Here is a 58,652-nt window from a genome sequence, read left to right as displayed (position 1 = left end):
ACCACACTGGCAGGATGAAGTAGTAACTAATTGGCAAGTTTTGTTTACCAATTGGATGTGTCGGTTGGTGGCGGGTTAACGGCACGTTTATATTTACGCGATCTAAACCCAAACAATCTTTATTGTGGACGTTTATCTTCGTCTCCATTACTCTACGACCCTCATCTCTCTCTGCTCCGCGTGTCTTTATTCCAATGTCTCTCGAACGTTTGTGACCCTCTCTCCTCTTATCCCATTGTCTCATTTGTGACCTGACCACATATATACAGGGTGGCCCAAAAGTTAGGACACACAGGGTTACGTGATTTATCTTCAAGGGTATTACAACATTTGAATCGATGTATTCTTAAAGTTAATATTTGATCTATTATCATTATTAATATTTATCTCTTCTTCCTGAGGGGTCACCTCAAATCCGTTGGTTTTACTAAACCTCGACCAAGAATCCGAAATTAATTGAGATGTGAACATGCAAACTTGCTCTGATGATAGATGCACTGATTGGCCTACACCAGTGGCAGCAGTCTTGTGTACATCCTGTATGTGTATACATTTATTAACGGAACTCCATTATTCCCAAATTTGAACATTCATAGCATCTTGATTTGAAGCTTTCGTGAATGCAGGAATCCTTACTCTTTGGTTCTTTCGGTAAAGTCACGTAGGTAGAAAATAAAATAACTCGCGACGTTTCGGGCGCAACACAAGCGTCCGTCATCAGGTGGGAAAGTATCTTACGGCTACATGCCAATTTCTCACATTAACATCACAAGCCCCGGCCACTTCTTTATATGACCCTTGGGTTACACCCATTTAAAACCTTTTAAAAACAGTCTGCCTCAGCAGCAGACCACGCTTTCCCACCTGATGACGGACGCTTGTGTTGCGCGCGAAACGTCGTGATTTATTTTATTTGATACCTACGTGACTTTACCGAAAGAACCAAAGAGTATGTATAGTATCTGTTACATGCTGTGCATACGCGGGCACGAATATGTACACGTCGCATGGTCCGGTCTTCAGCAGGATTCCAAAACGCTTACGGATCGATCGAGTCCAACGTTTAGTTGCGGTTCAGCATTGACGGAGCGAGCGAGCGAGCGGTGAGAGCCGGAAGATTGCACGCACACACCTGGGCGGGAAGGGCATCTCGGTGTCAAAAGCCTTTTTTATTTTTCACGTTCCAGCGATAACGAAACAAACAAAAATAAAAACGATGGGGGGGGGGGGGGAAACCATGAAACATTTTAGATAAACAAATCGATACAAACAAAAAAAAGAACGTCGTGGCAACGAGAAAACGACAGACGTGGCGAGCGAGCGAGCGAGATAATTGGCATCTCGCGTAGCGGCACGCCAGCCGCCTCCTTCTCCTCTTGGGGGTTTTTTTTTGGCAGCTCCGGCGTCGCAGTAACGGGCGGCGAACGTAAGAGGGAGAAAACTCGGGCGCGCAGCTTCCGTGATGTAAACAGCACACCGCAAAGGGTTATCGTTTTAGCACAGCAGTTTATCCACAAAGTTTTATGACGGACAGGACACGTTCGGGGGAAGGCAGTCGGGGGGGGCCTTTGTGCCGTATTCTGCAGATTATATCGGACGCAACTTGTTTTTTCACCCCTCCGGTATTTTTTTTAAAGAAAAACGTGGGCGGGTATGGATGGCGATGAGAACTCTCCGTCAAGTGACGCGGTGTCGCCTGTGAGGTCAGCAGTTCACCGGCATCGATTCAAGCAATCCTGACCTCTGCCCAAGAGACACCGCGTGCCGAAACCGCTCCGGATTTCGGCCCGTCTTTAAAACAACGCTGATGAAATTACCCACACGGAAGGCGGCGGCGGCGGCTTATGGATTGCGTGAGGAATAAATTAGTTTTTAATGTAGAGAGACGGCATAAATGTGAAGAGGACGCATCGTCTGCTTATTTTTTTGTTATAGGCGCATGATTGTGCGACCAGATTTTGAATAACTTTGACACCGGGGACAGGTTTTGGGTTGCGTCTTACTTTCCGGAGCACCTCATAATCCAGAGAATACGGCGACACAGGGAGAGGGGGAAAGAGGTCTCAGAAAGGCGTACATGCAAAAAGTTTAAAACGGCATAAGGAGGCATTAACGACAGTTTTGCATTTACAGCTTTTAATCGTTTATGTTCAGATGGTCCCCTCATATTTCACTCTAGACATTTACAATCATAAAAAAAAACTGCAATAACACTAACGGTAATAAAAGATAATTTAAATTAAATAGACCGTGTGTGCTAGCTGATTGCATGTCATGCTTTCAGGGGGAGGGGGTTGTGATTCACAGACGAACAACAGTAGTATCGAGTAGTAGGATAGTAGCGATTAAGCGATTCATCAATACAAAGAAATTCTTACGCTCAAAATATCTGAAATATTTGAGATATCCGAACCATTCCTGGGCCCTCTCTTCGCCAACCCATATTGACGGGCATGGTGTAGCACGGCCCTCGCACAACCCCCCACGAACACCGCCGCATCAAAGGGGGCTTTCACCTAGCAGTGGATTTACAAAGGGGGTTGTGCATTTGTGCATTTGTATTTTTTTACGCGGTTGATTCTGAGAGTTTGTCCTCTCGCGAATCGATTACTGCAATGCCTCGCTGGTTGGTGTTTCAAATAAAGGTCCTTGGTAGACTACAAATTGTTCAGTTAGGGTGCTCACCCGAACCCCATTACGTGACCACATTGCTCCGGTTCTCTTATCATTACACTAGCTACCGGTCTTGAAGAGAGTAGAATTTAAGAGCCTTCTACTGGTTATTAAAACCTTGCATGGGCTGGCACCACCATATACTCACGTGCTAACCCATCCGTGCACCCCCTCAAGGTCGTTGAGATCTGCACTCTGCCCTTCTGAGCGCACCGCAAACCCGGCTGTGTTGCTGGGGTGAGCGGGCATTTGCTGTGTCTGCGCCTTGATTGTGGAATTCCCTACCGTTGGAAATTCGTTCAACCGACAATGTGGATACTTTAAAGTCGCGTCTAAAAACACATTTATCTTAAGTCCGTTTATTCTATGTAGCTCTCCTTCTCTCTTGGCCTTTCCTTAACATTATTCTTACAATGTGCCTTGAGACATTAGTGGAAGGCGCCTTACAAATAAATGTTTATTATTATTAATACACTGGACCTGCAATCCAGAGGTTGGCAAATTGACCTGCCGGCAGAAGTCACAAACGGGTACCCGTACCCTACCCGACCGGGTACGGGTAGCCGGGTATCAGGTAGGGTACGGGTACCCGATTGCGACCTCTGCCTGCCGGGGCACGGCTGTTGATACGGGCAAGTTAATAAACCACCCCCCCCCCCCCCAGGCCGCCCCACATATGTCCACCCAGCAGTAGAACTGGGTACCACCACAGTGGACTGGCAGGTCGCGTACGGTGGGGGGTTAAAGTGTGAGTAATTCCCACCTCTTCCAAAGACGTCTTGAAGGGTCAGCCAACATACTCTCTAGAGAGGGGTGGGGGGAAATGGGGTGAGGGGGGGGCTCTCTAGAGCTCCTCCCCTCGATTGCAGAGGCCCTTCCGCCAGTCACGGCGTTGAGCAAAGCAATTGCAGGGCCGCATCTTTACACCACCGTTCGACTACAGCACAGAGGAGTGCGCGACGGGAAAAAATTACCTTCGCGTAAAACGGCCCTAAAGACAAACAAATGAAAGAAGTGATCCGTTATTTTTTTCTTTAAAAAACAAGAAATGTCACAATCCGAGATGACGACAGCACTTAGCGAAACGATGGCCACACCAACGATAACAAAACGGCTAAAAACCATTAAAAAGTTCGATTAAAACTTAACCACCGTCACTGCAAAAAATACCCTCCCGCCGAGTTATAATTCACGTCCCATCGCCGTTAACCCATTCCCTACCCACCTTGTAAAATGCAACGAGAACACTTTGAACGCTTCGATTTTTATTGTTGTCGCTGTTCGACTTGATTTGTTGTTGCTGTTGTTGTTGTCATTTGGAGAGCGTCATCGTCTTTTTTTTGTAAAGGTGTTGACAAATCTGGCGACTACAGGGTAAATATTCTGCCGCTGCTCACGCCGGCCACAGACTTGGGCCACCACACGCACGCCACTGGGTCCCAACGCAATTCATTCCCATCCAGTGGTGTCGTGCGCTTGGCATGGTATTAAATAGCCCACCACCCCCTCCTATCCCCGACAGATCCCCGGTTGCATTTGCACGGCCTGCACACTCGACGGCTACTCGACTGATGTAGGGTCTCCAAGGTAAGTGTACGGTGGCGGTCCGTGTATCTCTATGTACATCCACGCAAGACTATGGGTCTCCGTGTAAGTCTAAGAGTCTACGTTCGAGTCTGCATGCGGGTGTCTGCGTAAGTTAGGAGCATAGTTTAGGGTGGACCATGTGCTTTCATGGTCCACCCTGTACCACATCCGCTGAAAACCATGGCAGCAGTTGATGCGCACAAATGGAAACTTTTTAAAAATCTCCATTGTGCGACTCTGGTCATCCAGAACAGTCTGCACAACGTATAACGACGCAATGCCTGTCTGGATTGACCAACTCAATGTGAAATTGGAGCTGTAGGTAGCAGCATCGTGTGGTCACACAGCATGGGTCCTGCTGCAAAGTGGGGCCCTACTTCCTGTCCGATGTCCCCCACTCTTTGGACCCGTACGCCTGGGCACTCCTGGTTAGTGGGCCCCGTTGAAGTTTCTCTGCAGCTACGCCACCGCTACCATCTGAGTCACGTTGGCCCAACTCCACAAATAGGTTCAAGTTGGCCCAAATCATGGAGTAGGTCCAAGTTGGCCTAACTCAAGGAGTAGGTTCAAGTTGTCCCAACTCCACGAATAGATTCAAGTTGGCCCAACTCAAGGAGTAGGTTAAGGTTGGCCCAACTCAAGGAGTAGGTTCAGGTTGGCCCAACTCAAGGAGAGCTTCAAGTTGGCCCAACTCAAGGAGTAGGTTCAGATTGGCCCAAATCAAGGAGTATGTTAAAGTTGGCCCAACTCCACAAGAAGTTTCAAGTTGGCCCAAACTCCACAAATAGGTTCATGTTGGCCCAACTCAAGGAGTAGGTTACTGGGCAGGTGCTTGGTTGCTCGGCGTCCCAACCCAACCCTGACTGCAAAGCAGTTGCAGGAGCCGGCTGGCCGCGATCATGGGAAGATGATAGAGGACAAAAAAATAATTTCAACACAATGTGCATCGCCGTATAAATGTGGGCGGCCGTGCTAGAATATTCTGTGGACGAATTAAGAGCCCCCTATTCGGTATCCACATGCCGAACAGTTGATTCTCTGAGACTGTGGAGGTCTGCGCATTCATAATCGGCTGTGCCCCTTTTTGTGCGCATGGTGGGGTAAAGTGTGGGCATTGATCTGTTACCCCACACATGCGACGAGTTTAAAAGTCAGTGACTTGACAAGCGATAGGGGCCCCAAAAGTCTATGTCTCCAATTCGACAGCTGGGCGTAAGGGTGTGGTGTGTGTGGGTGCATGCGAGTGTGCATGTGCGCGCCTATGTGCGAGGGAGCGCGTGCGTGAATGTGCGAGTGTGTGTGTGCGCGTAAATTCGTGCGAGTGCAATGAGCGTGCGCGTGCTGCGTGCCTTTGTGCGTACGAGCGCACGTGTTTGTGTGCGACTGCGTGTGTTCATGTGTACGTGTGAGCGTGTGTATTTATGCGAGTGCGTACATGCGAGTCCATTTGAGTGCGTGTAAGAGTGCGCGTGCGTGCGTGCGTCACGGCGGGCGAGGTGTTGTACGTGGCGGTGCTGGCGGCGGTTGGCGTGGCGGTGGAGGCGGTGGAGGCGGTGGTCGACGTGGTTGCGGGGTGCTGAATCAGAACCAGTCCGAGCCGGCTTAGCTCCTTCGGCTCCGAGAGTGCTGGATCAGCCACTGCAGGGTGATGTCTGACGACGTGGACGATGCAAACGGGAGAGGGGGGGGGGAGAGACGAGGGAGAAAGATCATGCCTACGCGTGCTACTCGGTGTTTGTCCTCGGCAGCGTTGAATTAGCGATGGTAACATTACGTCGCACGGCACGTAGCTTGTGACGTCACGAGCAATGACGTCACGACGACGAGGGGAGGGGAGCGCGCGCCTCGGTGGCGAGCCGATATTAACGCTGCTCTTCTTCATATTCTTCTTAAATTTTTACTTAAAACTTTCGTGACTGCAGGAATTCATATTTGGTTCTTTCGGTAAAGTCACGTAGGTAGAAAGCTAATAATAAAAAAATGAAGTGAACACAAATAATAAAAACAAAATAAATAAACCACGACGTTTCGATCACAACACAAGCGGTCGTCATCAGGAAACGGGGGTTAGTCTCTAAAGGCAAACAGTTTTTAAAGGTTTAGAGATGGGCGTAGCCCAAGTGTGTCAGTAGCATGGGCGGGGCAGTTGATGTTAACGTAGGAGAACACAACTAAACCGGCAGTGGGTCTCCACCAATCAAAGGGCCGCCAGGCAATCATTGTTCCTCGCTCCACATCTTCTTCTCGCCATGTTTTGACCAACGCTGTGGTCGATGTGGCCGGTTTTCAATCGCGCACTTCCCCAACAGCGGCGCGACTTTTTGCCCTCGCTTCAATCGCGTGATGTACGAAGACTTTCGTACGAAAGTCTTCGTACATCACCCCCCCCCAATCCCCCACAATCCCCCCCACCCACCCCTCCAAAGGAGGTGAGAAGAATCGAGTGGAAGAACCCATGGCACCGGGTAGAGAACAATCCCCGCACACGCATGAACAGGAGCTTATTAAAATTGAGTGAATCAACAGCAGTTGGGGACAATTCTGCATGGAGGCCTGCAGCTGTGGCACTGCCTCGTGAATGTTTAATGCTGCTCCGCGCGTTTGCGCGTCCCATTTTAGTTGAAAGTTTATTTATTTTTCGCTCGCCCACGCTCGGGCCCGTTGAGCTAAAACTTAGTTTTTGTCATGGGTGACCCCAGGGAGGTGGGGGGAGGGCGAGGAGGGGTGGGGGGGTAAAATGAGACTTCGTAAACATGCAACGTTGAATACCGAAAATGTAATAAAAGCGAAACAATTTGACGAGGAAAATCCACCCCAGTGGCAGCAGCAGCAGCTTAAAACGTAGCAACAGCACCACCTCCCCCCCCGCACCCTCTTCCTACGCAACCGCTCGCGTGTTCACACGAAGGAAAAGTTTCCGCCAAACCTGCAAAATCCCAAGAGTGGGCTCCGTGAGTAACGACGGGCACGACTCGGAATGCCAGGCGGTGTGAAAAAAAAACTTAGCAAGAGTTTGGAAGGACGGGCCGATACTCCAGACCGTGTCCGTGACACACGTATGTACGTTCTTTCGCACCGTACGTAGCCTACCGTGTTATTCGGAGGTGCAGACATTGTGTATCGCCCCCACCCCCTCCCCCCGTGCATCGCCCGCACCGCCTAGCCACCCCAAGTACCGATGCTGTCCGATGTGTCTGCTGCACCCACCACCAAAGTCTCTAACCTCCTTCACCCAGCCATCCGTGCTATCGATTCCCTGTGCCTGTTCAAGTCCAGGATCAACTGTATATTTGGTGGCGAGAGAGCGTCACGGTGGCGAGATGTTAACTGCCTCGCCTGGTATGCAGGAGGTCGTGGGTTCGACCCCGACCCCAACGTCTGTTGATTTGGAAATTGTCTCTCTCCCTGTGGTCGCGTGAATTTTTCTCCAGGTCCTCTAGTTTTTCACTCCACATGTGGCTGCTATTAATTTCCGATAAGCTACTTCGTTGAACTATCATTTGTGGCCAGGTCACTTCTGAAAAAGAGCTAGGTAGTGCAGTGGGCCTTGCTTGGTAAAATACAAATTAGTTTTTTAAATTTCAACTACTTCCTTTTTCGTAATAAAAGTTTTTGGGTTAGATTGCGCAAGTATAAATGTGTTGTAACCTTCCACCACCCGACACAGCCAGTAAGGTTTGTCACGTAAACGTGCCAATTAGTTACGACTTCAGCCCATCTGTGTGTGGGAGAGTAAACCCATAACATTTATACATTTACACTTCCAGCGATCTATCCCAAAAACCTTAACTACAAATAATATTGGTCGCGAAAGCCTACGCGTTAAACTACTTCCTTTTTCTCCCGACCCCATGACCAACTGCCTACCTTCCTCCTGCACCTCCATGGTATGAATGTGCCCGCTTGTTTCTCGACAGCGTCGTGTCGAGATGCGGTCGTATTTAGACGCCGTGTCCGCGTTGCGTTGTAACGTCAGTGGAATTGGCCAATCATTGCCTCGAAGAACGCTCGATGCAGGTACGGGGTGGGGGGGCCCCGTGCCGATTTGAGAACGAGCTGATAACGAGAGCTCACGCGCACGCTACAACGCGCCGTCGCCAAAGACCCCCCGTGTAGCCTTGACAGACTGTTGCGGAAAGTGAATGTTAGCGAGCACCCATGAAGGCCGACACGGCGCACAAAGGGGTGGGTGGCCACCACCACCACACCCGGCCGCCTTTGTCTCCCCAGTGGCGATGTATACACACCGCACCAGGTACTCATTTGAGGCCAAGTCGACCTAGGGCAGGGCCCAAGACCGGTTCAGATAATCGTCAGTGGTGTTGGCCGCGAGCGGGAATCGAAGTCGGGTCGCCAGGTTCGTAGCGCGTTGCGCTGACTGCTACACTTCCGCTCCCCACCATCATCATCATCATCATCGCCATCATCATCATCATCAGCATCACTGCGGGCGACATCCAGGCCGGCTTAACCTCTCGTCAAGTCAGCCTGGCTCATCAAAGCGTCCCTGCGACGGGTGACCGCAGCATCGACGGCGAGCGAGCAATCGCCCCCCCTCCCACAGCGCACACAACAGGGCCCTTTCACGACGTGGCGGGGGTAATCACTTTCTGCCGCCCCCCCTGGCTCGTCCGGCACAGCGGTCGATCTTGCCGCCGCATCTGCCGAGGGGAGGATCACTTTTGACGGCAAAATGTCCCGCGGTGCTGGGGGTGAGGGGGGCGTGAAATTCGCAAGCGCTATAAATTTTGCAACGAGCTGTTACGCAATTGCCTCCGACTGAGCATTTAGGTAGCGCTTTGTGCGTCGCAGCGAGAAGGGCCTAGGTTCGACACCTGGTTCGTGTGTTTCTCCGTGTGGAGTTTGTGTGTCCACCCCCCCCGCTGCTATGCATTAGGGTTTCCACAGCATCCTCTGGTTTCCTTCCAAAAGCGAACAACGTAAAACGTTACTGGTGTTGGCCGAACATTCCCACGTAGCAGGACTCTCCTTAAGAATTAGTCTGTCGACTCGGCGTGCCTTTCCCTGGGAAAATAATTATAAGCCATCGTTATTTTAGACCGCATGAATGTTGAACTTGTTTCGCACCGTTCGTAGGCGACCGTGCTCACCGGCGGTGCGTTACCGTGGCGCTTGGCCACGGTGCGGCGTGTTTGGCCGCCTCGTCCGTTCTCGGCTCTGTACGACACGTAACGTAATTGACATCGCGTAGATGAGTGCTACAATGGTGCCATCGTTATTCGCGAACTTGACACCCACGATTGGTGGCGATAGCCGCGAATCGCATCTGGGACTCTACACAACTTCATCGAGAGAGAGAAATTAATTAATGAGATAAAGTGATGATGCATAGTATCGTCATAATTTAAGGTTAATTCATTTCTAAACTAGTAATTCATATGAAAATAGGTTTTCCCCTTTTGGCGTCCTCTGGTCTAACACCGTTTTTAGACTAGGCTCAAAAGAAAGCTCTCTCTGGTGTGGACCAATCAGTTTTCAAAAGGTGCTATAGGTTGCTCAGCTGCAGGGAAGGCAGTGTAGCAAAAACGATCGTTGTGCTTGCTGTACTCCTGTGCTCCCCGCCTTCACCAGCCCGCACCGACCAACGTGGTGAATCTTCTTGGTTCTTTCGGTAAAGTCACGTAGAAGGGAAATAATAAAATAATAAAAATAAAACATGATCAAATACTATTCTCACGACGTTTCGGCCACAACGCAAGCAGCCGTCCTCGGGTGAAGAACAGGTCTGTCGGAAAGACAGCGTCTGAATGAACACCACCAAGCTTATATTCCCCCTCCAACCCAGCTTAAATATACGCTGCCAAGCTTGGTGGTGTTCATTCAGACGCTGTCTTCCCAACAGACCTGTTCTTCACCTGAGGACGGCTGCTTGCGTTGTGGCCGAAACGTCGTGAGAATTGTATTTTATTATGTTTAACTTATATCATTTTATTATTTCCCTTCTACGTGACTTTACCGAAAGAACCAAGAAGGTGAATCCCTGCAGTCACGGAAGCTTTAAATCGAAATTCAACGTGGTGAAGTACGGTCACAGCCACCGCGCCCCCCCACGGTATGGTGGAGTCCCTCGTCCAGCAGCGGGTCGACAACGATGACAACGAAAATAGTCGCACGTGCCCGCCGGTGCAGCGAAATGCTCTCGTGCTCTCTAGCGTCCGATTTAAATTCTCATCACGGCCATCCATCCGATGTGTCCATTCAACGTCCGACCTCTTAAGCGTTCCCCCCCGCGCCCTTCCAACGCAGCTCCTCCGGCAAGACAAAGGGCGCCCGCTACGTTACAGAGACGCCGGAGAAGTCTCAGGGCGGCCATCGTTCACGCTCGCGTTACGTGCACCGCCAACAGTGCCCCGCTGTAACCCCTCGCGTAACGATCTCGCCGCCACCACCACCACCACCCGCCTAAACAACCCCCCTTCTCCCTCCCCACCCTCCACCTACCCCACCCATCCACACCCCCAGCCCTGCCCCCCAACCAAAATCACGATTATTTCTGTATCAGAATGTCTGGAGGAATCCGATGGGCTATGAAGCTCATTTTCACAGATGTCCAGTATTTTCACAATCTCACCGGATCTCAGAAGCTAAGCAGGTTTGAGAACCCAGTTAGTGGGCTTGCAACAATTGCCCCGGGCCACTCAATGCATTGGTCGCAATTCAAGATCGGAATTTCTCCTGAGAGGCTTTTGGGCGGCGGGACCCGTGGGTTGAGAACCGCTGCTCTACATCTGTCGGGATTCTCTCGAGCTCCCTTGAGTGGAGGCCCTTCCGCCAACAGCAGCGGCGTGAGCGAGCGATTGCGGGGCTGATCCTTCACATTTTTGCAACAAATGAGCGCGCGGGCAGGCGGACGGCGGACCCGGCGCGACGCGCGGAAGAGCACACGCAGGGAAAGTGAAAATCCATATGGCAGGAGGGGGGCAGCTACACAGAGTTGCTGCCTTGATTAAATTTTAACTACGTACTGAGAGAGAAGGAAGGTAGTAGGGAAAAAAAACGAGAGGCCGCCGCTGACTGCCGGATCGAAGAGCGCCGTGGGTGGGGATCGTTGCAGGGCGTGTGCTTGAGCGCCCGTCAACAACAAAAAAGGCATTGTGCCCAATCTCGACACTGGGGCATCTAAGCTCTCAGCGCAGAGATGAGGAAGACGAATACAGCACGAACACACGGGGTCCATTCCTAAACCTTAGACCGGTCTTAAATACCTGAGCCTGAGACCGTTCCCGCTGGAATAAAATACTGGCTGTGTGAACCACAAAGACAAAAATCACCCGTATAGCCTTTAACAGAATGTTGGGGCAAGTGCTGTGGGCGAGCAGCACCTATGAAGGCCGACACGGCACACGAGGGGAGTGGGGTGGCCACCAACCACGCCCGTGGTGATGTTTACACACCGCACCAGGTACTCGTTTGAGGCTTAATCGACCTAGCGGTCTGGCTCAGATAATCGTCACTGGTGTTGACCGTGAGCAGGAATCGAACTCGGGTCGCCGGGTTCGTAGCGCAGCGCGCTGACCGTAGCACCACCGCTCCCACACTCACTGGGCCCCTGGAGTCACGCCGCCTCGACGGGCCCAGCGCGACGCGATCGTTCTCGTCACAAACACGACCCTCGGTCCAAACTGGGGGAAGCGTGGGCGGCGGAAGAGCGCTGCTGGAGGATTGGGCGCTCTTCCCAGAAGACGCACAAAAGACTCGAGTTTTCCGTGCAGTGGCACAGCAGGGTTGGCACGGGCCCTGGTGTAAGGAATTAAATTAAATGGGACGCCCCCCCCCCCCTCAACACCCCCCCCCCCACCCGTACCCTTGCCCCCCATCCTCCTCCCAGTAAAATATTTAGCAGAGCACTCATTTAGAAGGTAACAGCAATTTATTTACCGCTTTAATCATCGGACTTTTGTTATTTCGTGAAATATTATTTTGGCAAACGGGCGGTAGCATTATAATGGACGCTCCATCGGAGTATCCTCACATCATCTCTGCAACTCGGCTGGCGACGGCAGTCATCGTCATCTTTTAAAACCTCGAAATCCGACGAAAAATAACTCTCGGTCGGATGACAATCCAGTCTCCAAAGCAACCGTGTAAATATTTACCAACCCCAGCCGTCCCGTCCGCTCGCCCGCCCCCTCCCCACCGAAAAAAAGTTGACTCAGTTGCAGGTCACATGTATATTTCACGCGCCCCACTCCAATTAGCGCGATAATCAACGTGGCAATGGGAGCCGGCGGCAGCGCAGACAGCCGCATGGCGGGGGACATGTCGGCAACTCGGGGGGGGGGGGGGGGGGCTCACGTTACCGCCGCACGGCAGCCGAAATCACAGCGACTCTTTGGCTCAGCTCTGACGAACGGAACCGTCCCAAATCCTGAGAAGCAGCCAAACGCCGCCCCCCCTCCTCCCCCCCTGCTCCCCCCCACCCCCTCCCACAGGGGGTGGCCGAGTCACTCAGATGCCAGAGGTCAAATCACTGAGCTGGCACCGCCGAGTTCGATGCCAGGCGGTGGCCTTGCGACTTCTGAACCACCCGGCCACCGCGTCCTTTTAGAGCCGTTTTCTTCAAACAGTTTTCAGGGGGGGGGGGGGGGTGGGGCACTTTTGCTGATAAGACATCACCAGTGCGAGGGCCACCACAAATTTGAAACAATTGTGGGTTTAACAGCACGATGACAGGGTAGCGTTTTCACTCTTTGTGTAATGTCGGGGGGGGGCCCGCACTAAAGGCCACCAGGGGCCGCCAGTGGCCCGTGGGCCTTGCAAAGACGAACGCTTCATTGCTCTCGTGACAAGGGACCTCGGTCCCTGGGCAGCGACACAAATCGAGGGGCGGCAAGTCCAGCGACGCAAATCGACCGAGGAGGGACCTCGTCCGTCAGCCCACGTCAAACCTTCCCGGCGACACGACTCACCGATGTTGTCCTTCTCTTTGCAGGAGATGGAGTAGCAGCAGATTTCCCGGTCCTGAATGGCCGACAGATTCCTGAGGCGGACACGGAAGGGGACGGTGAGAGACGGGGCGGGGGGGGGGGGCGGGCGGTGAGCGTCGTGGCAGGGAAATTTTCGCGATTTTGTTGTTGTTGTTGTCCAAAACCGGCGGCACGCGGTTGGAACCATCGGTCCAACGTTGGCCCGACGTTGCTACGTTTACCAGTTACACCCACTCGCCGCGCCCCCCCCCCACTCCCACCGTACGAGCGCAGCGATTCGCTCGCCAAGCGGCCGCTCGACGGATCGCTGCCGTGCCAAGTGGTGCGTGTGTGTGTGCGCGGGGGGGTGGGGGGGGTCAGAGGTCACGCTGCCCACTCACATTTTCTCAATGAGCTCCTTCTCGTCCAGGGCATTGGCGAGGTCTCTCTTGTTACCCAGCACCAATACCTGCAAGGTAGGGCATGGCACGGCACAAGCGCATCATCACCCGCTCGGCAGTCAACGCTCGGTCGGGAAGAAGACTGCCTGGGAACACTCGGCCGCGTTATGGCTGGGAGACACGGCACCAGTAGATTCGTCAATCGTCTTTGTGCGGCGCTTTGAGCGTTACCACCTCACCCCGCACGGCGGGCTACGTGCAGGCACGGCGGCTTTCCTCCCACACGAACCAAATGCGCGCGTTGGATGGGAATTATACTCTTTGGTTCTTTCGGTAAAGTCACGTAGGTGAAAAAATATAAATAAATAACTTTAATCACGACGTTTCTATTGCAACACAAGCAATCATCATCAGGTGTGACAACCACAGCAAGAATTTTTTTTACTGAAGTGGGAGAGATGCCAGAGTTAAGGAGTTTATATAATCTTCTTGGTTCTTTTGGTAAAGTCACGTAGAAGGGAAATAATAAAATAATAAAAATTAAGCATAAATATTTTATTGTGTTTTCTTTTTCTTATTTTCTTATTTCCCTTCTACGTGACTTTACCGAAAGAACCAAGAAGATGAATCCCTGCAGTTCAGAAATCTTTAAATCGAGTTTATATAAGTCAGAGAGGGCGGTGGGGGGGGAGGCAGGGGGGGAATAAGGGGAGGGGGAGCGTTGCGCGTGCGCGCTAAGGACTGGGACGTGAGACTGGGCAGGGGGGGGGAGTGGGCGGGGCTAGAAGTAACTGGATGCGGTGCCTGGAGGTGCGCGGGGGGGGCACAAAGCAGCGATACGATTGCAGCCAAAACAGATGATGGCGCTCAAAACAAAGCAAAACAGCCGCACTGCTAAACGCTGAGGATGCAATTAACTCGGTAAAATAGACTAGTACCCGGTAAATAAGATGGAACAACTATGAACAGTTACATTTTACTTGGTTAATAACATATTTCCACTGATTGCTCAATCTGTATCCATTCTCTCGGTTGAGGTTATGTCTGTTTATATATCTGGATGGCTTCATAAACAAATCTTTGATGGTAGCCAGACGGCTTGCAGAGCAACTTGGTCTCGGAGAAAATAATATCATGAGAGCCCACAGCGTTATAGCAATGATCAGCAACAACAGAGGAATTAGTTCTGCCGTGTTTCAGATCTGACTTGTGCTCGCGGATACGGTCAGAGACATTACGTTTCGTTTCCCCAATGTAACAATCACCACGAATGCAACTTAGTTTGTAGACTCCAGGGTATTGCAAGTCAGGAATGACATCCTTCACCACTAACTGGAAAATAATTTGAGGAAATGTCACCAACAAATTGGCGGAGCAGTGGAGAGGGTAGAAGCAGACGGGGATGTGTTGTGACCTGCAGTGCGGTGAGCGAGTGGGCGAGTGTGGTGCTGGTGCTGTGACCTGCAGTGTGGTGCTGGTTGAAACGCAGGGAGATCGAGATGAACCGCTCCGTTTGGTTGAACGCAACATCAACGCGCGTCGAGGACTCATTATCGACGAGCGGAGTTCAGGGGAACAACAAGAGTGAGTAGTGCTGGCAGCGGTAACAAAAACAAGTGATCGGGAGATGACAGGGAGGCTCTCCGGCTTAAACTAAAACGGATTAAGAATTCTTAACGACCCCTTCCCCACCCTAGCAACTGGAATAAATGTCCCGGTTGAAGAATCAATTTCTTCTGCCAAACATTGAAAGCGGATGGGGACATGGCGCCTCTCGTGGCCGCAAGGATGCCAAGAACCCAATTTATATATATATCGACTGGACAGATGGATACTAATTAGTCGTCGCTTGTTGGCCCTCCACCATGGCCCCCTCACGTGACGGTTGCCTGGCTCGGTTGGGAAGTTGGTGGGATTGTGGTCGGGGAGGCATTACGGAATTCACCGTTGACGAAGGCTTGAAGGTAAGTATGGTGAACGTCGTCTGCACCGTACGTAGCCAACCGTGCTAACCGAAGGGTGCGATCGCTTCGTTTGTTCGTGCTTTTTGTTTTGGTGCCATTTCACTGTCGGTTTATTCATTTTAGATTTTGCTTGGTCGTAGGGTTTTCAATTACTTGAAAGAGGCTTTAGACAGGATTTGATCCTCGTATATAATTAATGTACAGACATTATGGAATGCTGCTCTCACGAATGACACTATATACAATGAAAGTGTTATTATTCTAAACGTTTATACAACAAAAAAACATCGATTCTCACACTTGCAATTCGACGTGCATGTGGCGAGCCGAGGAATCGATGTGACCCGGCCCGATTAATTTCTCCACCCCCAGAGTGCAGGTGATGGACAAACCACACAAGGGGCTCGCCGAGTGCGCATGAGACACCCGCTGGGGGAGACGGGGGGAGGGGGGGGGGGTTCCCTGTTTAACAGCAGAGCCCCCACATGGGGCATGAATGAACACTGCTGCGATAAGCCATCAGGAACACACGCAGCAGTGAAATGTTAGCCGCGGGTTTCTCTTCAAGACAACCTTCCTCCTCCCCGTCCTACGTTGGTGGATGCGAGGGCAGGAACGGGTCAAAATCACCCTCCATCCGCCCGATCGCATAGGATCTCGGAAGCGCTAAGCTGGGATTGAGCCTGGTTGCTACTTGGATGGGCTCGTCAGGTGTTGTAGGCGTGGGGGCAGCGAGGTGTGGGCCAGGAGATGGCAGTGCTGAGTGGCAACCCCCTCGTATGCGTCGTGGGTTTTCTCCGGGGTTCTCCGTGGCACCGGTCCCGATAATCACAATCGAGCCGGACCCTCCTAAAAAAAGAGAGTCTAGCAATAACCGCGTGGGCTGGGCTTAACAGATGGCGCCATTATTACTGTTACGTACGAATCTTCACGAATACGTAATAAGTTTTACTTTTTTCCTCGAGGAATTGCGCAAGGGCCTTGGCCCCCATCGCACATTACTGTACCGACAACACACAGATGTTGCCCGCCGGCCCAACCCCACCTTCGTGGAAATAAATAATGCACCCGTTAGTGGCGCGCAGCCAAGCAGCTACTTAGCGGCATCGGATTTAGCGCCGAGCTCGCGCGCACGTCAAGGAATGCAAATGCGCAACGGCAAAGATTCGTCCGAGCCTTTAGAGTGCATTTTAAGAACGAGCAGAGCTGTCAAAAATCCATACCTCGCAGGCTCCCTCCAATCGATTCACCAACCCCCCCCCCACCCCCCGTCCTCTCGCGTCCCTACGATGGAGTCGATGATTTTGTCACGATCTTCTTCTTCTTTCGTACGGCAGGAGGGAGAAAGCCGCCTTGTTTTTGTTCGACCGATCCGGGGAGGAGGCAGCAGCAGGCGCCGCGCGGATCGCAGAGACACCGAACGATGCGTTTCAAGGTTTTGACTTCACCGCCGTGGCAGTTCGGCGATTCTTTCATCTGGCGTTTGTGGAAGGTGCAGCGAGCATCTCCCACGTGGTATTCGAGCGCGGTGTAGCGAGGTGGCGAGATGTTAACAACCTCGCCTGGTGTACAGGAGGTCGTGGGTTCAATCCCAACCCTGACGCCTGCTGCTGTATTTTAGGAGTTTGTCTCTCTCCCCCATCGCGTCGAACGTCAGCCCGGGGCGACGACACCGAGTGTGCGGTATTGATGTCGGTATCGACGAGATTTGTGGGATAGCCGACACCTAACGGTTAGCACGATTGGCTACATATGGTGCGAAAGAATTTCAACTTAAATAGGATTCGAAAAAATCCTATTCTTAAATATTTTTTAAGATCGGGATTTTTTCAACGCTTTACAACTACGGTGGACAAGGTTTTTTATGCATTAGCTCCGTCTCTTAACGAGGGAAGGGTAAGGATTAGGCACCCACCCTAGAGAAAACGAGACTCATCTATCAACGCACCTCCGATTAGCACGGTTGGCTATGTGCGGACGCGAAAGAAGTCCAACATGCACACGTACAGAAGGCATTGCCCAAAATCTGGAGGCAAAACACCGGGGCTCGAGAGGTCCCTTCTCGGCATTCCGGCCCCGCCACGCAGAGCCACTGGCCGAGCCTCGCTGTCCCATCGCGACCTGCGGACGCGCTGCTTCCTGGCCCTGTCGCGCTTCCTTCGGAAAGTATTTAGTTGTGCGCCGATTGAATACCTCCCGAGGGCAAAACACATGCGTTGGAAAAGTGGTGCATTGCTCGAGCCGTTTGCATTTGTTTTTTGTTGCCTGTTCGTGGGCCTCGTTTGTAAACAGTGACCCTCACAATGGCACGCCATTTGTATTATTATTATTAGGATGATACAAACGTTGTGACCGCCAGCTTTGTGGTCTCATTTGACGAATTAAAACAAACAAAAACTGGCAAACAAAAAAACTATTATTATTGTTTACTAGGCAAGGCCCCACTGAGCTACGTAGCTCCTTTTCAGAAGCGACCTGGCCACAAATGATAGCTCAACGAAGTGGCTTATCGCGTGGAAATGTATAGCGGCCATATTCCCTGAACGCGGACGGGTAAAGCGGAGGACCCGGAGAAAAGTCCACGCGACCACGGGGAGAGAGACACGCAGACTCAGGGTCGAGATCGAACCCACGACTTCCTGCGTAACAGGCGAGGTAGTTAACGTCTCATAGCCACCGCGACACCCTGCTCCACAATGATACATGCATTGCTCTCGTGTCTCATCTGCCCTTTGTGGCATTTTGTCACTTTTTGTACCGGCTGTGCTGTCGCATCTGTGCCGTCTGTCTTAATCTCTCTCATCATTCTCACCGTTAGCCTAAAGGTGGAGGAGGGGGTGGGGGGTGAAACTGCGGGAACTTTGCATCGTGAATCGTAAATCATCCATCGTTCGGACCACGATTCGATGCAAGTATAATTTAGCAATTAGAATTTATTTTAATCGGATGCCTCCTTACCTGCCTAAAACCTGGAAAAAAATTAATGGGGTTGTTTTTTTTTACTCCTGATATCCCATTGAGAAATAATTTTTTTTTTACATCATTTACAGCCAGCCCTTTAATAATCCCACTGCTGGATGAACGCCTCCCCCGTGCCGTGTCGCTCACGGGAAATGTTTGCCGACAGGTCACCCCGCCGGCGAGTGCAGGCCGAGTGGATACGGTAAGGGGGAGTAGTCCCTACGTCTAACATCAACGGAAACTAACAAATCAATTAATTTATTTCTCCAACGGTAAGATCTTTGGGCTAAAACCACGAGATTGGAGGCTTGTGCGAGCCACCGCGCTCCTAGCAAGTAGGTCGGGGAAAGTGTGCGGTTGCGGCATGGAGGGTTGTTTTTTTTATATTCCAAGGACTAACAGCGCACATCAAGGGAAAAGCCATTTTGTAAGAGCTGGTATTTTTAGACGCTTGCCCAGGGTTCTGGGAAGCCAAGAGCAAGGATGCGCGAGCGAGCGAGCGAGCTGCAATTTCTCCCTCCGCCATCTGAACATTGTGCTCACCGTCCCTCGCACTCCTCCTCCCCTAGCCTCTGCAATCCAAGCGTACATAACATTGCTCTTCGCACGAGCGTAGAGAATGTGAAAATTGAAATCTACGTATATATTTCGTTCGTTGCTAAGTATTAATCATTACGTGGTCATCATTACGACTTCGATTTAAAGCTTTCGTGACTGCAGGGATTCATATTCTTGGTTCTTTCGGTAAAGTCACGTAGAAGGGAAACAATAAAATAATTAAAATAAAACATAATAAAATAAAATGATGAGTAAACTCCTTTGTCAAGGCACTCTGCTCCTCCCACCCAGCTTAGAAATACGCTGCCAACCTTAGCGGTGTTCATTGGGACGCTGTCTTTCCGACAGCTCTGTTCTTCACCTGAGGACTGCTGCTTGTGTTGTGGCCGAAACGCCGTGAGAATTGTATTTTATTACGTTTTACTTTATTATTCTATTATTTCCCTTCTACGTGACTTTACCGAAAGAACCAAGAATATCATCATTACGACTGTTACGTTGAGAGAGATGCATTCGCGGGTTTATGACATAATTCAAACTGTTGAGACAAGAATGTGTGTTTGACCAGGGCACATCGCTAATAATAATAATTTACATTTGTAAAATGTCTCATTTCACCCGTAGATCCCAGCAATGCACCACCACCGTGTATGGACAGCCAAGAAATAAACAAAACCTGCAGGGTAAACGGCCAGAACTATACAGGGGATAAAGATCAATTTAAAGGTGAGTTTTCAAGACCGACTTAAATAGACTATTGACTGTGATTGCCTTCTTGGGCAAGGCAAAGCATTCCCTAAGCTTGGGAGCCACACTTGCAAAAGCCGGATCACGCCAGAAACAGAGCCTTGACCTCAGAGTACTGAGAAGAAGGCAAGCCAAAGATCTCAGGGATTTCCTTTGTGCATATAGACGGGCCAGTTCCTGTAAAGGAGGGACGATGGCTAATGGTCGACAACCAAAATAAGGACGGAGTGGCAGCCAATGAATGGAACGCGTCCGAACGCACGTCCACCAGGGAGACGGAGCGATGAATTCACCCTCTGTCGCTGTCACTCATTCCCCAATCCTTGTACGCAACCTGCCATCCACACCGTTCCATTCTGTCACCCTCTCAAGCGCCTTGAGTGAAGGCGCTCTATAAATATAAATAAGATGAGGTGCTCGGTGGATGATTACATCACAAAATAGTGGCAGGTGACAGTGGCATGGCATGTCTTCATCCAGCAGTAGATTGAGCATGACTGATGATTTTTTTTTTACGTGGAATATTTAAAGGTTACACCGAACTAAATTTGATGTATTTAGTACAGCAGCAGAGGGCAGTGCAGAAAGAAAAAAAACTATCGTTGCACCGTGACGGTAGTGTGACGGCTGTGTGACTGTGTCCGACATCATCGTGATGTGATGGTGATGTGACGTCATCGAGGTGTGACAGGATATGATGTCACTGCAGTGTGATGGCATCTGACATCATCGCGATGTGACGGTGATGTCACGGCGGCGTGACATCATCACTGTGTGACAGGATGTGATGTCACTGCAGTGTGACGGCATCTGACATCATCGCGATGTGATGGTGATGGCCGTGTGACAGCGGTGTGACGTCACCACCCGTGTGACGTCACCACCATGTGACGTCACCGTGGCGTGACGTTACCAAAAGGTGTTGGTGGCACGTGACGGCCGTGTGACAGCGGTGTGACGTCACCGTCGTGTGACCGAGTGTGATCGCAGCGTGACGGAAACGCTTACCGGGATTCCCTGGAGCTGGGGCTTCTCCAGGAGGTTGTGCAGCTCGTTCCGCGACGCTTCCAGCTTGTCGTGGTCAGCAGCGTCCACCATGTACCTACGGGAACGAGAGACACAGTCCCCGTCACCTCCTCCACCATCGTCGACGTCATCACCATCACCACTCCGTCACCTCCACCAACGTCATCGTCGTCGTCGTCACCACCATCATCACAACCATCACTCCATCAGCACCATCGCTCAATCACTAGCACCACCAACATCGTCGTCACTCCATCACCATCATCGCTCCACCAGGGTCATTATCCCCGCACGCCCGTCCGGCCAGCGTGCAGTGCCACGCACGCAGACGTGAGCGCGGGCACCGTGACTGTGGCATCACTGTACAGAGTTACCAAGTTTGAATAATTCACGCGTGAAGCGCCATCGCGGCACATCGACGGAAGCGGACTGAATTTGTGCCAGGTACCACCCATCGGACCCTGAAAGCCAAGCAGGTTTGAGCCTGGCTGTAAGGTACACACCGAATCCGTTCCTCTCTCCTCGCCCGCCCTCCCCACCCCCTCGTGATTGAGTAGATGTCACGACTCTTGTTAAAGAATCAACTTCATCACCACTGCGGTGGACGTAGCCGCTCTGGTGGCTGCAGTGGCCACATGACTCAACTGCATTCGACACGGACGAATTAAAAGCGAGCGACACTTTACACGCGCGCTTCTACGCTTGTTTCGCGACCGTACGAAGCGCCTTCGACATCAATGGCTCGATGCATCGTGACACGGGTAATATACTGGAGGCAGCCGATGATGAAGGCTTGGGCTATGAGGTGACCCGGGGATGGCAGTGCAGCGAGTGGATTCATGGAAGCATCTGTGCGGACCTTCAAGTGTTCCCTCCCGCGGGTGCTCTGCCTTCCTCTCCTAGGCCAAACACCCCGTCGTGGAAATAGTCCAACATTCAAACGCAGGACCCTCACGAATAGTTGACGATGGTCATGGCGATCAAATAATTACACCAACTTCAAACTTGCGCCGCGCGGTTTGCCGCACGTTCTCGGAGCGAGAGAGCTAACGACTCTGGGAGGCGAGGAGCCACAGGGCGAGCGGGGGAGACAGCAGCCAGGCGGCCTCTGCACGCGAAGATGTTATCAGCCACTGGATGAGTGTTTATATGTGTGAATGACTACACATCAAGATAACCGACAAACATCTTTTTTGCTATAAATATCGAGGCGGCAGGCAGGGGGTGCGGTGGGGGTGGGGTAGGATTTTGAGAAATTTGTGCCACCTTTTTTTTATTTCAACTGCCAAGCCAGGACGTGGGATTGAACCGGTGACCTCTGGATTGCAAGTGTGCTGTGCCAGCCATTACACCACTGTGGCAGAATCCACGGTGTAATGGTTAACACACTGGGGGGGGTCAATCGCTGCCCGCGTGTGCCCTGGGGAGCGAAAAAAAAGTAAAATCTTTCAGTAAATCACAAATCAGTGGGCGAGAGAAACACGGGTGAGACGTGGGCAGCGTCGGAGCGAATCATCACGGAGAGAGCCGCAGGGCGGACGGTTTGGTCGGGCAGATCGCCGCCCGCCGCGCGCAATCGCCAAGCCACGACGTGAATGATTAACGGGGGCGACCTCGGGCTGCACGCTACCCCACCACTGTGTCCGTATCCTTGCGACCGGACTTTATTAATTTCGAGGTCGGGAGGAGTGGGGGGGGGGAGCAAGTGTGGCATGGGGGTTGGACTCTCGACTCCACATGACACGCATCCACAGATAGAGTCCAACCGCACGTGGGCCAGGTGCGGTAGGACCAAGGAGGGAGGATGGGTTGTATCATGCCCCCAACTGACACAACCGTGCAATTGCGGGCCACTCACTCTACCCATGATGCTCTATGGCATCATATCATCATGTTTTTTTCCAGTACTCGTACAGTGTTGCTTTGTGTGTCGATACCATCTGCCATTGCCAATGACATCTGGTACGACAGCAGCATTCATTTGTCAAACCTGACCACGCTGATGAGACCCACAAGGTCGAAACGAGTCCAGCGTTCGCTTGCATTAAATAACATTGGTCTGTGAAGCCAACGGGCCGATGGACTGAAGGATATGTTACGTGGAGACTCAGGAGTTCTGATGACATTTGCCTTTTCCAACTTTCAGATACGAGTTATGTTCTAATAGCGTACCTTCCTTCCTCAATCTACTGCCGGATTAAGGCCTGCACAAACCCTCGTTGGTCGTGGGAGCTTTTTGACCATACTTCACCGTACCGGGTTCGGTGAAGGGAGTTGCCCAAGACCACCGGTTGACCTATCAACTTGCCACCGATGACGTGCGTGCCGACGCAACAGAAGCGAGGGAGTTGCGCTACGATCTATCTACCTACCGGTCCATAGGCCAAGGCTAGAAATACCCACGGCGTTTGCCGAGCAAACAAAAGAGAAATCCAAAGGTCGGTCGGGTGGCTGCGCGTTTTTTTTCTATTCTCCCCGCGTCAATGATTTCGCGGCACATTAAATAACCGTGGGCGCAGGTGGACAGAGCCGCTCGGGTGCAACGATCAACCTCGGGGGCCTCGCCGAAGCGATAGCGAACGACAACCCCCCAAACGAGTGCGTCGTAGCCACTTCATAAATCGGTGAAACTCACAATCCCCCGGTGCCCTGACTGTTACTCCCGCGCCCTGTTGATGCACGCGAGTGTAAAGGCAAAGGTGCGGCCCTGCAATTGCCTGCTCACGCCACTGCCTGGCAGGAGGGGCATCAACTGGAACCAACTCGAGAGTGGTGGTCGGTCTCCTCTCTACAAACGTGGACCGGACGTCTTCGAAGAGGCGGGAGTAGCCAAGATTTACCCCGCCGCACACGACCTGCTCCATCGGCTGAACGTGATCGCCACCCAGCGATACTGCTGGGTGGACAGAGGTCAGCGGCAGGCGCAGCTTTGAGAAACTTGCACCGTTGTTGTCGTTGTTGTGGTTGTTGTTGTTTCAACGTCCGCGCCGGGAGATGGAACTGACCCGTCGAAACTCCGGACCGCTTTCTAACTGTTCCACCACGGTACGGTTATGAGAAGAGCGAGTATGGCTTGCCAAACGGCTGGGCTTGTAAGTGGGCTCTGGCAGGAGGGATGACGGTGGCCGGTGGTCGGGACCAGCCAAATGAGCGAACGCGCCAGAAGGGGCGTCTAGGGTGGACACGGCACGACAACATCGGATCGTGGCCGTGAGCTGCATCGTATGTTGCCACCAAGAGGCAGCGAGAGATGGCGACGGCTTGGGAAGGCCTTCATCCAGCAGTGGCTGGATCGTGCCTGGTGATGATTAAGATGGGTGTTCTTCCACATCCGCACTATTTGAGACTAAACCTGACGGCCGCGATATGAATCGACCAGGCCAAACTCTAAAAACGATGTTGACGCCAACAAGCATGCAAGCGTGGACCCACGCATGCGGCGTTCCAATTTGACGTGAAGTTCGCATGGAGTGAGAAAACCTGTAAGCAACACAAGTGACATAGTAAAAAAATACAAATTGTGACCCCAATTGTGGCATCGGCGAGTGCGGTGTTTTAAAACGTCCTTTTGTTTCCACGAGCCTGCACTGTTTTCCAGTGACATAGGCGGCTGTGCCACTGAGACCAGCAGCCTGCGAAGGCAACAACAGGCCACGGAACCTCACTTCCTGACACCTAATCCCCGCTGCAACTGCTCGCAGAGCCCAGGGTAAAGGTCAGTGTACAAGGCGTGTCGCCACATGTCACCCACTCGTTCACCGCAATTCAATAAAGTGTCCCGATTCACGATCACGATTTGATTAAGTCATCAATTATTATATTTGTTGGTCTCTCACGGCCGTCTCGCCTGCCCCATTTTGTCAGGGGTGGTTCACACTACCCTCTCGTCCCTTCCACTCGCCCCAACATGACATCAGCATGTAATCTGCACACCGGGTAAATGAGCATTTCCAAACGCGTGCGATTCAACGCAGTCGTTACAAGAATAAGAACGTAGTTTCAATCGACGCGTTGTCGCACGCCCAATTACCAGGGGGTAACACTTCAGTTCGGTGAGGATATCGGATCGGCCTGCTTTTCTGCAGCAAAAAAATAGACCAGAATCGGTTTAAAGAAGTGAATCTAAAACACGAGGCCCTCAAACCCTTGGGGCGAGCGAGGTGGACAGCACTCGTCGATATAAAAGGTGGGTTTGTGAACTTATCTGTGTGGACCATGTGAGTCAAACCAACATATTAATGGGATCTCCCTGGGTGCACTGCTTTCCTACTCATAAGCCAAAACGCTCACGACTGCAATTAATGAAATCATCTTCCCGTAAGACATTTAACACGCAATAAGTAGAATCCAATCCCAATCGATCAGGTTTGGATAAATGCACCTATCAAGATTGCGTCCACCGCAACACGGATCTGATCGGAACGGTTTAGGTACGGACTGTGGTCTTAATCCATACCACGTAACCGGGCTCAATTAGACCCAACCACCAGGTTGAACCAACGCAGCCAAAACGGAGCTCTGCAGGGACCCACAGCCTCTTTCGCAGCAGCCTCTGCCACAGTGCAAGTGTTGGAACTGTTATCTTGTCACCCATAGGCAGCGCCAATTTGTCCCTACCGTTATCATGGCGTTATTGTCCAAATATAGCCCCCGAGGCCAAAGCCAGTGGCTAACGCTACGATGGCTTCCCTCCACTGATGAATCGTAACAACCGGTGTGTACACGCATCTCGAACTGCCACAGTCGTGACCTTTGGGTCCGGTGGTCTACCACAAGGTCGTGCGCACGCAGCGTGGCGATGGAACGTGATGAGCAGGGCATGATGGAAGCATCCTTGCAATAATCACAATCAGGGCTGCCCAGAGTGGGTGGGTAGGGGGGTGGTGGGGGGTGGGGTAGGATGGGTAGAGGGGCAATTTGCCCAGGGGGGGGCTTCACACAACAAAGGTCGCCCCACAATGGGCCTGTGCATGGGGAAAGAAGGGGACCCCCCCCTCCCCAATTTGCCCCGGGGCCTCCGGGAACACTCTGGAAGGCCCTGGGAGGCCCTGGGAGGCCCTGGAAGGGAGGCGCTGGGAGCCCCCTGGTCATAGTCGAGCATTTTGCCGCCAAGCGATCACCGCTCCGCGCACGCGCGAGTAACGATTGTCATCACCGCACAGCCCCGAAAGCCGCGCCGTACTCACACGATGGCATTCACGCCGCGGCAGTAGCGCTCCCACATGCTGCGGAAGCGCGGCTGCCCTCCAATGTCCCACAGCTGAAGGCCGGCGGCGGCGGCGAACACGGACGGGGGGGGAGGGGAGGTGAGGGGGGGCGAGAAAGCAGACATGGAGCGCGGGCAATGAGCGCTCAACAGGCGGAAAAAATTTAAAGTACACGCAACCCTGACGCAGATTTACCGGCGATCCACCGTTATGCTGCGATGCGTGCACATTGGAAATTAACGGACAAAAATTGTGCACAAACGTTGATGCGCCAAGCTGCGCGCAGAGCCAGGTTGCAGCGGCGGTCTGTGGCGTCAATGCTACGGAGAGAGGCCATTCGGTTCGATCACCGGGATTGCGTGCGATCTCGTCAGATATCGGAGGCTAAGCAGGGTTGAGCCTGCATAGCGCTTGGATGGGTGACCACCATGCACAGCAGGTTGTTATAGGCTGCTGTGGGCCTACGCATTGGGCATCAGAAAAAAAGTGCAGCAAAAATTAATTGTTGTACTCTACGTCTATGCTGCTATAGCTACGCTCCCCACCATCACCCACCTGTACTAACCAGCATTGTGAAGTATGGTCAACAATCCCAACTACCTATACAGCACGAAAAGGTCCCTCATCCAACAGTGGATTGACAAAAATGGATGTAAATGTACATCGTGAAACAGGTGTGCTAAAACCAAAAGTAATTATCTGTTCATTTTATCTGAAATCTTCCTAGAATGTGCACCGTATCAGCCGTCATGATCGTGTTGAGTGTGCTGTCGGAAAAAACCTTTCTATTGTGCCACTGGCGTGCCCCCGCTGGAGCCGGCAAAACTCCCAACCACTCTACAGTAGCTCTCCCTGCTGGTGTGAAGCCTACTTGCAGGCAGTCCGTGAGAGAAGGACACTCACGCCTCCCCTACCCAGGCTGCACGCGCAATTGTTACCGTATTATACTAATAGGGGTTTGATCATTGGTTCTTTACCCTTCTATCTGGCAACAAAACTGACACCTTCTATCTGTTGCCAGATAGAAGGGTAAAGAACCAATTATCATATTTTTACTGGCAAATGAGGTTCCCATAGTGTAGATAATAGGGGTTTTCCCCTTTTTTCTGGCAACAAAACTGACACCTTTTGCAAGGAATCATGCTTACATTAACCACAATACTTGCAGTCAAATGCAAACAAAAAACAATACTCTGATAATTTATGCATTGTCTTTGAAACTGATTGGTCCACACCAGAGACAGCTTTCTTTAGAGCCTAGTCTCATATGGCGTCATCTGGTCGAACACCATTTGAGACTAGGTTCTAAAGAAAGCTGGTCGAACACCATATGAGACTAGGCTCTAAAGAAAGCTGTCTCTGGTGTGGACCAATCCGTTTCAAAGACAATGCATACATTATCAGAGTATTGTTTTTTGTTTGCATTTGACTGCAAGTATTGTGGTTAATGCAAGTATGATTCCTTGCAAAAGGTGTCAGTTTTGTTGCCAGAAAAAAGGGGAAACCCCCTATTAGTATATTTTGGTACTGGCAAAGGAGATCCCATGATGTTACCGTATTATCGGGATTATAAGATGCTCCAAATTCGTGCCAATGTATGTACATTGAACTTCTTTCGCACCAACGTAGCCGACTGTGCTAATCGGAGGTGCGGGGGGAAAGGACCACAAACTAAAACGCAAAAAGCATTTGTAAAGAAATTAGTTGTAAGGAATGAAACAGGTGGACTTCTACACAATTCTGGCTGTCGCCTGATGAAGCTAGTTGTAATTACTGGAGAAACGTCGTACTCAGATTGTAAATGTTGAGGCTTGGCCCTCCAACACACCGGTGTGCTATATTAGTAAAGAATTGGCCACGTTCTGTTTACGTGACAAACCTTAATAGCTGGCTGTGTCGGGTGGTGGCGGGTTTAACAAGACCTTTATATATTTATGCGATCTAACCCAAAAAAAACCTGTATTATGGATATTGGTCGCAAAAGCCTACGTGTTGAACTGAGTTTTCAAGTGTCAATACAGTTATACGGATGTGGTCACATTTCAGTTCGGTTAGGAATCGGATCAGCCTGGTTTTCTGCAGCAAAAGAAAAGGACCAGAATTGGTTCAGAAAACTGGACCTGAAACACAAGACTCCTGCACCCTCGGGGCTAGCGAGATGACCGGGACACGTCAATATAAAATGTGGGTTTGTGAACCAAACCATGTGGACCATTTGAGTCAACCACAAACTTTTGCTTTCAGATACAGGGAGAAAAAGTGTATTGTATAATCTGGAGAATAGAGTATACCTGGATAGGGCAACCTTACTGATTGGCTGTGTCGGGTGGTGGCGGGTTTAACGACACATTTATATATTTATGCGATCTAACCCAAAAAACAAACTGTATTATAGAGTATACCTGGCTGGTAAAGATCAATGATTGACGCTGTATTGGAATTGTCAGTCAATCTGGATTTAAAACTACACAGTTAATCCCCTGGATTTTAGGACATCCCTAAGACACTACCGCGTGACGTGTCAAGAGTGAACACTACAATGGGATGTGTTTATCCTGTGATGTTCTCTGCACCCAAACTGGCACTGCGTCGTTCTAATGTGTAAAGAAAATGTCTTCACAGTGAGTCTTCAAGAATGACTCCTTCTGAGTCAGTCTTCCGTTAGGGAATGAACACAGAATAACATTTTGAATATGTTGCTTCTAATTGTGTCACTTTCCTGTCGACAAATTGCATTGTATTGCATGTATCATTTTTTTATAATTAAAATGCCATTCGAATTTCTACCAAATGATTGCGCCGTTTAGTTTAGATGCGTTGAATTTAATGGATTGTTTTTTTTATAGTGGACTAAAAATGACTTGATGTAAACCCGGCTCACCCTTGCAAAAAAAAGGCAGCAATATTTCATGCATTTCAATGAGTTAATTTAACCTCCTTGTTAATACAGGATACCACGAATGCTACTTTTAAGCTATACCCAGTTTCACAGTTAAAATGTTCCTTCTTGGAAATTGTTATATTTTCATATTTCCCCCCACAATATCGATCATTGGCAATTACTGTAGTTGTATTTAGTTGCAAATGCATTGTGAATTTTTATTATCCATATTTGGTTTTAAAGATTCATTATTTAATAGCCATAATGAACTCGGGTTTATGGCGTCAGATATGTTGACTGCGTGTTTAATAAATGTTCACTGTATTTCTTTCGTATCATAGGTCTCCATCGAAAGAAACTCTCGGTGTCAATGGCCCCTTATCTAGTTTACACAAAAATCATCAAGGTCAATAACTTCGTAAATTATCTCACATTTGCATGAGTGTTTTACGCACGTCTATTCGGAGAGCATGAATTACCTTAATGGTCACATTGCCCTTGGTAATTTTCCGCATGTTGAAGCCCACCGTGGGGATCATGTCTTCGCTGTACTGGCCGGACTGAAATATAAACAAAACAAAATACACGTAACATCAACTCGTTCTCAAGCGCCGTTCTCTTTTCAGCCATCACACCACGTCGCTGCCATGCAGACGTGGATCAGCATGAAAGCCAGGCCTGGCTAATATGCCAAATTTAAGCCCTTTTGCTTAAGTTCACTCCTTAAATATTCTCTTTGTTCAACTCACCAAACACTCAGCCTCAACAACTGCTCGAGGCCCTGCGTAGGCTCGCCAAAATGGGTGACAGTTATGGCAAGGCCAAGCATAGCCATAGCTCAAATCCGTGATTGAAAACAAATTGCCGAAGTGGGTCAGATATTTGAGCTCGATGGAGATTTGAGCAGCACTCTGCGACCAAAAATGTAAGGAGTGCGGTTAATGACGAGTACAAAATGTAGCACCACGTGCAAAATCGCATTGGATTAAATGTATATAACCTAGAATTTAATTTATAACCACGAAGAGAGACCAATTATTCAGGTATTGAATTAACATGGATTTTGGTACCGTGGGAAGTGACTCGTTCAGTTCGTATTTAATTAACACGTGATTCAATAGACAGCGACCAGTTCATGGGAGTATTCAATTAACGCGGAGTTCAACACCAGAAACAGGGAGGGACCCGTCCATCGGATACTGAATTAATGTATTTCAGTAAGAGCGATGAGTTCTCATCAGGCATTGCATCAACATCGTATACAAAACACGAGGAACAGCGACCCGTGTGTCTGGTATTACATTTACAATTCACTCGCAGCCAAGGACAGCGACCTCTGCTCACCGGGCATTGAATCGACATTGGGATTCAGCACCGCTGACATCGGGGACACGTTTGTCAGGCCCTGAATTGAATAAATAATCGTAGGGCTCTGTACGATGGACACAGCACGGAGAGCTGGCCGCTCACGAGGCATTGAATCGACATTGGGATTCAGCACCGCGGACAGCGACCCGTTCATTCGGAATCCCGTTCGCAGAGCCCGGGGATACAAAGCAGGAACTTGGCGCGGACACACACACACACTCTCATCATCGTTTGGTTCGTGATCATCGCAGGCCTCGTCGTCGTCGCCGCTTTAACAACGGAGCCTCGGCAACGGCACGACGGGCACCGAAAATCGCGATGGTTGTTAAACCCCCAACCCCTCCCATCGTGGGTGGACTTGCAACGATATCTCTGACGAGTCGGCGACTGTTACTCTCGTGGTGGTTAAAGGGCGGACGAGAGGCGAATTAGCATCATAATAAGTGGATTTGGAGATGGCCCTTTTGTTGGTGCTACTGCTGCTGCTGTTGTTGTTACGATCTCATCGCGCCGCCCTCCTCGCCCGCTCCGACCCCCCCCGTGTCGCCTGCGTCGCCCTGCCGGCCGCGAGCGCGAATAGCGGGCGGCGTTGCTCGCTCGCTCCCTCCCCGCCCGCCCGCCCGACCTCACAACACCCACAGCCCACGTCTCCCACCACCATCTCCTGGTACCCTCACCAAAAGACAAGGATCCACCACCCGTATCACCTCTGACAGGCTGTGAAGGGGCAAGTGGCGTTAGCGAGTAGCTGCGAAGGCCGCCACTGTGGGTGGGGTGGGTGGCCAGCAACCACGCCCGGCCGCCTTTGTCTCCCCGAGTGGGGATGTTCACACACCGGCTACTCGATTTTGAGAACGAGTCGACCCTACGGGGAGGCCCACCGCCACCACTACCACCAGCAGCAGCCCAGCACCATCAACAGCGCGCCGCGAACCACACACAAACCCCCTTCTCAAACCATCCATCCATCCACCCCACCCCATCCTAAAAGCAGCCGCGTCTCGCCCTCCTCCTTCGCTAGAAATATTCCGAAAAGCCCTCGGGGTTTATCACCCAGCGCGGCGCGGACGGCGATGCTACTCACCGCGATCACGTTCACGAACGTCGTTTTGCCCGAATATTGGAGGCCGACGAGCGTGAGCTCCATCTCTTCCTTCCAGAAGAGCGACTTGAACCAGTCCAGCAGCTTGTTGATGATGCCGAGCATGGCCGTAGAGCGGCGTCTGGCGGGCAGGCGGACGGGATGGATGGATGGATGATCGGTACGGGCCAGCGGTCGCGCTGATTATTTATTTGATTTTTAATCTCTCTCTCTTCTCTCGCGCCTCCGTCGTCCTTTCCGCTCCGCTCCTCCTCTCTCTCTCTCTATGTCTCTGTGCGTCCCCTCCCACTCTCTCCGCTCGCTCTGCTCTCCGCTCTCTCTCTTGGCCAAATAAACAATGGACGCGACCCTCCCACCCACGTGATCGTGACAGAAGCCTGGTGAGCGACGAGTGGGTGGGGGGCGGTGTTCAGACCCCCCCCATTACCCCCTCCCCATTACCCCCTCCCCCATTACCCCCTCCCCATTACCCCCTCCCCCATTACCCCCTCCCCCATTACCCCCTCCCCCATTACCCCCTCCCCCATTACCCCCCCCCCCCCCCAAGTCAATTGAGTTGCATCATCAACTGAGTCGCATCGTCAACTGAGTCGCATTCTCAGCGCGGAGCACGAGATCCCAAGGATGAGAGCGAGCGGCACGGATACCGCTCCGGGCTGATTCTTTGCTCGAGACTTCTTCCTCTGCTGATGATGATGCTGATGATGCTGATGCTGATGATGCTGATGTTGATGCTGATGATGCTGATGCTGCTGATGCTGATGATGCTGATGATGCTGATGATGCTGATGCTGATGATGCTGATGATGATGATGATCCTGCTGATGATGATGCTGATGATGATGCTGATGCTGCTGATGCTGCTGCTGTTGCCATCGTATTCTGGGGGTTAATGCTGGGGGAGCGGTTGTGTAGCGGTTAGCGCGTCGCGTTGTGGACTCGGCGAACTGAGTTCGATTCCCGCTCACGGCCAACACCGGTGACGATTATTCGAACCGGTCTTGGGCCTCCCCTAGATCGACTCAGCCTTAAATGAGTACCTGGTGCAGTGTGTGAATATTTTTGTCTTTGTATGGCTAACAGCACTTGCCCCAACAGTCCGTTACAGGCTATACGGGGGATCTTTGTGTTTGAGGTAGTAATGCTGGGTGCAGAAAGGGCTTCATATATTCGGAACGCGTGGCATAAATACCGGGTCCCACTCCTTGCCTCTAAGATCGGCAGTTCACCAACGTTGTTGATTTCAAAGGACGCGCTTGGCACTGCTGATGAGACACTGTGTGTCGAAACCAGCTCAGAGTTTGCTTGTCTTGAATCAATGCTGCTGAAATTAAGCACTCTCAGAGGGCCATGCGGCTGATGAGGGTTGTGGAATATGTATTTTTTTTAAAGTGGAGAGACGGGTCACCTACGTATTTGTTTTATTTGTCTGAACAGTCTATACGATGTCTCTCACGTGGAGAGAGGGGACATCTGTAAAATAAAAAAAGCTTCATAGTTCATCGGATTCCTCCAGTGTAAATAAATATTCAGATTCTGACACATGAATGAGACAGTGCTTATTTATCGTGTCACATACTGTACCGGATGTATCGAGTCACCATTTAACTGTTCGTTAGAATCGTGAATCAGCCGTGATCTGCCCACTGATGGATGAACGTCTCCCAAAGTCGTCGCTATTTCTCACTCTGTCCAGTGCTGCTGCTATCCATCTCACTCCTGCACACGAGCTGATTGTATCGCTCCACATCCAAAGTGGTGGGAGTCGTGATCGCATTCTCTCCTTCAGCACAGTAAAGGGCACAGGTGGTGCATCTTCTCGTCATCTCAGTTAGTCAACCCATGGCACCTGCGTCTGTCACGTGACCTCCTCCTGCACCTGACCTGGCACAGCAGTCAACCCATGGCACCTGCTGGGTCTGTCCCGTGACCTCCTCCTGCACCTCGCCTAACACAGCAGTCAATCCATGGCACCTGGGTCTGTCCCGTGACCTCCTCCTGCACCTGACCTGGCACAGCAGTAAACCCATGGCACCTGGGTCTGTCCCGTGACCTCCTGCTGCACCTAGCCTGGCACAGCAGTAAACCCATGGCACCTGGGTCTGTCCCGTGACCTCCTGCTGCACCTAGCCTGGCACAGCAGTCAACCCATGACACCTGGGTCTGTCCCGTGACCTCCTGCTGCACCTAGCCTGGCACAGCAGTCAACCCATGGCACCTGGGTCTGTCCCGTGACCTCCTGCTGCACCTAGCCTGGCACAGCAGTCAACCCATGGCACCTGGGTCTGTCCCGTGACCTCCTGCTGCACCTAGCCTGGCACAGCAGTCAACCCATGGTACCTGGGTCTGTCCAGTGACCTCCTGCTGCACCTAGCCTGGCACAGCAGTCAACCCATGGTACCTGCTGGGTCTGTCACGTGACCTCCTGCCAGTGAGCCTTCCACATTCTTCACGTGGCCTTGGGAGTGCACCTAGCCTGGCACAAACGCCCTGGTGACGTCACCGCCACTTAGTGGCGAGTGGCGGCTGCCGTTATTTTTTTTTCTCCCTCTGGCTGCCATTCTGTCAGCTGCCTTCCTTGCATGCCGTTTTGATCGTGTAACCCCATTAATAGTGTCCAGAAGTATCCTATAGTTTTCATTAGTTGTTTGGCGACCATTTAAATATCATTTCTTTATAGAGTCTGATAAACGTGTACACATCCTTTAAAATTATATATCTTGTTCACTACCCAGATTTTAAATGGAATAATGTTTAGCCATTTTGTCATTGACGAGACGTGGGGTCAACTAACCATACTTCACCACGCCGGTCGGCCATCGAGGCTGTTTACCAATAATTATAATAATGCCAACGATTAGTTTAACGCGTAGGCTTTCGCGACAAATATTATCCGTAATAAAGTGGTATTTTGGGGGGTAATATCTCGAAAATATGATGCGTCGTTAAACCCGCCACGACCCAACACAGTCAATCAGTGAGGTGTGTCACGTGAACAAAACGTCCCAGTTCGTTACTACGTCAGCACACCGGTGTGTTACGCAATCTAACCCAACAACATACATTATGACCGATCATTAACCGAGACACGCATCACCGAGGCTCAGTAATCTTCCAGTAGGGCTCTGCATTGGAATGTTTGATCAATTCCAATGCCGCGTGTTTTGTATCGGAGCGATTGCGGCTGCCTCCTGAGTCCACATCAACCGAGTTAGATTCCTAATCAGAGTGGTGGAAGAACACGCTTGTGGAGAGTTTACTCAGCAGCAGCAGCAGCCTTCATTCGGCATCTTCCAATTCTCGATCTCGGAGCACTGAGATCCCGGCTTATCGTCTACTTATTTAATAATAATGATATAAAAATCATGATTAATGCTTTACTTGTTCTCAATTGTAACTATTTGACGGTCTCAGTCGCTGATCACTGCATCAATAATCACGTGAATTTGTCTTGCTTGATTAAGAAAAATCTCTGCTATGAGTACTAAATATTTCAGGTTGATCTCAATGCTAAGAAAACTCCTTGCACGGCATAATTCGCTGCCGCTCCACAGACACACGTGGGACATTTGATGAACAAAGAATAGATGTTAAAACACCAAATAGACACCTATTGCAAGGCATCACGTGCACACACACACGCGCGCACGCTGAGAGCTGAATCTTAATTGGAATGGACTCTATTAACGCAGAAAGAGTTCCATCTTCATTTGAAGCTTTCGTGACTGCAGGAATCCATACTCTTTGGTTCTTTCGGTAAAGTCACGTAGAGGTAGAAAAAGAATAGATCACGAGGTTTCGATCGCAACACAAACAATCGTCATCAGGTGGGACAACCACAGCAGTTTTTGTTCTTGCTGTGGTTGTCCCACCTGATGACGATTGCTTGTGTTGCGATCGAAACGTCGTGGTCTATTATTTCTCTACCTACGTGACTTTACACCGAAAGAACCAAACAGTGCAGAAAGTTAATAATTGCACAGTGCGTCACGTGGGACGCGTTAACAATCATCGGCCGCGTGCTGCGTGCAACGAGTTAATTTGTATTTGAATGGGGAGCCGTCAATGAGTTCAACTGAATTGAACGTTTTTTATTTTACCAGGTAAGGGGCCGTCCATAAATGACGTCACGCACCTAGGGGGGGGGTCAGACATTTGTGACGATGTGTGACGAGGGGGGGGGAGTTTGAGAAATGTGACGTCACATCAAAATGCGCAACTTGAAATAAATATAGACAACACGTTCTACTTAATTAAATAGACGTTTTAATAAATGTTTTCTCCTACAACATCAGAGTGCAGCGCCACATTAAATACGCACTACAATGACGATAGTTTAAAGCGATTGGAAGCATGTTTTATTTTGGGGGGGGCAGAGCTTTGTGACGTCATATTTGAGGGGGGTTAGACTTTTTGTGACGCCGTGTGACGAAAGGGGGGGGGGGTCAAAAACCGTCCAAAATCGCGTGACGTCGTTTATGGACGGCCCCTAAGGCCCATTGAGCTCCATAGCTATTTTTCATAAGCGACTTGGCCACAAATGATAGCCCAACGAAGTGGCTTATCACGTGGAAATGTATAGCAGCAGCCAAATACTCTAAACGCACGTTCATTATAAATGCGGAGGGGGGAAAAACCGGAGGACCCGGAGAAAAAAAAAACCACGCGGCCACGTGGAGAGAAAGAAAGAAAGACACGCAAACTACAAATATAGAGGCGTCAGGGTCGGGATCGAAACCACGACCTCCTTGTATACCAGGCGAGGTAGTCAACATCTCCTAGCCACCGTGTATGCCACGGAAACACGTAGGGTGGTGATGGTTGTGGTGGGGGGGGCGGTGACAAGGACTGGGGCAGGGGGCAACTCTGCTCTAGAGCGAAATAAAGGTTACACGAAACGGTGACTTATATGGTGGGTTCGCTTTCACCTATCGTGAAAGCTCCGTTGTTGCTGCGTGACTGTGTTACGAAGTGCGAACGTAGATCCCTTCTCGACACGAGGCTCGGGTGGAGTGCAGCAGAAGATGCGGTGGGTTTGGTTTGTTTTGTTCGGCTTTGCGAGATTTGTACGAAACCAGGAACACGCCGGTGTGTCTGTGTGTGTTAGTTTAACACGTCGTCCTCGTGGTAGTAGTGGTAGACTATCGCGACCAGTATTGTCCATGATAGAGGTTGTTTTCAGGTTAGATTATGTAAATATAAATGTGTCGTTAAACCCGCCACCACCCGACACAGCCAATTAGTCTGGGTTGTCACGGAAACAAAACGTGGGTTTACTCTCCAACACACCGGTTAGTGCTGTACTAGTGACGAATTGGCACGTTTTGTTTACGTGACAACCCTTAACTAGTTGGATGTGACGGGTGGTGGCGGGTTTAACGACACATTTATATATTTACACGATCTAATCCGAAAAAAAACTCGATTATGGTGTGTGTGTGTTGGTGCCTAGGGAGTGGCGACCCGAGTTCGATTCCCGCTCGCGGCCAAAGCCGATGACGATTATCTGAACCGGTCCTGGGCCTCCCCTAGGTCGACTCAGCCTCAATTGGTTACCTGGTGTGGTGTGCTAGTCCATTGGAGGCACTAAGCAGATGTTATTTTCTGCCCCCCCCCCCCCTCTTTTAATTTATAAGTATCCTCGGTGGATGACAGAAGCGATATAGATGCAGAGAGATACAGATACAATGTACGCAACAATATGGATGCAATGCTATGAGAGAAAACATTAATTGGCTTTTCATGGCAGCTTATCGTTCATTCCGGGCTCTTTCGGTTGCGTGAGACTTTAAGCTTTTGCTGGGTTTGCTTGTCCCTAGCACCTCTGCTGGCATGGAGGCTACAACAACAATTCCTGGCCGTGTAGCTGCCATTCGCCAATGACGGTGACGTCCCCACATCTCTTGTGCCAGGCTCGGTGCACTTTGAGACGACGTGAATTGTCAAAGGCTCGTTGCTGGTAGGATCAGTTTCAGTTTAATTTATTAGGATTTACCCCGTGAGCCATTCGGCTCTTGATTTGGGTTCAACCGCAACAAACAATAAAATTACTAGATACACCTAAAATGCATTGTACACAAATCTGAACATCACACACGTAAACAATAAAATCCTACAGAAAAAGCACAACCCGTCCAGGATGGCACGGGACAGGCCCCAGGTGCCACGGGTTGACCGACTGAGATGACCAGCAGATGCACCAGACGTTGTTGACTAAAATCACACACGTGTGCGTTGTGATGAATCGACAGATGCCGTTGAAAGTGAAAACCCCATCTCGTAGATAACACAACTTAGCGTTGACAGCCCGGGAAATTCTCAACTGGCACAGAAATATGTGTGTGTAGATATATTATTGTGATTGCTCTGTGTGTTCCAAGAACATTTGTTTCGGATCATCTACAAAAGCTCGCCTCGCAGCTAACGCATGACGCCTGCCGTGGAATGCATGGTGGTCACCCATCCATGGACTATCTCGCCTCAACTCTGCTTAGCTTCTTTCGAGAACTGACGAGATGGGGAGGAGGGACGGGGTGGCGCATTTCGCGTGGTATTTTGGTCGCTGTCAACGGAGAGAAGCCGCGTACACAGCAACATCCCGCTCAGACCAGCGCGGTGAAGTATGGTCAACAACAAACATCGCCAAGCGCAGCACGGGTGTGAGAAGCCCCTCGTTCCAACAGTGGGTTGACGAAAGGGCTCGTGTACGATTCGATGTATTTATCGTAAACATGATGAATATGTATGGGTCGATGCAGTCAGTCATCTCCTTATCACTCAGTCTTCTATCGCTACTTCCAATTGGTTACTTTTATCCGTGAACTTCAATGATTATTTTTATGAACCGCCCATGAGGACTCTGTCCACCGGACACTGGCCACACACTCATCACACACTCACCACACACTCACCATTCACACAACCTACTCACTCACCACTCACACACTCACCATTCACACACTCACCACTCACACACTCACCACACACTCACCACACACTCACCACACACTCACCATTCACACAACCTACTCACTCACCACTCACACACTCACCATTCACACACTCACCACTCACACACTCACCACACACTCACCACACACTCACCACACACTCACCACACCGCAGGTCACAACGCTTCTCATTCGCTTCTTGCCAACGCACTGCTCCACTTTGGCATTCCCTCCACTCGTTCATTTTTCCTCAAGGGAGACAAAGGCGGTCGGGCGTGGATGCTGTCCACCCCACCCCCTCGTGTGCCATGCTGGCCTTCATATGTGCTACTCGCTAACACCGCTTGCCCCAACAGTTTGCTAAGGCTATACGGGGGGGGGGGGGGCAATATTTTTCCCAGCAACCGTGAATTAAAAATAAAATCCCATCGGACGTCACCTTGTGGCAGGAGGCAGAACATTCCACTGCACCGCGACTCAGTGGCCACGAGGTGGCGGGGTTCGTTTGTAGTTGAACGCGGTGGAGGGCGTGAGAAAAAGTCCGCAAACTCCTTGATAGCAACAGTGAGTTGGTGCGGCTTTCACTCCCCCACCCCACCGCTCTCTCTCTCTCTACACACTCAGTGTCGTGCCAATGCACCGGTAGACATCGCGACTCGCACTGGCTGGCGGACCTTGCCCGTGAACTCCGTAAAGCTGTTCCCCGAAGTCGTGGAGGAGACATTGCACAATCGGTTCCACGGCCATCCCCAGGGTCTGTCTCTCTCTCTCTCTCGGGGCTCCCTCTTGCCCAGGGGGGTGGGCAACCGAAAAAACAAACAGAGCCATACTCTTTGGTTCTTTCGGTAAAGTCACGTAGGTATAAAATAAAACTAGTTTTTTATAAAATAAAATAAAAATGTATTTTATAAAATAAAATAAATAAAATATTTTTTATAAAATAAATTATACCTACGTGACTTTACCGAAAGAAGCGAAGAGTATGGATTCCTGCAGTCACGAAAACTTCAAATCAAAGAGCCATTTTTTTTTCGGTTGAAAAACAACCAGAACTCTCTAAATATTTAAAAATCACCACGTTGTGAATTAGATTTAAAAAAATCACCACGTGGTGAATAAAATATTTTAAAAAATCACCACGTAGTGAATACGAGACCAGGCGCGGTTGGGGCACCGCCTCACCGAGCAGCTGGAGATGAGAAAGTATTTTTCAAATAAAAATAATTTTCTACGAATTGTTTTGTTGTGTTTCATTAGTTTTTTTCCCAATAATGTCTAATAATGTATTGTATTACATTGCTCTCTTTTTACTTTTTTACCATTTCTTGTTTCATTGTATGTAATGTTTGAGATTAGGGATTAATAAAGTACAACCATAACCACAATCAAATAAACATAAATCTATGCATTAATTTATGTGAAGACAAGTCCAGCTATTGTGGCCAAGGTTTAGCAAATTGTTGTTTTTATTTACATAGCATAGCAATTATTATTACTTTTTGTATATTTTTATAGCAATATATTGGGGGGGGGCATTTTGAGCATATTTTAATATTGGGAGGGGGGATGTGCCCCTCCCAATATATATTATAATTACGGACTTGGTTCGTATTAGAAACGGCTGCAACACCGCAGTTTGATTTGTGCCTCGGCGAGGTCTCGGGGCTGCTGTGAATGCGTCCTCCGAGTGAGAGATTTCCTTTCATTCGTTGCGATGAGCTTCTGGCAATGTAGCCGCGCCGTTTGAGACCCATTCAGGGCGGTGAAAAAGTTGCCCGTGGCTGTAAAGAGACGAGGTCACAACGCGAGGTGGCACTGTGCAAATACAGCAGCTCACGGCCTGTTCACGCTCTAGGCTTTTGGCAGTGTGAACGGGCTTGTGTAGTGTGGACTTGAGGGTCATGGGGACAGCATTTGAGTGCTTTGTTGTTTTGTTTCGTATTGTTTATGAATGCCTACCGTTGGTAGATACGGCAGTTGTATCACTGTCACGGCAAGGCCAATAACATCGTGACGAGCTATTTCTTAATTCGAACACCATAACACGACGAAGCCAGTCACTTAAAGGGCCACACGTGACTTCTTCTCCGGTGCCACATGTGAAGGAAGCTCCTGGAATCCAGAATCAGAATCGGAGGGAGAATCCTGATAAGCTATGAAGCTCTTTATTCACAGATGCCCGGGTCGGGGCGCGTTAGCAAGTTACAACCACAACAACAACTACAACAACAACTACAACAACAAAACCGATAAGAGTGCAACGTAGAGGAAAGGTAAGAAAGTCACAAAAATGTGTAAATAAATTTAAAATAAATAAAGTATATGAATACATTCACATACGTTCATACATTCATAAGGAGTTTTTAACATGAAATGCAAGCTTGGGCAAGGCAGCAAAACAACAACAACAAAACAGTCGCAGACCACGCCAAGACAACACACGGTTCCTCAACACAAATTGCATATTTAAATTGAACTATCGATCCATGGGTCAGGATCAAAACTTACAAATCACCAGCAGTGGCGTGAGAAAGCAATTTGGGGGCCGCATCTTTACTTAGTTTTTTTTTGACAGCTAAGATGGAACGCATCAAGTCGAGATTACAGAACATGGGTACGTTAGAGACATGGTATTCACTGTTAAGCCCGTTTAGCCCCCTCTATCCGGCCGAACAAAAGCTGTTTAGGCATCATGCGGTGGCTGGGTCATGCGGGCTACATGGCCCAGCCAACGCAGCCTCGCCTGCCGGAGGAGTTCACCGATGGGACTTTGTCCAGATCATTCAAGGACTTGTGAGCTCCTCACACAATCCAGCCTGGTTAAACCCAGGATGGATCGTAGGCAGGCCAGCCTAAATATTTCCAACCGGCGAAGATGTTCCCTTAGATGGCTCGAGGTCATTGTGGGGGGTGATGTTACGATCGTCAGCTGGTCAGCAGTGACCTGGCGATGGGCAGCAACGCCACCACCTCGAGGAGGTTTCGATTCAATCGTGTGGAGCGGAGCTCCATTGGGTCCCAGCGTCGTGGTTTTTAAATCCTTTATATTAAGTTCGCTTGCTTGCTTAGGACCGTGCAAATCTTTCGGTCGTTTTATAACCCACTTCCCGTGATCCAATCGAGCTGACATTTTGCACACAGACTCGTTGTGCGTGACAATGCATTTTCGTGAAAAAAAATTCCAAAATTTTACACTGTTTATGGAAAAATAAATTAAATATTTAATTATCAATTGTTTAATGCTGCCAGACAATCATCTGACCCATAGGTGGCAGCCATCTCAAGCCAGAGGACGAGAAGACTCTAGCCGCCCCGATGCCACGCATATAAAGGATTTATAGTGAAAAACTTTGTTTTTACGGGTTTATTTTTTATTTTCGCAGAACGACAAGACGTTTCGCCTACGTGCCGACTGGACCTGCTCGTCACCCGCTTTGTTTTAGGCGCGTTGCAGTGGCGCCTCTTGCAAAGAGTTCGCAAATCGTTTCAGTTTCACATCATCGTCGTACGTACGGGGTGCTTCAAAACAATGTTAACACTTACGTGGGACGATCGTTTTAATGGAGAAAACAACGCATACTAATAATGCACTATAACGTGATAGCAAATGTACGATGGCCTTAATCTAAGTTGTCTTGTGGTTGTTGTTGTTGTTGTTGTTTGACTTGCATCCCACTGGGATTGTTGCACACAGCGTTGGTGTGCGGTGTTTTTTCTGCAATATTTTGCCGTCTTTTCTTGGATTTTCTATTTGCACTTAGTCACATATTCACTTTGAGATGTTTTCTTGTTCATGTTTTTTGTTTGTTGCGGTTGCACCCGATTCAAGAGCCGAATGGCTCACAGGGCTACACCTAACAAATGAACTTGAACTTGAACGTTAATAGCTTCAAAAGGTCAAAGAGTCTCCACTCGTTCGCCATCATCGTCAACGCGTGCCTGGAATCTTCTCCAGGTGGTCTCCAGAGCCCGAAAGCAGCACATTGATTGTGCCATTGTTGCAAACATTTGTTTCAAGCGCCCTGCAGATGATAGTTGGGTTTACCTGCGTTTGGAGCGGGAGGGGGAGAGGAAACCCCTCACTTTCGGAAGGTGAAACCCACGACACGATTGAACTCTTTGTGTTTGCTTTTTAACAACAGTCACAAACACCCCCCCCCCCCCCACGACACACGCACGTTGCACCCTTCCCACTCGCCCTCGGCGCGCAAAGATTTCGAAGACTCGACGCGCCCGCGAGCATCGTCCGTGCGGTCCAGCACCTGAGCGCGCGGGATTTACTTTCAGCTGACAGAGGCAGCAGCAGCAGCAGAAGAAGTGAGATAACAAAACAGCAAAGGGCAGGAGGGTGGTGGTGGGCGCGGGGTTGGTAGCACACCTGCCCCAAAGAAGCGAAGCATGGCTAGAGTTTGTGTGTCCTCACCACTGTGTGCGAGTGAGTGGAGTTTGTGTGTCCTCACCACTGTGTGTGGGTGAGTGGAGTTTGTGTGTTCTCATCACTGAGTGTGGGTGAGTGGAGTTTGTGTGTCCTCACCACTGAGTGTGAGTGAGTGTAGTTTGTGTGTCCTCACCACTGAGTGTGAGTGAGTGGAGTTTGTGTGTCCTCACCACTGTGAGTGAGTGAGTGGAGTTTGTGTGTCCTCACCACTGAGTGTGAGTGAGTGTAGTTTGTGTGTCCTCACCACTGAGTGTGAGTGAGTGGAGTTTGTGTGTCCTCACCACTGAGTGTGTGTGAGTGTAGTTTGTGTGTCCTCACCACTGAGTGTGTGTGAGTGTAGTTTGTGTGTCCTCACCACTGAGTGTGGGTGAGTGGAGTTTGTGTGTCCTCACCACTGAGTGTGTGTGAGTGTAGTTTGTGTGTCCTCACCACTGAGTGTGGGTGAGTGGAGTTTGTGTGTCCTCACCACTGAGTGTGTGTGAGTGTAGTTTGTGTGTCCTCACCACTGTGTGAGTGTGAGTGAGTGGAGTTTGTGTGTCCTCACCACTGAGTGTGAGTGAGTGGAGTTTGTGTGTCCTCACCACTGTGTGAGTGTGAGTGAGTGGAGTTTGTGTGTCCTCACCACTGAGTGTGTGTGAGTGGAGTTTGTGTGTCCTCACCACTGAGTGTGAGTGAGTGGAGTTTGTGTGTCCTCACCACTGAGTGTGTGTGAGTGGAGTTTGTGTGTCCTCACCACTGAGTGTGTGTGAGTGGAGTTTGTGTGTCCTCACCACTGAGTGTGAGTGAGTGGAGTTTGTGTGTCCTCACCACTGAGTGTGAGTGGAGTTTGTGTGTCCTCACCACTGAGTGTGTGTGAGTGTAGTTTGTGTGTCCTCACCACTGAGTGTGAGTGAGTGGAGTTTGTGTGTCCTCACCACTGAGTGCGAGTGAGTGGAGTTTGTGTGTCCTCACCACTGAGTGTGTGTGAGTGTAGTTTGTGTGTCCTCACCACTGAGTGTGAGTGAGTGGAGTTTGTGTGTCCTCACCACTGAGTGTGTGTGAGTGGAGTTTGTGTGTCCTCACCACTGAGTGTGAGTGAGTGAGTGTAGTTTGTGTGTCCTCACCACTGAGTGTGAGTGAGTGGAGTTTGTGTGTCCTCACCACTGAGTGTGAGTGAGTGGAGTTTGTGTGTCCTCACCACTGAGTGTGAGTGAGTTGAGTTTGTGTGTCCTCACCACTGAGTGTGAGTGAGTGGAGTTTGTGTGTCCTCACCACTGAGTGTGTGTGAGTGAAGTTTGTGTGTCCTCATCACTGAGTGTGAGTGAGTGGAGTTTGTGTGTCCTCACCACTGAGTGTGAGTGAGTGGAGTTTGTGTGTCCTCACCACTGAGTGTGAGTGAGTGGAGTTTGTGTGTCCTCACCACTGTGTGTGAGTGAGTGAGTGTAGTTTGTGTGTCCTCACCACTGAGTGTGAGTGAGTGGAGTTTGTGTGTCCTCACCACTGAGTGTGAGTGAGTGGAGTTTGTGTGTCCTCACCACTGAGTGTGAGTGAGTTGAGTTTGTGTGTCCTCACCACTGAGTGTGAGTGAGTGGAGTTTGTGTGTCCTCACCACTGAGTGTGTGTGAGTGAAGTTTGTGTGTCCTCATCACTGAGTGTGAGTGAGTGGAGTTTGTGTGTCCTCACCACTGAGTGTGAGTGAGTGGAGTTTGTGTGTCCTCACCACTGAGTGTGAGTGAGTGGAGTTTGTGTGTCCTCACCACTGAGTGAGTGAGTGGAGTTTGTGTGTCCTCATCACTGTGTGTGTGTGAGTGGAGTTTGTGTGTTCTCACCACTGAGTGTGAGTGAGTGGAGTTTGTGTGTTCTCACCACTGAGTGTGAGTGAGTGGAGTTTGTGTGTCCTCACCACTGAGTGTGAGTGAGTGGAGTTTGTGTGTCCTCACCACTGAGTGTGAGTGGAGTTTGTGTGTTCTCACCACTGAGTGTGAGTGAGTGGAGTTTGTGTGTCCTCATCACTGAGTGTGAGTGAGTGGAGTTTGTGTGTCCTCATCACTGAGTGTGAGTGAGTGGAGTTTGTGTGTCCTCACCACTGTGTGTGTGTGAGTGGAGTTTGTGTGTCCTCACCACTGAGTGTGAGTGAGTGGAGTTTGTGTGTCCTCATCACTGAGTGTGAGTGAGTGGAGTTTGTGTGTCCTCACCACTGAGTGTGAGTGAGTGGAGTTTGTGTGTCCTCATCACTGAGTGTGAGTGAGTGGAGTTTGTGTGTCCTCATCACTGAGTGTGAGTGAGTGGAGTTTGTGTGTCCTCACCACTGAGTGTGTGTGAGTGGAGTTTGTGTGTTCTCACCACTGAGTGTGTGTGAGTGGAGTTTGTGTGTCCTCACCACTGAGTGTGTGTGAGTGGAGTTTGTGTGTTCTCACCACTGAGTGTGTGTGAGTGGAGTTTGTGTGTCCTCACCACTGAGTGTGAGTGAGTGGAGTTTGTGTGTTCTCACCACTGAGTGTGTGTGAGTGGAGTTTGTGTGTTCTCACCACTGAGTGTGTGTGAGTGGAGTTTGTGTGTTCTCACCACTGAGTGTGAGTGAGTGGAGTTTGTGTGTTCTCACCACTGAGTGTGAGTGAGTGGAGTTTGTGTGTTCTCACCACTGAGTGTGTGTGAGTGGAGTTTGTGTGTTCTCATCACTGAGTGTGAGTGAGTGGAGTTTGTGTGTTCTCACCACTGAGTGTGTGTGAGTGGAGTTTGTGTGTCCTCACCACTGAGTGCGAGTGAGTGGAGTTTGTGTGTTCTCATCACTGAGTGTGAGTGAGTGGAGTTTGTGTGTCCTCACCACTGAGTGCGAGTGAGTGGAGTTTGTGTGTTCTCATCACTGAGTGTGAGTGAGTGGAGTTTGTGTGTCCTCACCACTGAGTGCGAGTGAGTGGAGTTTGTGTGTCCTCACCACTGAGTGCGAGTGAGTGGAGTTTGTGTGTTCTCATCACTGAGTGTGAGTGAGTGGAGTTTGTGTGTTCTCATCACTGAGTGTGAGTGAGTGGAGTTTGTGTGTCCTCACCACTGAGTGCGAGTGAGTGGAGTTTGTGTGTTCTCACCACTGAGTGCGAGTGAGTGGAGTTTGTGTGTCCTCATCACTGAGTGAGTGAGTGGAGTTTGTGTGTTCTCACCACTGAGTGTGAGTGAGTGGAGTTTGTGTGTCCTCACCACTGTGTGTGTGTGAGTGAGTGGAGTTTGTGTGTTCTCATCACTGAGTGTGAGTGAGTGGAGTTTGTGTGTCCTCACCACTGAGTGTGTGTGAGTGAGTGGAGTTTGTGTGTTCTCATCACTGAGTGTGAGTGAGTGGAGTTTGTGTGTTCTCACCACTGAGTGTGAGTGAGTGGAGTTTGTGTGTCCTCACCACTGTGTGTGTGTGAGTGAGTGGAGTTTGTGTGTTCTCATCACTGAGTGTGAGTGAGTGGAGTTTGTGTGTCCTCACCACTGTGTGTGTGTGAGTGAGTGGAGTTTGTGTGTTCTCATCACTGAGTGTGAGTGAGTGTAGTTTGTGTGTCCTCACCACTGTGTGTGTGTGAGTGAGTGGAGTTTGTGTGTCCTCACCACTGAGTGTGTGTGAGTGTAGTTTGTGTGTCCTCACCACTGTGTGAGTGTGAGTGAGTGGAGTTTGTGTGTCCTCACCACTGAGTGTGAGTGAGTGGAGTTTGTGTGTCCTCACCACTGTGTGAGTGTGAGTGAGTGGAGTTTGTGTGTCCTCACCACTGAGTGTGTGTGAGTGGAGTTTGTGTGTCCTCACCACTGAGTGTGAGTGAGTGGAGTTTGTGTGTCCTCACCACTGAGTGTGTGTGAGTGGAGTTTGTGTGTCCTCACCACTGAGTGTGTGTGAGTGGAGTTTGTGTGTCCTCACCACTGAGTGTGAGTGAGTGGAGTTTGTGTGTCCTCACCACTGAGTGTGAGTGGAGTTTGTGTGTCCTCACCACTGAGTGTGTGTGAGTGTAGTTTGTGTGTCCTCACCACTGAGTGTGAGTGAGTGGAGTTTGTGTGTCCTCACCACTGAGTGCGAGTGAGTGGAGTTTGTGTGTCCTCACCACTGAGTGTGTGTGAGTGTAGTTTGTGTGTCCTCACCACTGAGTGTGAGTGAGTGGAGTTTGTGTGTCCTCACCACTGAGTGTGTGTGAGTGGAGTTTGTGTGTCCTCACCACTGAGTGTGAGTGAGTGAGTGTAGTTTGTGTGTCCTCACCACTGAGTGTGAGTGAGTGGAGTTTGTGTGTCCTCACCACTGAGTGTGAGTGAGTGGAGTTTGTGTGTCCTCACCACTGAGTGTGAGTGAGTTGAGTTTGTGTGTCCTCACCACTGAGTGTGAGTGAGTGGAGTTTGTGTGTCCTCACCACTGAGTGTGTGTGAGTGAAGTTTGTGTGTCCTCATCACTGAGTGTGAGTGAGTGGAGTTTGTGTGTCCTCACCACTGAGTGTGAGTGAGTGGAGTTTGTGTGTCCTCACCACTGAGTGTGAGTGAGTGGAGTTTGTGTGTCCTCACCACTGTGTGTGAGTGAGTGAGTGTAGTTTGTGTGTCCTCACCACTGAGTGTGAGTGAGTGGAGTTTGTGTGTCCTCACCACTGAGTGTGAGTGAGTGGAGTTTGTGTGTCCTCACCACTGAGTGTGAGTGAGTTGAGTTTGTGTGTCCTCACCACTGAGTGTGAGTGAGTGGAGTTTGTGTGTCCTCACCACTGAGTGTGTGTGAGTGAAGTTTGTGTGTCCTCATCACTGAGTGTGAGTGAGTGGAGTTTGTGTGTCCTCACCACTGAGTGTGAGTGAGTGGAGTTTGTGTGTCCTCACCACTGAGTGTGAGTGAGTGGAGTTTGTGTGTCCTCACCACTGAGTGAGTGAGTGGAGTTTGTGTGTCCTCATCACTGTGTGTGTGTGAGTGGAGTTTGTGTGTTCTCACCACTGAGTGTGAGTGAGTGGAGTTTGTGTGTTCTCACCACTGAGTGTGAGTGAGTGGAGTTTGTGTGTCCTCACCACTGAGTGTGAGTGAGTGGAGTTTGTGTGTCCTCACCACTGAGTGTGAGTGGAGTTTGTGTGTTCTCACCACTGAGTGTGAGTGAGTGGAGTTTGTGTGTCCTCATCACTGAGTGTGAGTGAGTGGAGTTTGTGTGTCCTCATCACTGAGTGTGAGTGAGTGGAGTTTGTGTGTCCTCACCACTGTGTGTGTGTGAGTGGAGTTTGTGTGTCCTCACCACTGAGTGTGAGTGAGTGGAGTTTGTGTGTCCTCATCACTGAGTGTGAGTGAGTGGAGTTTGTGTGTCCTCACCACTGAGTGTGAGTGAGTGGAGTTTGTGTGTCCTCATCACTGAGTGTGAGTGAGTGGAGTTTGTGTGTCCTCATCACTGAGTGTGAGTGAGTGGAGTTTGTGTGTCCTCACCACTGAGTGTGTGTGAGTGGAGTTTGTGTGTTCTCACCACTGAGTGTGTGTGAGTGGAGTTTGTGTGTCCTCACCACTGAGTGTGTGTGAGTGGAGTTTGTGTGTTCTCACCACTGAGTGTGTGTGAGTGGAGTTTGTGTGTCCTCACCACTGAGTGTGAGTGAGTGGAGTTTGTGTGTTCTCACCACTGAGTGTGTGTGAGTGGAGTTTGTGTGTTCTCACCACTGAGTGTGTGTGAGTGGAGTTTGTGTGTTCTCACCACTGAGTGTGAGTGAGTGGAGTTTGTGTGTTCTCACCACTGAGTGTGAGTGAGTGGAGTTTGTGTGTTCTCACCACTGAGTGTGTGTGAGTGGAGTTTGTGTGTTCTCATCACTGAGTGTGAGTGAGTGGAGTTTGTGTGTTCTCACCACTGAGTGTGAGTGAGTGGAGTTTGTGTGTCCTCATCACTGAGTGAGTGAGTGGAGTTTGTGTGTTCTCACCACTGAGTGTGAGTGAGTGGAGTTTGTGTGTCCTCACCACTGTGTGTGTGTGAGTGAGTGGAGTTTGTGTGTTCTCATCACTGAGTGTGAGTGAGTGGAGTTTGTGTGTCCTCACCACTGAGTGTGTGTGAGTGAGTGGAGTTTGTGTGTTCTCATCACTGAGTGTGAGTGAGTGGAGTTTGTGTGTTCTCACCACTGAGTGTGAGTGAGTGGAGTTTGTGTGTCCTCACCACTGTGTGTGTGTGAGTGAGTGGAGTTTGTGTGTTCTCATCACTGAGTGTGAGTGAGTGGAGTTTGTGTGTCCTCACCACTGTGTGTGTGTGAGTGAGTGGAGTTTGTGTGTTCTCATCACTGAGTGTGAGTGAGTGTAGTTTGTGTGTCCTCACCACTGTGTGTGTGTGAGTGAGTGGAGTTTGTGTGTCCTCACCACTGTGTGTGTGTGAGTGAGTGGAGTTTGTGTGTTCTCATCACTGAGTGTGAGTGAGTGGAGTTTGTGTGTTCTCACCACTGAGTGAGTGAGTGGAGTTTGTGTGTCCTCACCACTGAGTGAGTGAGTGGAGTTTGTGTGTTCTCATCACTGAGTGTGAGTGAGTGGAGTTTGTGTGTTCTCACCACTGAGTGAGTGAGTGGAGTTTGTGTGTCCTCACCACTGAGTGAGTGAGTGGAGTTTGTGTGTTCTCATCACTGAGTGTGAGTGAGTGGAGTTTGTGTGTCCTCACCACTGAGTGAGTGAGTGGAGTTTGTGTGTTCTCATCACTGAGTGTGAGTGAGTGTAGTTTGTGTGTTCTCACCACTGAGTGAGTGAGTGGAGTTTGTGTGTCCTCACCACTGAGAGTGAGTGAGTGGAGTTTGTGTGTTCTCATCACTGAGTGTGAGTGAGTGGAGTTTGTGTGTTCTCACCACTGAGTGTGAGTGAGTGGAGTTTGTGTGTCCTCACCACTGAGTGTGAGTGAGTGGAGTTTGTGTGTTCTCACCACTGAGTGTGAGTGAGTGGAGTTTGTGTGTTCTCACCACTGAGTGTGAGTGAGTGGAGTTTGTGTGTTCTCACCACTGAGTGTGAGTGAGTGAAGTTTGTGTGTCCTCACCACTGAGTGTGAGTGAGTGGAGTTTGTGTGTCCTCACCACTGAGTGTGAGTGAGTGGAGTTTGTGTGTCCTCACCACTGAGTGTGAGTGAGTGTAGTTTGTGTGTCCTCACCACTGAGTGCGAGTGAGTGGAGTTTGTGTGTCCTCACCACTGAGTGTGAGTGAGTGGAGTTTGTGTGTCCTCACCACTGAGTGTGAGTGAGTGGAGTTTGTGTGTTCTCACCACTGAGTGCGAGTGAGTGGAGTTTGTGTGTCCTCACCACTGAGTGTGTGTGAGTGGAGTTTGTGTGTTCTCACCACTGAGTGTGAGTGAGTGGAGTTTGTGTGTTCTCACCACTGAGTGCGAGTGAGTGGAGTTTGTGTGTCCTCACCACTGAGTGTGAGTGAGTGTAGTTTGTGTGTCCTCACCACTGAGTGTGTGTGAGTGGAGTTTGTGTGTTCTCACCACTGAGTGTGTGTGAGTGGAGTTTGTGTGTCCTCACCACTGAGTGTGAGTGAGTGTAGTTTGTGTGTCCTCACCACTGAGTGTGAGTGAGTGTAGTTTGTGTGTCCTCACCACTGAGTGTGTGTGAGTGGAGTTTGTGTGTCCTCACCACTGAGTGTGTGTGAGTGGAGTTTGTGTGTCCTCACCACTGAGTGTGAGTGTAGTTTGTGTGTCCTCACCACTGAGTGCGAGTGAGTGGAGTTTGTGTGTTCTCACCACTGAGTGCGAGTGAGTGGAGTTTGTGTGTCCTCACCACTGAGTGTGAGTGAGTGGAGTTTGTGTGTCCTCACCACTGAGTGTGAGTGGAGTTTGTGTGTCCTCACCACTGAGTGTGAGTGAAGTTTGTGTGTCCTCACCACTGAGTGTGAGTGGAGTTTGTGTGTCCTCACCACTGAGTGTGAGTGTAGTTTGTGTGTCCTCACCACTGAGTGTGAGTGAGTGTAGTTTGTGTGTCCTCACCACTGAGTGTGAGTGAGTGGAGTTTGTGTGTCCTCACCACTGAGTGTGAGTGTAGTTTGTGTGTCCTCACCACTGAGTGTGAGTGAGTGTAGTTTGTGTGTCCTCACCACTGAGTGTGAGTGAGTGGAGTTTGTGTGTTCTCATCACTGTGTGTGAGTGAGTGTAGTTTGTGTGTTCTCACCACTGAGTGTGAGTGAGTGTAGTTTGTGTGTCCTCACCACTGAGTGTGTGTGAGTGGAGTTTGTGTGTCCTCACCACTGAGTGTGTGTGAGTGGAGTTTGTGTGTCCTCACCACTGTGAGTGAGTGAGTGGAGTTTGTGTGTCCTCACCACTGTGAGTGAGTGAGTGGAGTTTGTGTGTCCTCACCACTGAGTGTGTGTGAGTGTAGTTTGTGTGTCCTCACCACTGTGTGTGAGTGAGTGGAGTTTGTGTGTCCTCACCACTGTGAGTGAGTGAGTGGAGTTTGTGTGTCCTCACCACTGAGTGTGTGTGAGTGGAGTTTGTGTGTCCTCACCACTGAGTGTGTGTGAGTGGAGTTTGTGTGTCCTCACCACTGAGTGTGTGTGAGTGTAGTTTGTGTGTCCTCACCACTGAGTGTGAGTGAGTTGAGTTTGTGTGTCCTCACCACTGAGTGTGAGTGAGTGGAGTTTGTGTGTTCTCATCACTGTGTGTGAGTGAGTGGAGTTTGTGTGTCCTCACCACTGAGTGTGAGTGAGTGTAGTTTGTGTGTCCTCACCACTGTGTGTGAGTGAGTGGAGTTTGTGTGTCCTCACCACTGAGTGTGTGTGAGTGTAGTTTGTGTGTCCTCACCACTGTGTGTGAGTGAGTGGAGTTTGTGTGTCCTCACCACTGAGTGTGAGTGAGTGGAGTTTGTGTGTTCTCATCACTGTGTGTGAGTGAGTGGAGTTTGTGTGTCCTCACCACTGAGTGTGAGTGAGTGGAGTTTGTGTGTCCTCACCACTGAGTGTGTGTGAGTGTAGTTTGTGTGTCCTCACCACTGAGTGTGAGTGAGTGGAGTTTGTGTGTTCTCACCACTGAGTGTGAGTGAGTGTAGTTTGTGTGTCCTCACCACTGAGTGTGAGTGAGTGGAGTTTGTGTGTTCTCACCACTGAGTGTGAGTGAGTGGAGTTTGTGTGTTCTCATCACTGTGTGTGAGTGAGTGGAGTTTGTGTGTCCTCACCACTGTGTGTGAGTGAGTGGAGTTTGTGTGTCCTCACCACTGAGTGTGAGTGAGTGGAGTTTGTGTGTTCTCATCACTGAGTGTGTGTGAGTGGAGTTTGTGTGTCCTCATCACTGAGTGTGTGTGAGTGGAGTTTGTGTGTCCTCATCACTGAGTGTGAGTGAGTGGAGTTTGTGTGTTCTCATCACTGAGTGTGAGTGAGTGAAGTTTGTGTGTCCTCACCACTGAGTGTGAGTGAGTGGAGTTTGTGTGTCCTCACCACTGAGTGTGAGTGAGTGGAGTTTGTGTGTCCTCACCACTGTGTGTGAGTGAGTTGAGTTTGTGTGTTCTCACCACTGAGTGTGAGTGAGTGAAGTTTGTGTGTCCTCACCACTGAGTGTGAGTGAGTGGAGTTTGTGTGTCCTCACCACTGAGTGTGTGTGAGTGGAGTTTGTGTGTCCTCACCACTGAGTGTGTGTGAGTGTAGTTTGTGTGTCCTCACCACTGAGTGTGTGTGAGTGTAGTTTGTGTGTCCTCACCACTGAGTGTGAGTGAGTGGAGTTTGTGTGTTCTTCCGCACCTTTCTGCAGAGTGAGTGTGTGTGTATTAAATCGGTTCTGGGCCTCCCCTGGGTCTACTCAGCCTCAAATGAGTAACCTCGTGCAATGTGTAAACATCGCCACTGGGGAGACAAAGGCAGCCGGGCAAGGTGCTGGCCACCGACCCCCTTGTGTGCCGTGTCGGCCTTCATAGGTGCTCGCTAACCGCACTTGACCCAACAGTCTGTTAAATCCTTTATGAACCTGATGGCGGGACCCCAGGGTCCCGCATTAACGGAAGTCAAAATCGTAATTAACTAATTCATTTCTGGAGACTCCGTCCCACCGCGCACCTAAACTCCGCGACCCGCCTGGCGCGGATCATTCTGTGGTCACGTCGTGTCAAAGTGCAGCGGCGAGGACGAATGCGCACAAGAGCTGAACAAGCGAATGCTGCACTCCACGCTCGGGTATGGGCAGGATCATGAGTCTTATCCAAAGCTGCTAAAACTGTGCCTACACGACTTAAGTTATTTATTTGTCATCACGGTATGCATAATAACACAGTGAAACTGCTCTCTTATCTTTATTATTATGTGTGACCTACCAATGTCTGCAGCCAAGATCGATCGATGACAATCCTATTACCTGCAGATATTTAACAGACGAGATGCGTTGCACCGTTATTTCCTCCCTGTTTGGTAATACTCATGCGCTCGCAAAAGGCCAACGCAGAACCTGTTTTTTTTGCTAATACAGGACTGTACCTGTATAGTGCGATATTAATGAAGTATGTTCGTATCTCTTTCATAGTTGAACTAAACTTTGTATTTTACCACGTCAGGCCCACTAAGTTATACAGCTCGTTTTCAGAAGCGGCCTGGCTACAAATGATAGCTCAACGAATTGGCTTGTCATGTGGAAATGTACAGCAGCCAAATACTCTAAACGCGTGACGTTGATTTTAAATTTGGAGGGAAAAACTGGAAGACCCGGAAAAAAATCCAGGCGACCACGGGGAGAGAGACACGCAAACTCCAAATATACAGCAGCAGGCGTCAGGGTCGGCATCAAACCCACGTTCTCCAGCACACCAGGCGAGGTAGTTAACATCTCGCCACCGTAACGCCCCTGCATGACATGTAGGGTGATCATCAAATTATTGGGTGATCGATCATCAGATGAGCATTCATCACAAAAAATCGCGCGAACAAAAATTGCTCTTTTGGGTGGGACAGACACGGACGCAGGTGAGATGCAGGGACTGCAAAATCTTCAGGTGGATCACTCGCTGACGCCTCCTCCACAGTGGGCGGACTGCTGGACCTCTCAGAGCCGTGACGCTCATCACACGTGGAGAGGGAGACGCAACGTGATACCTTAAGCCAGAAATACCACGAAAACTTTTCACTTGTTTTTATATAAACAGTGTACGTAATCGTGATTTTTTTACCTGGCATCGGGGAAAAGGCACCCCCTCCCCTCCCCCCAGACCTTAAGCCAATTGGAACATACATCCCAGTATTATTTTTTTTTTTTAAATGTGCTTTCACGTGTCATATTACCCTGCTGGGAAGCGTTATCAACCGCTAAACAGTCGTCACGAAAAAACCCGCAGGTTTGGTTTTTATTTTATTTCATTTTCAACCGACCGAGATTGTGTTGGGAGATTGTTATTGATACCTTTCGTCGTCGTTGTTGTTGTTGTTGATATTGTGATAGACGTGGCCCTCTTGGGGTTTTCACGGGTAGGGTTTCGGACGAAGACCGGGCAAAAATAAATACACGGAAGCAGTGAGTGGGAATTTTAAAAGGCCTGCGTTTTGTGTTTTACTCTCGTCTCGATCCCGTCACTTATCAACCGCTCTCCAGCCCACTCGCTCACCGGCTTCCAGTCGCCTTTCTTATCATTCTTCCATCGCTACGACCGCGGTGACTGTTCCAGTGAACTTCACTCGCCGATTCCTCCAGCCGTCTTGAGGACTCGGTCTGCCAGACACTCACTCAACCTCTAATCCACCACACTTCAGGTCGTCTTCTTCTTCGACTTCGAGTTTCGTACGGCTGATGTAGAGGATGCAGAACAACAACGTACAATTTCACATCGAGGTGGTCAAGCCAGACAACCGCGCCAGGAGCAGCGGAGTGCATCGCTGTTGATGTCCCCTTCGTATTTGTGGATCGGGAATTGCGTCGTTAGACGTTTAACGCTCTTCTCTGGATGACCACAGTCGCACGCTGCTCCTGGAGAGGTGTTTTTTTTATTTTCCATTCGTGCATCAGATCAGATATCCGCATCTTCCATGGTTTGTGCAGTACGTGTGTGATTTAAGGTGGACCATGAGCTTCGTGGAAGATCAAACCCGAGGATCTTCTGCGTTGGGTCTTTCACAACAAGGTGGTTTGTTTTGCGAGTTCGTTTGAACTCCATGCATCTACCCAAGCTTCATCGGGGTTGTACTCGTATTCAGCTCGCACACTTTAGCTAAAGAGATTTCACTTTCTACTTTATCCCTTGCACTGCTTCTCCCCTTTGGAATTTCATCCCATCGTTTATTTTCCCAAATTCTCACAATAATTGAGATCAAAACTTTGCTCAATTCCAGACACGTTGAAACGCTTACCTATCACAACGTACCTCAGATTGGCACGGATGGCTACGTACGGTGCGAAAGAAGTTCAACATACGTACATACAACGTAGTGCTGATCGTTGCTGGCCGCTTGGCATGTTGTGATTTTCGACCCGTGCTCAGTTGTACGCGTAGACATGTAGTGAGGTATTAATTCACCCAATAATTACGCTGCATGCATATATATATAAAGACAAAGATCCCCCGTATAGCCTATAACCATTGGGGGAAGTGCTTTTAGTGAGCACCTATTAAGGCCGGAACGGCACACGTTGGGGTGGGTAGCCAACACCACACCCGGCCGCCTTTGTCTCCCCAGTCGTGCTTTTACCACGCCGCAGCAGGTACAGTAATCGTTTGAGGCTGAGTCAACCTAGGGGAAGCCCAAGACCGGTTGACGTAATGTGTCAGTCATTGGTCTTGAGCGGCGATCGAGTTGCGATCCGAACCCGGTGCACCGAATCAGATTCCCTGTCACCCCTTGGCGAGGAGGGATGAATCTGATCCTGGCATTGGATCATCCGTTTACAGCAAACCCACGCTGACCAGCGTGGTGAAGTATGGTCAAACAACCCCCCCCCCCCCATGACAGACGCGGCATGGGGAGGCCTTTGTCCAGCAGTGAATTGACACAAAAGCTGTACAATTGTAGTATATTTACAACGAATGAGAACGCGCGGTATGATTTATTAATTATCGTTTCATGATTAATCAAAGTCGATGAGAATATGTAATCATGCAGGAGGAATCCGATGAGCTATAAAGCTCTTTTTCACAGACGTCCAGTCGGGCCGGATCATAAGGTCACAACAACAAATAACACAAAAACACGAGTGGAGTGTAAAGTATAGGAAAGGGAAACAAATCGCTTTAAAATATATATTCAAATAAAACTAAACAATTTTCTTTTATCTTACCAAGTAAATCCCTCCTGAGGTCTTAACTTGTTGTTCAGAAGCGACCTGGCCACAAATGACAGCTCAACAAAGTTCCCCATCATGTGCAAATGCGTCGCAGCAAAATCATCCTAAATGATCTAAATGCACGAAGAGTTGACTTAAAACTTTCGTGACTGCAGGAATCCATATTCGTTGGGTCTTTCGGTAAAGTCTTCGAACCTATCTACGTGACTCCTACCCAAAGACCCAAAGAATATGCACGAGTGTGAGAAGATCAGGCTGCCGGATCGTGGGAGTTCTCACCAGCAGAGGTGGGACAAAGTCATTGTTATGCAAGTCCAAGTCGAGTCGCAAGTCATCAAATTCATGACTCGAGTCTGACTCGAGTCCAAGTCACATGACTCGAGTCCACATCTCATAGGTGGGACAAAGTCATTGTTATGCAAGTCCAAGTCGAGTCGCAAGTCATCAAATTCATGACTCGAGTCTGACTCGAGTCCAAGTCACATGACTCGAGTCCACATCTCATAGGTGGGACAAAGTCATTGTTATGCAAGTCCAAGTCGAGTCGCAAGTCATCAAATTCATGACTCGAGTCTGACTCGAGTCCAAGTCACATGACTCGAGTCCACATCTCATAGGTGGGACAAAGTCATTGTTATGCAAGTCCAAGTCGAGTCGCAAGTCATCAAATTCATGACTCGAGTCTGACTCGAGTCCAAGTCACATGACTCGAGTCCACACCTCTGCTCACCAGACACGCGGATGGGAGTTCCCGGCGACTAAGCGACACCGAATCAACGCGGTAACTGTCACCAAAGCAATAATAATTCGTCATTCCCCTCCCCCACGCACACGTTGACGCTACAGCCAAAGTGAAACGACCGCTGCACAACTGCGGAAACACTGCAGGCGCGCTCACACTCGCGGCAATAACAAAGATTCCCACGTGTAGCCTGAGCAGGCTGCAAAAGCGAGCAGTGCGGATGATCCTCGTAGCTACGGGCCCCGCACTTTCAAGGGCCCCCGCGCTAAATGCTTTCAAGCTATCAATTCCGGTTCGGTGATTCTGCACTTGCTCTATTACTATAGTACTATACCGCCTTCAACTTTTATGAACGACTGGGCGTTTAAGGTTAGCGATTTGTCGTATTATCTGGCTGTATAGCAAATGAAAAAAATACAATTACTTTACTATGCAAATAAAACATTTGTCGTTTAATATGTACGTGTTTTTTATTTTATTTAGGGCCCCTTTATAACATCATGCGACAGGCCCCGCACTAGCTTCATCCGGCACTGGGAGCAAGCGCTGTTAGCGAGCCACCTATGAAGGCCGGCACGGCACACGAAGGGGGGTGGGTGCCCAGCACCACGCCCGACCGCCTTTGTCTCCCTCGTGGCGATGTTTACACACCGCACCAGGAACTTGTTTGAGGCCGAGTCGACATAGGGGAGATCCGGGGCCGGTTCATAAAATCGTCACTGGTGTTGACCGTGAGCGGGAATTGACCTCACCGCTACGTGGTGGTGGTGGCGGTGGTGGTGGTGGTGGTGGTGGTGATGCTACCACCAGCGCATTTCAGTTTCTCAATAATTCTAGTTGCGAGTCGTATGGGTCTCAAATGTAAGTCCTCGGATCTCTGTATGACTACGTTGGTTTCTGTGCGAGTTTGTAGCTCGTTGTGCGATAGCGCCGATGATGAACCCACCGCCAGTAAATTCCAGTTTCTCAATTAATGCGCACGTGGTGATGGTGGTGGTGACCCCCCCGCCCCCGAGACTGGGAAACCCGAGGTGGACTTTTTTGGCCTCCTCGACCCAGAGCCACAAACCGCCACTGCTCTCAGTGAGGTGGGGAGGGGTAGGGAGGGTGGGAGGGTGAGGTGGGGAGGGGTGGGGGAGGGGCTGGTGGGTCAGGTGAGGAGGGGTGGGGGAGGGGCTGGTGGGTCAGGTGAGGAGGGGTGGGGGAGGGGGGTGAGGTGGAAAGGGGTGGTGGGGGTCAGGTGGGGGGGGGGGCGTTTGTTTTCAGAACCAGTTCAAACGCTTCCGCAATCACTTCTGGTTTCGAACATTTTACAATGCAAACGCCACCCTGACCAATCGTGAACATGCGAGTTGGCCCTCGTTGATGATCATAATAATAAACAATTGACGATTTGTGAAGTGCCACATTTCATCCGTAGGTCCCACTAATGCGCCACCACCGTGCGTGGAAAGCCAAGAAATTAACGGAACCTGCAGGGCACATGGCGGGCACTCGGCTTCGGCGGCGGTGGGGTAAATGCCAGTTTAAAGACAGGCGAGATTTCAAGACGAGACTTAAATATACCGAACGACTCTGACTGTCTTATTAGCAAAGGCACAGCGTTCCACAGTCTGGGAGCTGCCCTGGCAAGAGCTGGATCACCCCAGGAACGGAGCCTTGTGACCTCGGAGTTCTGAGCAGGAGGCGATTCGAATATGTCAGGGACCTCGTTGGAGAGTAAACACGGATCAGTTCCTGTAAATGCCTTGAGCTATGAGCTGCGTGCGTTTAGAATCTCCAGCCCGCCCCACGCAAGCCACTCTCATCATGCAATGCGTGCAGCGCCGAGCACCGCTTACACATCAACGAGCCATGCTCTCTCAGCTGCTGGATGAAGACCTCCCTGACCCGTGGTAATTGTATTAACACGCAACGCGATGTGTCTAGCTTGAGTTTGTCTTTGCACACCTTCCACGTCATTCGTGCAACGTCCACGATT

General features: G+C 50.1%; 1 protein-coding gene across 1 annotated transcript; it reads right to left on the bottom strand.

Moving 5' to 3' along the window:
* Positions 1 to 1,150: 1,150 nt before the first annotated feature.
* LOC144934816 (ADP-ribosylation factor-like protein 8B-A) lies at positions 1,151 to 31,763 on the bottom strand. The gene is made up of 7 exons (XM_078861005.1): positions 31,385 to 31,763; positions 29,412 to 29,492; positions 26,031 to 26,104; positions 20,827 to 20,920; positions 13,589 to 13,656; positions 13,191 to 13,261; positions 1,151 to 5,912 (listed from the first exon to the last, which is right to left on the bottom strand). The coding sequence occupies exons 1-7, from the start codon at positions 31,505 to 31,507 to the stop codon at positions 5,863 to 5,865; spliced, it is 561 nt and encodes a 186-aa protein (XP_078717131.1). The 5' UTR covers positions 31,508 to 31,763; the 3' UTR covers positions 1,151 to 5,862.
* Positions 31,764 to 58,652: the final 26,889 nt, after the last annotated feature.

This window comes from Lampetra fluviatilis, chromosome 11 (assembly GCF_964198595.1).
Source record: "Lampetra fluviatilis chromosome 11, kcLamFluv1.1, whole genome shotgun sequence".
In the NCBI taxonomy this organism is placed as follows: domain Eukaryota; kingdom Metazoa; phylum Chordata; class Hyperoartia; order Petromyzontiformes; family Petromyzontidae; genus Lampetra; species Lampetra fluviatilis.
The sequence above is the reverse complement of the archived record's forward strand: the minus strand, read 5'-3'. Positions and strand labels throughout refer to the sequence as shown.

Bases quoted from the DNA above. Each gene is read 5' to 3' on its own strand.
- LOC144934816 (XM_078861005.1), bottom strand. From the start codon at position 31,507: ATGCTCGGCATCATCAACAAGCTGCTGGACTGGTTCAAGTCGCTCTTC. The intron at 29,493-31,384 runs GTGAGTAGCATC...TTTATATTTCAG, and splicing joins CGTTCGTGAACGTGATCGCG to TCCGGCCAGTACAGCGAAGA. The intron at 26,105-29,411 runs GTAATTCATGCT...GCCGGCCTTCAG, and splicing joins AGGGCAATGTGACCATTAAG to CTGTGGGACATTGGAGGGCA.